General features: G+C 36.6%; 4 protein-coding genes across 7 annotated transcripts; 2 read left to right on the top strand and 2 right to left on the bottom strand.

The window, feature by feature from the left end:
* The first annotated feature begins 33,110 nt into the window (after positions 1 to 33,110).
* LOC124838858 (uncharacterized) lies at positions 33,111 to 35,932 on the top strand. 3 transcript variants are annotated; one of them, XM_047314562.2, is made up of 3 exons: positions 33,111 to 33,244; positions 34,051 to 34,606; positions 35,368 to 35,932. In XM_047314562.2, the coding sequence occupies exons 2-3, from the start codon at positions 34,147 to 34,149 to the stop codon at positions 35,415 to 35,417; spliced, it is 510 nt and encodes a 169-aa protein (XP_047170518.1). In that variant the 5' UTR covers positions 33,111 to 33,244; positions 34,051 to 34,146; the 3' UTR covers positions 35,418 to 35,932. The 3 variants fall into 3 exon arrangements, with proteins under 3 accessions (XP_047170518.1, XP_047170520.1, XP_047170519.1); XM_047314564.2 differs by having other exon boundaries at positions 33,124 to 33,244; positions 34,065 to 34,606; XM_047314563.2 differs by lacking the exon at positions 33,111 to 33,244 and adding an exon at positions 33,388 to 33,909.
* Positions 35,933 to 54,917: 18,985 nt separating this feature from the next.
* On the bottom strand, positions 54,918 to 55,631 carry LOC148195101 (uncharacterized). Its single transcript, XM_088095089.1, has 2 exons — positions 55,574 to 55,631; positions 54,918 to 55,360 (listed from the first exon to the last, which is right to left on the bottom strand). Exons 1-2 carry the CDS (start codon positions 55,629 to 55,631, stop codon positions 54,918 to 54,920), a joined length of 501 nt encoding a protein of 166 aa, XP_087951215.1.
* Positions 55,632 to 56,968: 1,337 nt separating this feature from the next.
* Positions 56,969 to 60,563, top strand: LOC124848313 (spindle pole body component 110). The gene is made up of 3 exons (XM_047325964.2): positions 56,969 to 57,062; positions 57,596 to 59,373; positions 59,490 to 60,563. Exons 1-3 carry the CDS (start codon positions 56,969 to 56,971, stop codon positions 60,561 to 60,563), a joined length of 2,946 nt encoding a protein of 981 aa, XP_047181920.2.
* A 360-nt stretch (positions 60,564 to 60,923) lies between these two features.
* LOC124848312 (uncharacterized) lies at positions 60,924 to 65,688 on the bottom strand. Of its 2 annotated transcripts, none has more exons than XM_047325962.2 (5): positions 65,475 to 65,688; positions 65,193 to 65,382; positions 63,250 to 63,336; positions 61,304 to 61,663; positions 60,924 to 61,189 (listed from the first exon to the last, which is right to left on the bottom strand). In XM_047325962.2, exons 1-5 carry the CDS (start codon positions 65,549 to 65,551, stop codon positions 61,148 to 61,150), a joined length of 756 nt encoding a protein of 251 aa, XP_047181918.1. In that variant the 5' UTR covers positions 65,552 to 65,688; the 3' UTR covers positions 60,924 to 61,147. The 2 variants fall into 2 exon arrangements, with proteins under 2 accessions (XP_047181918.1, XP_047181919.1); XM_047325963.2 differs by having other exon boundaries at positions 61,372 to 61,663.
* Positions 65,689 to 72,089: the final 6,401 nt, after the last annotated feature.

Raw genomic sequence — 72,089 nt, 5'->3', positions numbered from 1 at the left:
TGTGGTTTTGGATTTATGTTTGAAGGCAGGAATGGCATCCTCTTCAGGAAAGAGATTGAAAACCATGGCAACCAAGAGAAAGGAAAAGGAACCAGAGCAGCCCCATAATGGCAGGTTCCTCTCTAGGAAACATGAGAAGCACTTTAGGGTGGTTCAGGACAGGAGACTTCTAATGGAGAGAAAGGTTGGAATGATACCTAACTTTGCTCCTCAATTTGGAGAGCAAGTGTTAGGGAATGATTGGGGGAAGCTAGCCACTTATCCATCACCTGCCAACATAGCTGTGGTGAAAGAATTCTACACCAATGCAAAGAAGATTGGTGATTATCCAGCTGAGAATTATTTGGGCTATGTTAGAGGCCATGCTATCAGGTATGATCCTGACTCCATCAATAACTTTCTGGATACTGTGTGGGCTGGTGAGCAATGCCAGTTTGCTCTTAGCATGGAGGAAGGTGCTGACTTTGAGGATGTTGAGAGAGTATTGTGCATACCTGGAGGACACTTCCAAAGGAATAGATCTAGCTCAGTGGTTAATATTAGGAGGACAGATTTGACTCCTCTTGCAAAGTATTGGATGGCATTTTCTCATGCCAACATTCAGCCATGTTCACATGTGTCAGATATTACTCTCAGCAGGGCACTCTTCATCTACTGTGCTATCAGAAACTTGAATGTTAATATTGGGCAGGTGATAGCTGATGAGATTAGTGTGTGTGCTAACACCTCAAACAACAAAGCACCACTGGGACATCCTTCTTTGATCACTCACCTTTGCAAGCTAGCTGGGGTGGACACTTCTGTTCCACCATTTGAGAGGCCAAGAAAAGCTATAGATGAGGCCTATTACAGACAGTACTGTGGAGGTGAGGAGGCAGCCCAGCCAGTGCCACCACGCCAGGCTCGTAGAGAGAGAAGGCCAGCACAGAGCAGGACTTCTGCTGATACTCATGAGGCAGAACCATTCCAGATGAGGGACATGTATATGTCTCTTATAGGTGCTCAGTTGCAGTCCATCCACAGAGGGCAGGTGGCCACGGCTGAGATGATAGTGGGGATGTATGATACCCCTCCAGCACACAGGTGGACTATGGATGAATTCCATAATGTGGTAGCTTGGCCAGAAGAACCATGGCATGGAGGAGCTGAAGCAGCTGAAGCTTCAGCCCGAGACATGGATGAAGATGAAGCTGAGGAGGAGGATGCATTTGATGAAGATGATGATGAAGAGGAAGAGGAAGATACAGAGAGCTCGGACTGATGAGGAGCTGAGATAGCATTTACTAATGAATGCTATCATATGATTATGCTTTTGTGGTTTAAGTTTTCTGAACTTATTTGTTTTTGTTTTTAGATTAGGGTTTGATGTACTCTATTGAACACCTGGTTCCTTATGATGGTTTGCTATTAACTGTGATTGTGTGATAAGTAATGATTGAATGATGCTTATTGATTGATTAATGTTGAGATGATGTGCACATTAAAATGCTTATACAGGTGATTCACAAGCTTTGTGAACAAATGCATAATATCATGATTGTGATTGTGAAATTAAGCAGGATGTGCATGTCAAATGTGAATGAGCTTATATGTGAGGTTTTGAGCTCCAGAGTTGTTATTGTTGAATGCTATTACTTTGAAAGCATGAATGACTTTGCCCAGGTTTTCTATGATTGAATCAATTGCTTGTTTTGCATCATATGATCAAAGGCCGTGTTTTTGAAACCCTTTTTATTGGCCAAATTCATAAAGTTAGCCTTCTAAAAGAGAACACGTTGTGTTCTATCCTTTGAACCCTTAGCCTTAAATATACACTGAACACCCTTGATTGAAAATCTTTACCTTGAGTTAAGTAGAAGATCTTGTGTGGTATTGTTAAATGTTCAAGTTTGGGGTTATTGGGGAAACATGAAAAAGGAAAAAGCATTGAGCTAACAGCTAAAAAGTAAGAATATGCAAAGAAAAGAAAAGAAAAAGAAGCAAAGCTCAATGCAAATGCAAAAGCAAAGGCAAAAGAAAGTTGGGAATGAATAAGAAGATTGTGTTGATTCTCTTAACTCAAGGATTTTGTGATCCAGAAAAACCAATTTTCTTGTTAGCCCAGCCACATTATAAGCCATTGAAAAGTCCTTGTGATGATGCATGCTTGTGAATGTATTTGATTGTGGTTAAATGAAAGGCAAAGTTGATTCATGTGACATTGTGATAGTGGAGTGAATGAGTGAAACACTTTACCTCTTATACACTTGTGTGTTGAGTGAAACACTTTACCTAGTGAGGAAATATTCCATAAGCACATGAACATCCATGCTTAATTGATTGATCATTCATGAAAAATAGCATTTGTTGGAATTTAAATGACTTTGTGAACACTAAAGCATGTGCACATCTTGATTGAACTCTTGGTCTTAAGTTTGAGTGAAGTTATTACTTATCTTGAAAAGAGGATTTTGAATGAGTGAACCATTATATGAATTGGTTGGAGATGGAGTTACATTTTATTTGCTTGAGGACAAGCAAAGTTCTAAGTTTGGGGTTGTGATAACAGTTGAAAAACTGTTATTTTCATGCTTAAAGTTGATACTAAAAGCAACCTTTAGACTTAGAAACTAGCTTGAAATCATGCCTTTTGTTTATATTTTCAGAAATAAGAGAGCTGGACAGGTTTATGCTTGATTTAAGTGTTCTTGTGCAGGTTTTGAGGTGAATTTGGTGAAAGAAGTGAAGAATAAGAGAGAGGACATTAGAAACGACAAGAAAGAGTGCAAAAAGGAGAAGTCGAAGGCACCGCTCAGCGGCAAACTACCGCTGAGCGGCACTCAAGAGGTGACGTTGGAACCGCTGAGGGGCAAAATGGCCGCTGAGGGGAAGAAAGAAGACGCGCAATCACCGCTGAGCGGTAAATACCGCTGAGCGGCACTTTTTGGGCTTGGACTTTTGTAATCTTTTGTAACTCTAGATTAGTATATAAGGGCTTGCACGTCCTATAGTTAGGATCTTTGGCAGAAACGAGGCAAACACTCTCTCTTTCACCCCTTTGAAGGAGGATCTTGGATGCTCAGGCTACCTCTTCACCTTTATTGGGTTTATTCTTTCATACTTTCATTGTAATTCATCTAGGTTCACCATGAATATGGTGAACTAAACCTTGTATGTTTGTTGGGGAGTCAAAGTAATCTCTTGAAGCTCTCATATATGGATTTGTTGAGTACATCTTTGAATTAAGACATATGCTTTCTTTCATCATTAGTTAGGGTTTTTCCTCTTTGCTCAATGCTTGCATTGTTTAACTCATTCTAATGCATGATTATTGGTTTTGTTGATACGGACACGTACGGGGAAATCTAGATCCGGGGAATTTCTCCCAATATTATACTGACAATATTATATTGGTTGCCTTTAAGCTCCTGCACTCATGAACTAATCATTAGGAATGCTAGGAATTGTATGAACTATTTGATTAGGGAGAAGCCATCTAGAATGGTACATTAGAGAGTGGCATTAACAATGATGATTTGAATGTTGAATTCCTAAAATATATGAGAGTGGATGAGATGAAATTGACCCCCAACAACATATTCATTCATATATTTCCTTGAAAGTGTTTATCTTTTGTCTTTGTCATTGATCAATTCATGCATACATATTTAATTTTCGTCTTTGCATATTAAACTTCAATTATTGTGTTCTTAAGTCTTAGCTAATCAACAAATCACATAACTAAACTAGGCCGTGAGTCCTTTGGGAGAACGATACTTGGTCTTACCAAGTTTATTACTTGAAACGATTCGGTCATACTTGCCGATTGTGAAACAAGTTTGTGACATCATATTTTGGTGCTTACAAAATTGTCCATCACATCTCTACGTCTCTTCTTTGTAGAAATTTCTTCATCAGATTTTGTGTAAACTGCAATTTTCTGTAAAATCTGTTCCCAAGGTGCTTTATTATCCACCATTCTGAATAATTCTGTGAAATCCATTTGTTTCTCTTGATTTATTGGAAAAGGAAAATTGTTTTTGCTCTCTATTTCTCTTCTTTCTTCTGTTTCTTCTTCTTCTAACTCAATTATCTCTTCATTCACACTTTTTACCACTTTGCACTCTTCTCTAGGGTTAACCTCACTATTAGCCCCAAAATTTCTATTTGGCCTTTCTTCCAATTGCTTGGTAATCTGACCCATTTGAATCTCCAAATTCTTTATAGCAGCTTCAGTGCTCTTTTGAGAAGATTCGGTTTTCTGTATGAATTGCTGAAGAGTTTCTTCCAACCTTGTTGATTTTTCATTAAGCATAGATAACTGTTGCCAAAAGGTTGGTTGCTGCTGCTGCTTATTATATTGATTTGTTTGCCCAGTTTGTCCTTGACCAATGCTTGGATGTGGTTTCCATCCTTGATTGTAATTCCCTTGACGGTATGGAAATTGATTAGCCATGAAGTTAACATCCTCCAAGGCCTCCACTGGAAAAGCACATTGACCATTGATATGATCACCTCCACATAGTTCGCACAACTGGGTTTGTACCTGTGCAGCAGTTTTCAACTCTTTAGGTAATTGTGCAAGAGTTTTAGTCAGAGTCTCCAGCTGTTGAGTTAGAATTTTATTTTGAGCTAGCAAGGCATCATGGGTCTGTAATTGGAGAACCCCTTTTTGTTGCATAGGAACTCCTCTTTCACTGTTGAGCTCATTATCACTAGTAGCCATGTTGTCAATGATTTCTATAGCTTCCTCTGGAGTTTTCCATTTAATATTTCCTCCTGCTGAGGCGTCAAGCATCATCTTGGTTTGTGAACCAAGACCTCCAAGGAAAGTTAAGACTACTTCCTGTTCTTCAAAGCCATGCATGGGTGTTTTTCTTAGCAGACTTTTGTATCTATCCCATGCATGCCCTAGTGATTCTTCCATGCCCTGCTTAAATGAAGATATCTCTTGCTTACCTTTTGTCACCTTTGATTGTGGAAAGTACTTGTTCAAAAACTTTGTTACCACTGCTTCCCACTCTGTGAAACTTCCTTCTGGAAAAGAGTTCAACCAAAGCTTAGCATTGCCTCCCAATGAGAAAGGAAACAAACTAAGTTTGATTGCTTCGTCTGGCACCCCATTGATTTTCACTGTGTTGCAAATTTCATTAAATGTAGTAAGATGCTCATATGGGCTTTCATGAGATAACCCATTGAATTGATTACTCTTCACCAGTTGGATCAATGCTGGTTTGACCTCCATATTGGCTGCATTGACTCTAGGTCTAGCTATGCTGTTAAAATGTTGAGGTCCAGCTACATTGGTGTAATCAGCAAGAGTTCTTCTGATATTATTATTCTCCATATTTTCTGTGCTATTGTCAGAACCTTGTGGTGATGGTTGCAACAGAGTTTCCGGAGGAGGGAAAAGTTCTCTAGATGTTCTGATTCTTCTCCTCCGTCTACTGTCTTCTAATCCTTCAAGCAGCGGTTCTGTTGTTTTCTTGCTCCTAGTTCGAATTGCCTCCTGCATACACAAGAACACAAAACCCTAGAAGATTTGGTTAGCACAAAAAGATATAAAAGAAAATATAAGATTCAGAAAATAAAGACAGAAAACAGAAAAACAGAAAACAAAAAAAACAAAAATAAAATAAAATAAATTCGAAATTTAAAAATAAAATAAAAAAATAAGTCAAAGATAATCAATAATCACACAAATTAACCAGTTAAACCACGAGTCCCCGGCAACGGCGCCAAAAACTTGATGGACAAATTTATGAACACCAAATTATGATGTCACAAACTTGTTTTCAATCGGCAAGTATGACCGAATCGTTCAAGTAATAAAACTTGTTAAGACCAAGTGTCGTTCTTCCCAAAGGACTCACGGCCTAGTTTAGTTATGTGGTTTCTTAATTAACTAAGACTTACAAACGAAATATTCGGGGTTTAAAATGCAAGACAGAAAATAAACATGTATGCATGAATTTTGATCAATGGCAAAAATCAAAAGATAAACACTTTCAATGAAATATAGATATGAATATGTTGTTGGGGTTCAATTTCATCTTATCCACTCTCATATATTTTAAGGAATTCAACAGTCAAATCATCATTGTTAATGCCACTCTCTAATGTACCTTTCCAGAAGGCTTCTCCCTAATCACGAGTTCATACAATTCCTAGCATTCCTAATGATCAGTTCATAAGTACAGGAGCTTAACGACAACCAATATAAAATTGGGAGAAATTCCCCGGATCTAGACTTCCCCGTACGTGCCCGTATCGACAAAACCAATAATCATGCATCGAATGAGTTAAACAATGCAAGCATTAAGCAAAGAGGAAAAACCCTAACTAATGATGAAAGAAAGCATAAGTCTTAATTAAAAGATGTAAAAACAGATTCCATATATGAGAGTTTCACAAGACTACATTGATTCCCCAACAAACATACAGAGTTTAGTTCACCATATTCATGGTGAACCTAAGTGAATTACAATGAAAGAATGAAAGAATAAACCCTAAAAAGGTGAAGAGGAAGCCTCAGCATCCAAGATCCTCCTTCAAAGGGGTGGTAGAGAAAGTGTTTTCTTCGTCCCAGCCAGAGATACCTAACCCTAGGAAACCCTAAAGCTTATGTATCATTCGTAAATTACAAAAAGTCAAGTCCAAGCCCATTAAAGTGCCGCTCAGCGGTAAACTACCGCTCAGCGGTGATTGCGTGACTTGTTTTCTCCCCTCAGCGGCCATTTTGCCCCTCAGCGGACCTCCCGCAAGCTCCTGAGTGCCGCTCAGCGGTAAACTGCCGCTGAGCGGTGACTTCGGCTTCTCCTTTTGCACTTTTTATTGTCTTTTCTGATTTCATCTCTCTCCTTCTTCACTTCTTTCACCAAATTCACCTTAAAACCTGCACAAAAACACTGAAATCAAGCATAAACCTGTCCAGCTCTCTTATTTCCAAAAATATAAAGAAAAGCATGATTTCAAGCTAGTTTCTAAGCGTGAAGGTTGCTTTTAGTGTCAATTTTAATCATAAAAATAACAGTTTTTCAACTGTTATCATAGCCCAACTTATTGTATGCATAAGATTTTTATGGAAGAGGATTATAGACCGAGTGCTCAACCACAGAGAAGGTTAAACCCTGTAATGAAGGAGGTGGTCAGAAAAGAAGTGTTGAAACTTTTAGAAGCTGGTATTATTTATCCAATCTCTGACAGCGAATGGGTAAGTCCAGTTCAGGTGGTTCCAAAGAAAGGCGGAATTACAGTAATTCACAATGATAAGAATGAACTTATTCTGACTCGGACAGTTACTGGATGGCGAATGTGCATTGATTACAGAAAGCTAAATAAAGCCACTAGGAAGGATCATTTTCCCCTTCATTTCATGGACCAGATGTTAGAAAGATTAGCAGGTCAAGCTTTCTATTGCTTCTTAGATGGATATTCTGGATACAATCATATTGTGGTAGATCCAAAAGACCAAGAGAAGACAGCCTTTACTTGTTCTTTTGGTATCTTTGCCTATAGAAAGATGCCATTTGGATTGTGTAATGCTCCAGCTACCTTTCAAAGGTGTATGCAGGCGATTTTTGCAGATCTCTTAGAAAAGTGTATTGAAGTCTTTATGGATGATTTTTCAGTCTTTGGAAATTCTTTCCAAAGGTGTTTGGCGAATTTGGATACTGTTCTTAAAAGATGTGTTCAGACAAATCTTGTTCTCAATTGGGAGAAATGTCATTTTATGGTAAAGGAAGGAATTGTGCTGGGACATAAAATTTCTGCTAAAGGGATTGAGGTAGATAAAGCCAAAGTGGAAGTCATTGATAAATGATGAGTCGATATTTTATTAACTTCACTTGGTTTATTGTGCTAGAATTAATCAGGGAATTGTGCTTAAATGTCCGATATTTTCCCGTTTTCACCAATTGTGCTTAATTTGATTGGAAATTCAAATTTTAATTAATTTGAATTATTTGAGCTAATTATTTGCATTATTAATTATAGGGAAATTATTGGATAATAATTTGGGACACTTGGAGGTAAAATGAGATGAAGAATGGGAGTGCACATGGAGATGGGCTTGGTTGGAGAAGCTAAGAAATGGTGCTGGAAGAAAAAGAGGCTCACGGCCTGCACCCAACAGATGCACGAGCGTCCAACACTCCAGGACGAGCGTCCAGCAGCTTCAGCACACGCCCAGGACGAGCGTCCAACACTTCAGCGAGCGTCCAACACTTCAGCGCACGTCCAGCGCGTCCGCACACTTCCAGGACGAGCGTCCAACACTTCAGGACGAGCGTCCAGCAGCTTCCGCACACACTTCAGGACGAGCGTCCAGCAGATGGCACGCACGTCCTGATTTGGCTTCTCCCGGATAGCACGAGCGTCCAACACTTCAGCGAGCGTCCAACACTTCAGCGCACGTCCAGCACTCAGCGCACGTCCAGCAGCTTGGGAGACAGCGCACGTCCAGCACACTCCACAGCGCTCGTCCGCACACATCCAGCAACGAGCGTCCATCCAACAAACGTCCAGGAGCAAAGCGCTCGTCCAGCAGAGTGGAAAGCAACGCACGTCCAGCACATTCCAGCAGCAACGTCCAACAGCTTCACGGTCCAGCAAAGAGTTGAAGCAGCACACATTTTTGATTTGGCTGGAAGTGGTGCACGGTGATTCATTGGAGTACGTTCCAGCAGCTTCATGCAGTACGGTGGAGAGGAGAATGAAGGTGCAGTGGTCCAGAAGCAAACAGGAGAGAGGAAGCCCGCACACTCAAAGAAGAAAATTAATTGTTTATTTGGCAATGGGAATGATTTTTTTTGTCTTCTTCCTTTTTAAAATGAAGCACATAGAAAGTGGACTGCAACCTTCCCTTAATTGGATAAAAGTGGAGAACCCCCTCATTCATTATTGGCACGGTCCAGTATGGAAGAAATACTTTAAAAAAAAAAAAAGAAAAAAATTAAGTATGGGCTGCAACCAAGAGGAGATAAAAGGGGAGAGAGCCGTGGAGTTTGAGGAGGTTCCAGTAGTAGTGTAGACCAGAGAATGTAGTAGCAGTAGTGTAGAATAGGAGTAGGGAGTTACGGCCTAGGAGTCTCTCTTCCAGCAGCTCCAAAGGCCAGCAGTTTTAGTCTTTTTCCCAGTAGGAGCAGAGTAGTTATCTCTAGTTGTGTAGCTCCAGCATAGTAGTGTACTGTAGAGAGAGTATGAGTAGAGGCTGTGGACAGAGGACTGGAACGTGAAGTTCAGAGGATGGAAGGCTACGGTTGAGGCAAAGTGGTGTGCATGTTTCAATTTTATTTTCTTAATTGCTGTACTAAATTCATGAACAATTTAAATTCCAAGTTTGGTTTAATTTTCTGTTATTGAAATTCCAGAACTGCTTACTGTTTTTATTTTGTTGCTGTAATTTAATTTCTGCTGTAATTTAATTTCTGTTGTCGTTTGTGTGCAATATAATTTCTACTATTGTTTTCACTGTGTTGTTGATTATTTCACTTTAAATCATTCACTGTAATTTTGTTCTCTGTATTTTGCTGTTGTAATGTTGATTATGTTTTCATATTTGAAATTTACTGTTTTCTGTTTTTACTGTTTACTGTATTTTTGTTTTCTGTATTTTCTGTATTTCTGTATTTTCGTTTTTACTGTTCCAGATCTGTTTTTGCTGTTTCACGTTGCTGTATTTTCGTTTTAATTGTACCAATTTCGTTTTTACCGTTTTTAATTTTGTTTTACTGTTTTGAATTTTAATTCAGTCGTGTTTAAATTTTACCGCAACCAAAAATCACCAACCCCCCACTACGTGTTGACCTGAGACTGAACCCAAATTGGTCCTTGAGAGACGACCTAGGAGTCACCTCCTAGTACTATACTGCATTCTTTTATGCACAACTTTTGTGGGAGGTGCGACCCTCTCATCAATAAATTACCTCCACCAACAAATGTAAGGGGGATTAGGAGTTTTCTAGGTCATGCTGGGTTTTATAGAAGATTCATTAAAGATTTCTCCAAAATTGCTAAACCATTGAGTAATCTTCTTATGAAGGATGCTTCTTTTGTGATGAATGAAGAATGTTTGATAGCTTTCGACATATTGAAGAGCAAATTAGTGTCAGCTCCAGTAATTGTAGCTCCAGATTGGAATAAAAATTTTGAGCTAATGTGTGATGCAAGTGATTATGCAATAGGAGTTGTTCTTGGCCAGCGAACAGAGCGGATTTTTCATCCAATTTATTATGCCAGCAAAGTTCTGAATGATGCTCAGTTGAATTATGCTACCACAGAGAAAGAATTTCTAGCCATAGTGTATGCTCTAGAGAAATTTAGACCTTATCTTATTGGGTCTAAGGTGATTTTCTATACAGATCATTCAGCTATCAAATACTTCTTGACAAAGCCAGATTCTAAGCCACGTTTGATTAGATGGGTACTACTCTTGCAAGAATTTGATGTGGAGATCCGTGATAAGAAAGAGAGTGAGAACTTGATTGCTGATCATTTGTCACGGTTAGTCAACAAGGAGGTTACTAGCAAGGAATCAGAGATCTAGGAATCTTTTTCAGATGAAGCACTCATGTATATTCAGCAGAGGCCATGGTTTGCTGATATGGCTAATTTCAAAGCTGCAAGGGTCATGCCAGAAGATTTAACTTGGCAACAAAGAAAGAAATTTTTGCATGATGCCAAGCAGTTTGTCTGGGATGATCCTTATTTGTTCAATATTGGAGCAGATAATCTTCTGAGGAGATGTGTGACAAATGAAGAAGCAGAAGGAATTCTCTGGCATTGTCATGATTCACCTTATGGAGGACATTTTAATGGAGAAAGAATAGCAGAAAAAGTTCTTCAATCAGGTTTTTATTGGCCAACTTTATTTAAAGATGCTCATAATCATGCTAGAAATTGTGATAAGTGTCAAAGAGCAGGGACGATCACTAAACGTCATGAGATGCCATTACAAGGCATTTTAGAGGTTGAAGTTTTTGATTGTTGGGGTATTGACTTTGTGGGACCCTTTCCTCCATCTTTCAACAATGAATATATTTCGGTAGCAGTGGATTATGTGAGTAAATGGGTGGAAGCCTTAGCTTGTCCTAAAAATGATGCTAGCACGGTAATTAAATTTTTGAAGAAGCAGATATTTTCACGTTTTGGAACTCCAAGAGTGTTGATTAGTGATGGGGGATCTCATTTTTGCAATTATCAGCTAGAAAAAGTACTCAAACATTATGGAGTGAAACATAAGGTAGCTGCACCTTATCATCCACAAACCAATGGACAAGTTGAGGTATCTAACAGAGAAATAAAAAGGATCCTGGAAAAGACAGTGACTTCATCAAGAAAGGATTGGTCACTAAAGCTGGATGATGCTCTTTGGGCTTATAGGACGGCAATGAAGACGTCTATGGGACTATCACCGTTTCAATTAGTCTATGGGAAAGCATGTCATTTGCCAGTAGAGTTGGAGCATAAAGCGTTGTGGGCTTTGAAATTCTTGAATTTTGATCCTTATGAAACTCAAGGCACACGCAGAAGGCAGATTCTGGAGCTTGAAGAAATGCGATTACATGCATATGATTCATCCAAGGCTTATAAAGATAAGATCAAATTCTATCATGACAGGAAGTTGGTAAATAAAGTTTTTAATCCAGGAGAACAGGTACTATTATTCAATTCAAGATTGAAGATATTCCTTGGGAAATTGAAGACAAAATGGTCAGGACCATTTGTAGTAAAAGGAGTGCATCCACATGGAGCAATTGAAATATTTAATCCAGCTGCTGATGATCCACAGAAAAGCTGGGTGGTGAATGGTCAACGTCTCAAACCTTATTTAGGGGGAGAAGTGCAACATTTGTCCACAATGATGCAGTTGGTTGATCCTTGAAATTTTGGGTCAGGCTCGTGACGTTAAACAAGCGCTTACTGGGAGGCAACCCAGTGTTCTGAATTTATTTACTTTTGTTTTAGAATAGGATTTGATGTACTCAATTGGAAACTTTGTCTGTTATGATGATTTGCTTATGATTGTTGTTTGATAAGTAATGCTTGATGATGTTTTGATATTGATTGATGTTGAGATGTGCACATTAGATGCTTATACAGGTGATTCACAAGCTTTGTGAACAAATGCATGATGTAGTTGTGATTGTGATTATGATACTAAGCAGGATGTGTATATGTGGAATGTGAATGAGCTTATATGTGAGGTTTTAAGCTCCAGAGTTTTTGTAATTGAATGTTATTCCTTTGGAAGCATGAATGACTTTGCCGAGGTTTTCTATGATTGAATTACTTGCTTGTTTGCATCATATGATCAAGGCCATTTGTTGGTAACCTTTTTATTAGCCAAAATCATGAATTTAGCCCACTAAAAGAGAGCACTTTGTGTTCTATCATTTGAACCCTTAGCCTTGAACATGAATTGAAAACCCTTGTTGAAAAGCTTTACCTTGAGTTAAGATGAGAATATTTTGTGGTATGTATAAATGTTCAAGTTTGGGGTTGTTGGAAAATAGAAAGGGAAATTGAAAGCATTGAGCTAAGAGCTAAGAATTAAGTATGTGAAAAGAAAAAGAAAAAGAGAAAGAAAAGAAAAGAAAAAGCAAAGATCAATGCAAAAGAAAGTTGGGGAAAAGTAAGAATGAGTGTGTTTATATGATTCTCTTAACTCAAGGGTTTTGTGATCTAGAAAAACAAATTTTCTTGTTAGCCCAGCCACATTATAAGCCACAGAAAAGTCCTTGTGATGATGTTTGCTTGTAAGTGTTTTTGATTGTGGTTAAATGAAAGGCAAAGTTGATTCATGTGACATTATGATAGGAGAGTGAATGAGTGAATACCTCTTATACACTTGTGTGTTTCAGTGAAACACTTTATCTAGTGAGGAAAGATTACATGAACACATAAGAACATCCATGCTTAGTTGATTGATCATTCATGAAAAGTAGCATTTGTTGGATAATATGTGATTGTGTGAACACTAAAGCATGTGCAAGTCTTGATTGAAATCTTTGCAATAAGCTTAATTGAGTACTTACTTATCTTGAAAAGGAAGTTTTGAATGTGGTGAACCATTATATGGATTGGTAGAAGATTGAGTTACATCTTGTTTGCTTGAGGACAAGCAAAGTTCTAAGTTTGGGGTTGTGATAACAGTTGAAAAACTGTTATTTTCATGCTTAAAATTGATACTAAAAGCAACCTTTAACACTTAGAAACTAGCTTGAAATCATGCTTTTGGTTATATTTTTAAAAATAAGAGAGCTGGACAGGTTTATGTTTGATTTCAGTGTTTTATGCAGGTTTTAAGGTGAATTTGGTGAAAGAAGTGAAGAAGGATAGAGATGGAATCAGAAAAGACATCAAAAAGTGCAAAAGGAGAAGTCGCAAATATCACTCAGCGGCAGTTTACCGCTGAGCGGCACTCTGAAACCCACGTTGGCTCCGCTGAGGGGTGAAAAGGCCGCTAAGGGGAAGAAACGACTCACGCACTTACCGCTGAGCGGTAGTTTACTGCTGAGCGGCACTATTTTGGGCTTGGGCCTAATTTTCTGTATATTTTAGAATAGTATATAAGCTTTAGGACGTCTTAGGGTTTGTATCTTTGGCTGAGACGAAGCAAACACTCACTTTTCCACCCCTTGAAGGAAGATCTTGGATGCTCAGGCTACCTCCTCATCTTTCTAGGGTTCTATCTTTCATTCTTCCATTACTGTTCATCTAGTTTCACCATGAATATGGTGAACTAAACCTTGTATTGTTGTTGGGGAATCAATGTAATCTTTTGAAGCTCTCATATATGGAATTTGTGTTTTAACATCTTATTTTAAGATACATGCTTTCTTTCATCATTAGTTAGGGGTTTTCCTCTTTGCTTAAAGCTTGCTTTGTTTAACTCATTCAATGGCATGATAATTGATTTTTTCCATATGGGAACGTACGGGGACATCTACATCCGGGGAAATTCTCCCAATAGCATATTGCGTAGACATAGGAATATGAGGGTTGGTTATCGTTAAGCTTCTGCACTTCAGAATTAATTATTAGGAATGCTAGGAATTGTATGAACTCGTAATTAAGGATAGGCCTTCTTGCAAGGTGATTTAGAGAGTGGCATTAGCAATTGATGAAAAGAATGATGAATTCCTAAAGTATATGAGAGTGGATAAGATGAAATTGATAACCCCAACAACATACTCATCCATCTAATTCATTAACGTGTTTGTATTCCTCTTTTCCATTGATCAAATTCATGCATACATGTTTAATTATTGTCTTTTGCATTTGAAACCTCAAGAATTTATTCACAAGTCTTAAATAATCAACAAATCATATAGCTAACTAGGCCGTGAGTCCTTTGGGAGAACGATACTTGGTCTTACCGAGTTTTATTACTTGATACGATTCGGTCACACTTGCCGATTGTTAAACAAGTTTGTGGCGCCGTTTTTCGGTGTTCATAAATTTGTCATCATCTTCATGAATGTCCTTCCAAGAATGATAGGAATCTTTAGATCTTCCCCCATCTCCATCACTACAAAATCCATTGGGAATTTAAGTTTTTCAACTTGGACCACAACATCTTCCACTACACCATAGCCATTCTTGGTAGATCTATCCGCCATTTGCAACACCATCTTAGTAGATTTAACCTCAAGATCACCAATCTTCTTTATCACAGATAAGGGCATCAAATTGATGCTAGCCCCTAAATCTATTAGAGCTTTCCCTACATCACAATTCCCAATAGTGCAACGAATAGTAAAACTTCCCGGATCTTTGACTTTAAGAGGAAGTGTCTTCTGCAAAATCGCATTACAATTTCCCTGTACTTCAATTGTTCCCTCATCTAAATATTTCTTCTTTTTGAGGGACTTCTTCAAAAAATTTGTATAAAGTAGGGATTTGGTGCAATGCCTCAGTCAATGGAATAGTAATCCCTAATTTCTTGAACATCTCCTTAAAACACCTTAATTGTCTCTTTTTCCTTTCTAGAATAGTCTTTAGGGTAAGGAAGAGCTTTCTCAATTTTTCTCTCTTTTTTTCTCGCCCTCTTTTTCTTCTTTTCTTTCTCCCTTTTTCTTTCTTCTTTTCCTTCCTCTCAACCTCACTTTTTCTCTTTTCACTTTCTTCTTCTTTTTCACTAAACTCATCTTTTTCTTTTCTCTCAATTTTTCTCTATTCCAACCTCTCACTACTTATGTTCATGATAGCATTACACTCTTCTTTAGGTTTAATTTCAGTATTAGCCCTAAACTACTTTTCAGATTTCTCCTCCAACTTTTTAGCCAGTTGGCCAACCTGTATCTCCAAATTCCTTATAGCAGCTTCAGTGCTCTTATGATTGGAGATAGACACTTGAATGAATTGTTGGAGTGTCGCTTATAGCTTTGCAGTTCTTTCATATAAGGAGGGTTGTTGTTGCCATTGTTGTTGTTGTGGTCTATTGAATTGCCCATCTTGTCCTTGACTCATACTTGGGTGAGGTTTCCATCCTTGGTTGTAATTACTTGGACAAAACTGATTACCTTGACCCATAAACTTGACTTCCTCTTGGGTAACTTCTGGCATAACACAGTGACCATTAATATGATCTCCACCATACAACTCACAAAGTTGTTGTTGAACTTGAGAAACATTTTGCAACTCCTTTGGCAATTGAGAGATTTTCCTCATCAGAGCCTCCAATTGTTGAGTCATAATCTTATTATGTGCCAACAGAGCATCTTCAGATTGTAATTGTAGAACCCCTTTTTGTTGCAGTTGAGTTCTTTCACTATGCATCACATTATCATTAATAGCCATATTTTCAATCAACTCATAGGCTTCCTCTAGAGTCTTGCACTTGATATTACCTCCAATTGAGGAATCTAGCATCAATTTAGTCTGTGAGCTTAAATCTCCAAGGAATAGAATGAATATTGTAGGATCATCAAAGCCATGAGCGGCCGTATTTCTCAACAAGCCTTTAAATCGGTCCCACGCTTGACCTAATGTTTCATCCATGCCCTGCCTGAAAGAAGAAATTTCATGCTTCCCTTTGTTCACCTTTGATTGTGGGAAGTATTTGTTTAGAAACTTTGCAACCACGGCTTCCCACTCAGTAAAACTATTTTGTAGAAAAGAGTTCAACCACTTCTTAGCATTACCTCCCAAAGAGAAAGGAAACAAGCTTAGTCTAATAGCTACATCTGGCACCCCATTGATCTTCACAGATATCTCATTGAATGTGGTTAGATGCTCATATGGATTTTCATGTGATAATCCATTGAAATGGTTGTTCTTCACCAATTGAATCCAAGCAGACTTCATCTCCATATTTGCATCAATAACCCTCGGTCTTGCAATGCTATTAAAATGATGAGGGTCAATAATTGTTCCATAATCTGCCAGGGTACGTCTACCATTCTGCTCTTCAGCCATATTTTGTGTTTCCTGGTGAGATCTTTGAGGTGAAGGCTGTAAAAGAGTCTTAGGAGAAGGCAAAATTTCTCTGGACGTCATGTTTCTCCTTTTTCTTCTACTAGTGCCGAGACTTGGAAAAAGAGGTTCAGAACCTTTCGTGCTTCTAGTCTGAATTGTACCCTGCATACACTAGATAACAAAACACTAGAGCACCCAATTAGCACCAACAGATAAAAAAACAAAATTAAAACCCAAAGATAAAATTAAAGACAAAGTCTAATCGATTAAGAATCACACAAAAGTATAGTTTAAACCATGAGTCCCCAACAACGGCGCCAAAAACTTGTTAAGACATCGGCAAGTGTACCGAATCCTATCAAGTAATAATAATTGGTAAGACTAAGTATCGTTTCCCAAGAGACTCATGGCACTAAAGAGTCGTGTAATTACTTAACTAATTAAGACTTTTAAGAACAATTTAGGGTTTTGAATGCAAGAACAAGAAAATAAATATGAATGCACTTTTGATCAATTGAAGAAAAACACAAAGGCGAATGAATGATATTGAAATTATGAGTGGGGTATGTTGTTGGGGTTTAGATTTCACCTAGTTTACATTCATGCATATATGAATTCATCTTCTTCATTAATGTTAATATCACTTTCTAAATTACTTAAAACTCGATGTCTTGGCGAAGAAAGCTTATCCTTAATTATTAGATCACATTGTCTTGTATCCTTAATAATTAATTTTTCATTATGGTTAGAAGCTTAAGATAACCAAGTGTTTTATCCCTATGTCTAGGATATAGTTCCCTTGGGAGAAATTCCTCAAATCTAGGTTTCTCCGTATGTGTCCATATCATGAAAACCAATAATCATGTCATGAATGAGTTAAACATAACAAGCATAGAGCAAAGAAGAATAACCGTAACAATTAATGAAAGAAGCATATATCAATTAAAACCAATTCAAATTCATGAGAGTTCACAAGGTTCCATCCTCCCCCAACAACAAATTGAATTTAGTTCCCGGTTGTCATGGAGAAACTAGATGAACAATGGAATGAGAATCAAAGATAAACCCTAAAAACTGAAGATGAGAGCTTCTGCATCCACTTCTGCCTCTAGAGAGTTCGCAAAATATGAATTTTTGTCAATTCTATCAAAAGATACTCCCTCTATAACGTCCAAGTCCTTATATACAGCTGAATTGGATCATGGGCCAATGTTGACACTGCTCAGCGCCCCTACTTAGGGCGCCCAAGCGAGCTTGCGGGACGAGTGGCGCTCAGCGCCCCAGGAAGGGCGCCCACGCGTGAGGTACTTGAAGATTGGCGCTTAATGTCTCTTAAAGGGCGCTCATGCGTAGGTGCGAGACCTCCAGCGTTGAGGGCCCAGAAAAGGGCACCTAGACGTGGTTGCGACCTTCTACAGCCTTCTCTTCTAGTGCTCTTTCTGTCCTTGCTGAGTTCCAACTTCTTGACAATTTAACTCCTCTTCCAATTCATCACAGTTTCCTACAAAATCGAGGGAATTTAGTAATAAAATCCTCAATTATAACCTCAACTCTCTTACTCATCAAAATAAGCTAAAAACAAGAGAATAAGCAAGTTTCTAAGTTAATAAGGGTTCATTTATTATCAAAATTCAATCACAGATAACAGTATTTTCAACCGTTATCAATGGACTCTAGGAGTTCTCTTTGGAACTTTTGCCTAAGTTGAGCGGTACACACTAGGAGTTCTCTTTGGAACTTTTTCCTACGTTAAGCAGTAAACGCTAGGAGTTCTCTTTGGAACTTTTTCCTGTGCAAGATATTTTCATTTACAAGATATGTGTTAAAAAAATATTCAATATTTTATTTTTATAATGAGAAGCCATTAGAACCTGACAAGGTTGGTGTTGAGAGGGTCGCACCTCTCACAAAAGTTGTGCATAAAAGAATGCAGTATAGTACTAGGAAGTGACTCCTAGGTCGTCTCTCAAGGACCAAATTGTGTTCAAGTCTCAGGTCAAACACGCAGTGGGGGGGGTTTTGAAAATGTTTTTGTGGATGCAATTGAACTAAAAAAATGAAAATTAAACACAACCGAATATAAATAAAAGCATTAAAATGAAACTACCATAGATAAATATCCAAACACAATTCAAGCTGTAAAAATGCAACGGTTACACTAAAACATTAAATGCACAATATTGTCATCTATCCTACACATTCACCACCAAAAAGAAGAAAAGCATTTAATCATACAATATAAAATATTCCAAGGCAAAAGAAATAAAAGAAAAGATAAATTTTTTCTACCATTTCACGTGACTCATATGCTCTCCTTAATCAACAAAATGAATAAAAACAATCACTGCTTGAGCAATTTCCCAGGCCGTGAATCAAAGCCAATGGAGCACCTCACAAACGTGACACCACTGCCCTTTGAATCCCGTGCTTCAGCATTTCAACATCCGCACCTCTCCACCACTTGTGCACTCCATCTCAAGCAACGTGCACACACGCTTTCCGTGTCAAGGTGGCAACTCTCTTTTGCCCAGGCCGAGACACGCACTTTATCCAATAATGTGCTGTTGGAATGATGCATCCTCCACCGTACACATGTGCTTCAAAAGAAAAAAAAATTACTTTTTTCCACTAAATGAATAATCTTGCTTGGTCTGCCCTTGTGCTTTCTTGTCCGTGACTCACTCACCTATTCCTTTCAATCCGAGCCTCATTCAAAGAAAGAAAAACAATGAAAGCTCTAAACCTATGACGTGGCCGCTTCTCCAGCAAGGATAAATCAGCACCCACTTTCCGTGCTTCCAGCTCATTCTCCGCGCACCAATTCACTTATACTGCACATTACGGATACACCCTTTTTCCTCGCCGTTCTTCATTTAAAAAACGTTCAAAGTCCAAAAACCACAACCGAAATAAGTGTGACGGCTGAACCCCACTTCAATCAAAAAGTGCAGAAAACCAATAAATAGGCAATAAGAATTCAGCGAAAAAGATAAAAATCAGCTCTTCATTCCATTCGTTCAAGCGTTCAGCCCCCAAGAAAAAAAAGTTCAAAAATACCATATAGCATCAAAACTAAGAGCCGAGAGTGTGTACAAAAAAATGGCAAGTGGCGGCTTAACCTAAAGGTCGTGTGTCTCCCCTTTAATGAGGGTGGGGTCCACACAAAAACCCTAGAGTCTAAGTCACTAATCTCTACTTTTGGACCTAATCTACTTTACCAAAAATTGACCCAAAATGTAAGAGTTAATACAGAAATTCTAAACTACTGAATTACAATTTAATTAATTCTAAAATGTCTGTGTGGAGAGTCTTGAATTTATTCGGCATTCTTCCTGATGTCCCAAAATGTATTTCCGAAATTTTCCTGCACTTCAAAAATGCACTTAATCAGCTCAGAAAACCCAAATTAGCACAATTACAAATTTCCGACCAAATTGAGCAGAATTCGGAAAACGGGGAAATAACAAACAATTAAACACAATTCCCTGGTTTATTTAAGTGCAATAAAGTAAATATAATTCCAGAAATAACGACTCATCAAAATAGACCACACTTAGTCTTTTGCACTCCTGGGCAAAACCAAAACGAAAACCAGGGAACTCTCAAACATTTGGGAGCTAACACAGACTCGACAAACAGACAACAAAGACTCCAAAACAGAAACACAGTTGCACAATTCTCACAAAATCTGGACGGTAAAAGGTATAGGCAGAATCCCACACAGAGTTAATGAAAGCAAATACTCAAAGAATCATCCAAACAGTTCAGTACAAGGAAAACATTCAATCAGTTCAAGAGATGAATCAAAAGCAACAGAGCCTCACAGATGCACACAATCAGTGTTTCTCTCAAGTGTTTAAGGTAAATCAATGTCACTCAATGCACTCAAGAAAGCAATCACAAATAGACTTGGCAAGCCTCTAATATCAACACTCAAGCACATACGCATGTTCAAATCAAAAGGTCTTTTCATGGTTGTAATGGGGCCAAGGACAAGGGAGGATATATCTGGATAAGAAGCTACAAACCATAAGGAACAGAGGAGCAATGGGGAACAAGTGTAAACACATTCAAACACACCCACAACCTCTAATTCCATCCTCTTCTTGACTCCATTATTCACATTTTTTTTTCACTATTTTTCTGCTTTCTTTTTTTTTTTTTCATCCTGTCTCTTTTCTTTTCTCTCTTTTTAAAACAAAACTGTAAAAGACAAGATACACATATATTTACCAAAACAAAACAAGAAGAGGAACCAACTAGCCAACGCATCAGAAACCCCAAGGAGACCACACTTGTTCCCAAAACACTTCCAAAGCTCCAAAATTCCCTAGGGTTAAGGTAATCATTGTTTTTCACTGAGGGCTAGTGTATGAGCTTCAAAACAAGGAAATGAGGGAAAGCATAGGCTCAAAATGGGTTATCAAAGAATTAAAACAAGGTAAGCTTATTTGGCCAGAGAGGCTCAAGAACAAAATTGCCTTTATCACTTCCAAACATGCACATCAATCAAGAACTATCAACAAGAGTCAAGCCAAGGCATATGCGCAAGCAATCAAGAGACATATCACACACAAGAAAGAACATAAAGTGGCTCAAATCTCACACAGTGTAATTCTGTCACAATCAATTCAACTCTCAAACATCATGATCATCTTCCAAGCAAAGAAAAGCAAGGAATCCAACATCTCAGAGTATCAATGAAGTGAAGGAAAACTGACAACCTAACCACAATCCAGAATTTACGAAAAGCGTGCAAAACTGTACACAAGACACAACAAACTACATAAAAACCGAAACATGAACAAAGAAACAACCTCCCCTAATAGACCACACTTAAACGACACAATGTCCTCAGTGTGTCACAATCAGTAGATCAAACAATCAGAACAATCATCAGATATCGACAAAGTGCAATAAAAGTGAGGAGGGAAGGAGAAAAGAAACTCCCCGAGTCAGATGGGAGGATAGGTGGGGTGAACCAAAGACGTCTCCTCCACCACTACATCCACTAAAGAAGGGTTGCTGAGGAAAGGCTTCAGTCTAAGCCCGTTCACCTTGAAGCTTTTAGCTGTAGATGGACCTTGGATCTCTACTGCACCATAAGGATAAACATTAGTCACAACAAAAGGTCCAGTCCATTTTGATCTCAACTTACCACCCATGAGGCCGAGTCTAGAGTTATACAACAAAACCTGTTGGCCAACCTCGAAGTCCTTTCTAACAATAGAACTATCATGGAACTTCTTTGTCCTTTCCTTGTAGAACTTCGAGTTCTCATATGCCTCCAATCGGATCTCATCCAATTCATTCAGTTGCAACTTTCTTTCCTCTCCAGCTTGGTCCATGGAGAAGTTGCAAATCTTCACAGCCCAATATGCCCGATGCTCAATCTCGACCGGTAGGTGACATGCTTTTCCGAAGACAACCCGGTAGGGAGACATCCCTATCGGTGCTTTGTAAGCTGTCCTGTGAGCCCAAAGAGCATCGTCTAACCTATTGCTCCAATCTTTCCTGTTGGGCTGGACAATCTTCTCCAAAATCCTCTTAATCTCCCTGTTGGAGATCTCAGCCTGCCCATTTGTTTGGGGGTGGTAAGGTGTAGAAACTCTGTGCGTCACCCCATATTTCTTGAGCAAAGCTTGCATGGATCTGTTGCAAAAATGGGTTCCTTGATCACTAACAATTGCTCTAGGCACTCCAAACCTGCAAAAGAGGTGAGATCTAACAAAATCTACAACAACCCGAGCATCATTAGTCCTGGTGGCTCTAGCTTCCACCCATTTTGAAACATAATCCACAGCAAGGAGAATATAACAGAAACCAAAAGAAACAGGAAAAGGACCCATGAAATCTATACCCCATACATCAAACACCTCACAGAACAACATAGGTTGTTGAGGCATCTCTTGTCTTTGTGAAATGGATCCCCCTGTTCTCTGACAAGGCTCACAAGTGCTGCAAATCTTCTCCGCATCTTTGAAGATGGAAGGCTAATAGAAACCACAGTCCAGCACCCTGCGAGCTGTTCTCTGTATCCCTAGATGACCACCAGGTGAGGAAGCATGACAAAACTGCAGGACCGAGTCAATCTCATGGTCTGGAATGCATCTTCTAGTAACCTGGTCACTGCACAACTTCCACAGATATGGGTCATCCCAAACATAATACTTAGCATCACTCTTAATTTTAGCAATCTGAGCACGTGATGCTAAGGAAGGAAAAACTGAAGCAACCAAATAATTTACAATGTGTGCAAACCAAGGAGTGGGGTGAGAGTAGGAAATCATCAACAAACTCTCGTCAGGAAAGGCATCCTGTATGGGCAACACATCAGCTTCATTCCCAGCTTTTTCAATCCGGCTTAGGTGGTCTGCAACCAAATTTCGTGCTCCACTCCGGTCTTCAATTTGCAAGTCAAACTCTTGGAGCAGTAGCATCCACCTGATCAATCTAGGCTTTGACTCAGCCTTTTTCAACAGAAACTTTAGAGCTGCATGGTCAGTATACACAATAACAGGTGATCCAAGCAGATATGACCTAAACTTATCAAGGGCAAAAACAATTGCCAACAACTCTTTTTCAGTGGTGGTATAATTTGCCTGGGCAACATCCAAAGTGCGTGAAGCATAGTAGATCACTCTCGGCAGCTTGTCAATTTTCTATGTCAAGACAGCCCCTAATGCATAATTAGACGCATCACACATGAGCTCAAATGGGGCTGTCCAATCTGGTGCCTGAATGATAGGGGCGGTGGTCAAAGCTTCCTTCAGGCAATCAAACGCCTGCTTGCATCTGTCATCAAAAGAAAAGTCAATATCTTTCTGCAGCAGTCTGGACAAGGGAAGCGCCTCCTTGCTGAAATCTTTGATGAAGCGCCTGTAGAAACCTACATGTCTAAGAAAAGATCGCACCTCTCGCACGCAAGAGGGGTAAGGCAACTGCGAAATCACAGATATCTTAGCAGGGTCTACCTCTATTCCCTTTTCAGAAATGATATGCCCTAGAACCAAACCTTGTCCAACCATGAAGTGACATTTCTCAAAATTGAGAACAAGGTTTGTTTCTATGCATCTTTTCAAAACTTTTTCCAGACTGTCTAAACATGCATCAAAGGAGGATACATACACAGTAAAATCATCCATAAACACCTCTATGCAATTCTCAAGAAAGTCGCTAAAAATGCTAAGCATGCACCGCTGGAAGGTACCAGGGGCGTTGCATAGACCAAAGAGCATCCTCCTATAGGCAAAAGTGCCAAAGGGGCAGGTGAATGTGGTTTTTTCTTGATCCTCAGGCGCAATATTTATTTGAAAGTAACCAGAAAAACCATCAAGAAAACAATAATGAGATTTACCTGCCAGGCGCTCCAGCATCTGATCAATGAATGGCAGGGGGAAATTATCTTTCCTGGTTGCTTGGTTGAGCCTCCTATAGTCAATGCAGACTCTCCAACTGTTCTGCACTCTAGCTGGGATAAGCTCATCCCTCTCATTCTTCACCAAAGTGAGGCCAGTTTTCTTGGGCACAACATGGATGGGGCTAACCCACTGACTGTCTGAAATAGGGTAGATGATCCCAGCTTGCAAAAGCTTGGTCACCTCCTTCTTGATGACGTCCATGATCACGGGGTTTTGCCTTCTTTGTGGCTGTCTGACTGGCCTTGCCCCATCTTCCAAAAGAATTCTATGCATGCATGTGGATGGGCTAATACCAGGTATGTCAGCCAAACTCCAACCAATGGCCTTCTTGTGCTTCCTCAGCACACCAAGCAACTTCTCCTCTTGAACAGAATCAAGGGAGGTAGAAATGATCACCGGTTTCTTCTCATCATCCTCCAAGTACACGTACTTGAGGTTATCTGGGAGCTGTTTCAACTCAAGAGTAGGTGCCTGCAAGTCAGATTCATTTGTACTTCCTGCAAAGTGGTTAGTGCATTCTGACTCCAAAGAATTCACAGGTAAAGGCGGAACACCTATCTCATCAAGCTCCAAATCCATATCCATGACAATTACATTATCAACATCATCCATATCAAAAACATCATCAACATCATGGATATCAAAATTCTCTTCAAAATCAACATCATTCTCAAATTCAGATTCAATGCATGTATGTAGAGAAGATAGAAAAGAATGCTCTTTCTTATGCAAAGAATCAGAATCATCAACAACATATTTATCAATAATGTCATCCAATGCATCGATCTTAAACAGAGAATGGTCCTCAGCTGGAAATTTCATTGCATCAAGGATATTAAAATGAACAACAATATCAGCAAATTCCATAGACAAAGTTCCAGCATACACATCAATCTTAGTTCGGGCAGTTTTCAAGAATGGCCGGCCTAAGATAATGGGAGCGGATCCATGAAAGAATCCCTCCTCCATTTCCAAAACATAAAAGTCAGCAGGAAAAATCAATTCACCAACCCTAACCAAGACATCCTCTATGAAACCTGCTGGGTGGGTAACACTCCTATTAGCCAACTGAATGACCACATCCGTGGTTTGCAAAGGACCAAGAGACAAAGATGCATATATAGACAAAGGCATGACATTAACAGAAGCACCCAAATCAAGCATGGCATTTTCAAATTTATTGTTTCCAATCACACAAGGAATGCAAAATATACCTGGGTCCTTGCACTTTTCAGGGATGTGCGGGACCGACTTACCAATAAGCGCAGATACATTCCTTCCCATGCTAATTCTCTCATTTCCCTTCATCTTCCTCTTGTGTGTGCACAGCTCCTTCAAGAATTTGGCATACTTCGGTATCTGCTTGATGGCATCGAGTAGAGGTATGTTCACCTCTACCTTCCTGAAGGTCTCCAGAATGTCCCTATCCACCTCTTCCATCATTTTGCTAGGAAGTGCCCGTGAAGAAAATGGTAGAGGGATAGGTCGGTCAACCAATGGAGAAGGTGCGGCAGCAGTGGTGGTGGAAGAGGGAGAAGATCCACTTGAAGAAGAACCACCGGCTGGAGAAGAAGATTCACCCACCTCAAATGCCTTGCTCTGACCGTCATGGTCGTTCTTTCTAGGACAAGTAGCAGGCACGGGTGTAGGTGTAGAAGCGGACTCTGAAGGCACAACAATCTGCTTCCCTGATCTGAGGGTTATGGCACTCACATTCCTTGGATTCTGCACAGTCTGGGATGGCAACTTATCAGAATTCTGAGACTGCGCCTGATTTATCTGAGTAGCCATCTGACCCATCTGGTTAGTGAGACTCTGTATGGAAGCTCTAGTCTCCTGCTGAAATTGCATGTTATCTTTCTGAAACTACAGGTTTTGCATAGTCATCTGTCTCACTAACTCTTCTAATGAAGGTTCAGACGAAGTGGAAGGGTGGGTAGCTGGTTGGGCAGGTGCCTCTTGCTGCTGCTGTTGTTGTTGCCTCTGGTGTTGTTGCATAGGTGGAGGCACATATCTGTTAGGTGCTCCAGCATTCTGGAAAGATGGTGCCTGCTGTTGATGCTGTGGCGCATTGTTCCATCTCAGATTGGGGTGATTCCTCCACCCTGGGTTGTACCTGTTGCTGGATAAGTCATGATTTTGCTGTTGTTGCTGCCTGTTGTTGTAGATGTTCGTAGCATAAGCCTGAGGCGCATCAGAGGCAGCAGAGTGCTGCAAAGAAGGACAAGCATCTGTATAGTGGTCACTGGAAGGACAAATAGCACATAGTCGTGCAACAGATGCAGATGGAGCTGCAGATCTCTGGTTGGTAGTCAACTGTGTCACCAACTTCGTAAGAGAGTTAATCTTTCCTTCCAACTTGCTTTCAACAGCTGATAAAGGCTGGGCAACAAAATCATGTACGCCCCTCACCACAATGGCATCATTCCTGGTGCTAAACTGCTGGGAGTTGGAGGCCATCTTCTCAATCAATTGCCTGACCTCAGCAGGTGTGGTGTCTCCAAGAGCTCCACCACTGGCAGCATCAATCATACCACGGTCCATGTTGTTCAAACCCTCATAGAAATACTGGACAAGGAGATGCTCAGGTATCTGATGGTGGGGACAACTAGCACAAAGTGTCTTGAATCTCTCCCAATACTCATATAAGTTCTCTCCACCAAGCTGCCTAATCCCAGTTATGTCTTTTCTGATAGCTGTGGTCCGGGCTGCTGGGAAAAATTTATCTAAGAACAGCCTCTTCAGATCATCCCAGCTAGTGACGGATCTAGGCGCCAAACCATACAACCAATCCTTAGCAACATTTTCCAATGAATGAGGGAATGCCTTCAAGAAGATGTGCTCTTCAGGAACATCATGTGGTTTCATACTAGAACAGACAATGTGGAATTCCTTCAATCCGAGCCTCATTCAAAGAAAGAAAAACAATGAAAGCTCTAAACCTATGACGTGGCCTCTTCTCCAGCAAGGATAAATCAGCACCCACTTTCCGTGCTTCCAGCTCATTCTCCGCGCACCAATTCACTTCTACTGCACATTACGGACACACCCTTTTTCCTCGCCGTTCTTCATTTAAAAAACGTTCAAAGTCCAAAAACCACAACCGAAATAAGTGTGACGGCTGAACCCCACTTCAATCAAAAAGTGCAGAAAACCAATAAATAGGCAATAAGAATTCAGCGAAAAAGATAAAAATCAGCTCTTCATTCCATTCGTTCAAGCGTTCAGCCCCCAAGAAAAAAAAGTTCAAAAATACCATATAGCATCAAAACTAAGAGCCGAGAGTGTGTACAAAAAAATGGCAAGTGGCGGCTTAACCTAAAGGCCGTGTGTCTCCCCTTTAATGAGGGTGGGGTCCACACAAAAACTCTAGAGTCTAAGTCACTAATCTCTACTTTTGGACCTAATCTACTTTACCAAAAATTGACCCAAAATGTAAGAGTTGATACAGAAATTCTAAACTACTGAATTACAATTTAATTAATTCTAAAATGTCTGTGTGGAGAGTCTTGAATTTATTCGGCATTCTTCCTGATGTCCCAAAATGTATTTCCGAAATTTTCCTGCACTTCAAAAATGCACTTAATCAGCTCAGAAAACCCAAATTAGCACAATTACAAATTTCCGACCAAATTGAGCAGAATTCGGAAAACGGGGAAATAACAAACAATTAAACACAATTCCCTGGTTTATTTAAGTGCAATAAACTAAATATAATTCCAGAAATAACGACTCATCAGTTGGACTTTGGTGCTGATGGGAGTTCTTTTTAGAACTTTTTCCTATGTTGATAGGAGTTCTTTTTAGAACTTTTTTCCATGTTGAGCGGCGACTAATGAGAGTTCTTTTTAGAACTTTTTCCTATGTTAATAGGAGTTTTTTTTAGAACTTTTTCCCATGTTGAGCGGCGACTAATGGGAGTTCTTTTCAGAACTTTTTCCTGTGTTGAAAGGAGTTCTTTTTAGAACTTTATCATGTTGAGCGGCAACTGATGGAAGTTCTTTTTAAAACTTTTTCCTGTGTTGATAGGAGTTCTTTTTAGAACTTTTTCCCATGTTGAGCGGCGACTGATGGGAGTTCTTTTTAGAACATTTTCCTATGTTGGTAGGAGTTCTTTTTAGAAATTTTTCCCATGTTGAGCGGCGACTGATGAGAGTTCTTTTTAGAATTGTTTCCTATGTTAATCAGAGACACTAGAAGTTCTTTTTGGAACTTTTTCTCTAGGACGAGCAGTAGACACTAAGAGTTCGCTTTGGAACTTTTTCCTATGCATGATATTTTCATTCACAAAAATATGCGTTAAATAAAATATTCAACATTTTATTTTTCTAATGAGAAGCCATTAAAACCTGATATGGTTGAGCGTTGGTGGTTTAATCGATCAAGCAGTAAGGGATTGAATCTTCTTGTGCAGGATATTTTTACTCACAAAAATATGCATTAAATAAAATATACATTTTATTTTTATAATGAGAAGTCGTTAGAACCTGATAAGGTTGAACTTTGGTGGTCCATCGACCAAGCGGTATGAGATTGAACCTTCCTGTGCAGGATACTTTTACTCACAAAAATATGTGTTAAATAAAATATTCAACATTTAATTTTATAATGAGAAGCATTAAAACCAGATAAGGTTGAACGTTGGTGGTCCAATCGACCAAGAGGTAAGGGATTGAACCTTCTTGACAAGGTTGAATTTTGGTGGTCCAATCGACCAAGCGGTAAGGTATTAAACCTTCCTGTGCAGGATATTTTTACTCACAAAATATGCGTTAAATAAAATATTCAACATTTTATTTTTATAATGAGAAGCCATTAAAACCAGATAAGGTTGAACGTTTGTAGTCCAATCGACCAAGCGGTAAGGGATTGAACCTTCCTGACAAGGTTGAACTTTGGTGGTCCAATCGACCAAGCGGTAAGGTATTGAACCATCCTGTGCAAGATATTTTTACTCACAAAATATGTGTTAAATAAAATATTCAATATTTTAGTTTTATAACGAGAAGCCATTAGAACCTGACAAGGTTGAACGTTGGTGGTTCAACTGACCAAGCGGTGAGGGATTGAACCTTCTTGTGCAACATATTTTTACTCACAAAAATATGCGTTAAATAAAATATTCAATATTTTATTTTATAATTAGATGTCATTAAAACTTGATAAGGTTGAACGTTGGTGGTCCAATCGACAAAGTGGTACGGGATTGAACCTTCCTGACAAGGTTGAACTTTGGTGGTCCAATCGATCAAGCGGTAAGGGATTGAACCTTCCTGTGCAAGATATTTTTACTCACAAAAATAGGCATTAAATAAAATATTCAACATTTTATTTTTATACTGAGATGGCATTAGAAGCTAATAAAGTTGAATGTTGGTGGTCCAATCGACCAAGCGGTAAGGGATTGAACCTTCTTGTGTAAGATATTTTTACTCACAAAATATGCGTTAAATCAAATATTCCATATTTTATAATTTATTTTTATGTGGAGGCATTTAATTTTTTACCTCTAAGGATTACCTGAAAGTTCTCAAAACAAAAGACATGTCATTAGAATTTATTATTGAATTTTTAGCTCTTAATGCAAAACCTTGTAATGATTCGAAGTAGCGATGTTAAAAAGAGCGCGCGTCTGGTTCCTCGTGGTTTCCTGAGGATGCCACTCGATCCCACGGTGGGCGCCAAATGTTTTGGTTGAAAGTGTCCGAGGGTCGGTCGTCCTTCCTTGCTCTACTATCTTTCGATCGTCCAATCCTCTCCGAGAACGCAATCCACTCTGAAATGTTTCGGTTGAAAATGTTTGAGGGTCAATCGTCCTTCCTTGCTCTGCTATCTTTCGATTGTCCAATCCTTTCCGAGAACGCAATCCACTTTGATGGGTTGTTGACCTACATAAGACACTATGACACTCAAGTCAGAAATCTTTTTCAAAGAGGTCTTTATTTTATTAGGATATATCAATGGTATTTTACCTGCACATCAATTGTAAATTTATAGGGCTTATGGCAGTGAGAAACATTGATTAATCATTAATGTAGTATACTTATAGGCAATCAAACTCATTAATAACTATTAATATACCTACTAACTGCCCATAAATGACTATTAACTCCAATCGATATATTTCATATAGTACAGTAAATTCTAATTAATTTGTTACGTGGTACTAAAATAAATTTTATCTCAAAAATATTTTAATAATTAACTTATACATAATATAATTTTTCAGATCTGACGTATTAAAAAAAATCACTTCTAATATTATGTACGACAATTGTTCAAGTGCTAATTGCATTATCTTAAACTTACTTTTATTTAAAATTTATTATAAAGTAAATACATGTTGTAAAGATTATAAATAATTAAGTATAGTTGAACAAAAAATATGAGTGTGGACCGACACAATTATTACCACTTAATTAGAAATTGGGTAATGATACTTTGACACCCAGAATTTGACAAATTTTTTACACTGCCACGTGTCATGTTCTGGGTGGTCCACCTGTAAAATGAATAAAAAATAATAAATGACGTGCATATTGAATGCATAAGGGTCTGAAGAGCGCGTTTCACTTTTGCATTTGAAAATTGTATTCAGAATTTTGAATTGAAAACCCTAGAGGAAGAAGCACCCACGCCAACGAGAAGAGCTCGACAGAGTTTCCACTGTCATTTGCCAAAGCTGCGCCGTTCAACGGTTACCGGAAGACATTTCGCCGCTGCATCGCCGATTGAAAAACTAATCCCGTGAAGTAATTCCTTTCGCTCGCGTGTCTTCCCCACCCTTTATCGGAAGCGCGCCGCCATTTATCGATGAACGGAGCAGATACCGACGTTGTTCCACCGTTTATTGGATATAAAAGTGATGTTCAAACATTGATGATCATAAGTATATGGATGTACATGGCCAAGGAAGAATTCTTGTTAAAACGCAATGTGCAGAAACAGACCTGGGAGCAATGGCCAAATAAGTGGGGAGTTTAGACAAACTTTCTACACACAGGGGTCAACTATTAAAATGGTTTGTTTTTTAATTGAACATACTTTTTTTAACACTTATTGGATATAGAAGTAATGCTCAGCCATTGATGATCACAAGTATATGGATGTACATGACCAATGAAAAATTCTTGTTAAAACTCAATGTGCAGAAACAGACCTCGAAGCAAAGGCTAAATAAGTGGGGAGTTCAGGCAAACTTTCTGCACACGGGGGTCAACTGTGAAAATGGCCTTGTTTTTTAATTAAACAAAAATTTGTTAACACTTATTGGACTTATTGGATATAGAAGTGATGTTCAGCCATTGATGATCACAAGTATATGGATGTACATGGTCAAGGAAGAATTCTTGTTAAAACTCAATGTGCAGAAACAAACCTGGGAGCAAATGCCAATTAAGTGGGGAGTTTAGACAAACTTTCTGCACACGGGATCAATTGTTAAAATGACCTTGTTTTTCATGGAACCAACTCTTTTTAAGACTTATTGGACTTATTAAAGGAATTTAATTTTTTCATAAGTTTACTTCATAAATTCAGGCGTACACTTTCATAGTTTAATTAAATTATAATATTTTGAAGCTTGGCACAGTGGATTTTAAAAAATAATAAATTTATATTTAAAATTTATATTCATTCTTAATGTTGTTGACATTATAAAGATAATATTTAATATATTTGTATGTAAAAAGGATTCCTATCTTTAATTTAAAAATAATATTTTTATTTTATCATAATTTTTATTAATTAAAAATTTTCTTAAGTCCAATAAGTCTTAAAAAAAATTGGTTCCATTAAAAAACAAGGTCATTTTCATAGTTGATCCCTGTGTACAGAAAGTTTGCCTAAACTCCCTACTTATTTGGCCTTTGCTCCCAGGTCTGTTTCTGCACATTGAGTTTTAACAAGAATTCTTCCTTGACCATGTACATCCATATACTTGTGATCATTAATGGCTGAACATCACTTCTATATCCAATAAGTCCAATAAGTGTTAAAAAAAGTTTGTTCAATTAAAAAAAGGTCATTTTCATAGTTGACCCCCGCGTGCAGAAAGTTTGCCTAAACTTCTCCCTTATTTTTCCTTTACTCCCAAGTCTGTTTCTGCACATTGAGTTTTAACAAGAATTCTTCCTTGGCCATGTACATCCATATACATGTGATCATCAATGGTTGAACATCACTTCTATATCCAATAAACGGTAGAACAACGTCAGAATCTACTCAATTCATCGATAAATAGTGATGCGCTTCCGATAAAGGGTGGGAAGACACGCAAGCGAAAGGGATTACTTCACGGCACTAATTTTTCGGGGGCTGAGCATGTTCCCATCAGCGGCACAGCGGCGTAATGTCCTCCGGTAACCGTTGAACGACGCAGCTTAGGCAAGTGATGGTGGAAACTCCGTTGAGCTCTTCTCACTGGCATGGATGCTTTACTCTCTAGGGTTTTCAATCCAAAATTCTGAATACGATTTTCAAATGCAAAAGTGAAACGCGCTCTTCAAATCTCCTCTGCACTCAATATTCACATCATTTATTATTTTTTGTTCATTTTACACGTGGACTACTCAAAATGTGACACGTGACGGTGTCAAAAATTTGTCAAATTCTAAGTGTCAAAGAATCATTACCCTTAGAAATTATGAATTCAAGTTCTACGTGTAGAAATATCTTAACACGATAAGACTTTATCATAAAAATAGAATAAAAAAAGTGGAAATTAAAAATGATTAAAATAAAAATAAAAATGTTTAATGAACCAGGTTTAACCATTATTTTTCTTTTATTACAATAATTATAAAATAACATAGATAGAATACCATAAGATTTAAAGTCTAATGATGGAGCATAAAAAAAAGTGTAACAATGGGTAAATATTTTATTTTTTTAATTTATTCTGAGTAATATTCCTTGAACCACACATCCACGCAAATTCAAAACCAAATCTTGTTGGCTACACCAATTTTACTTTCTCATCTCAGCGCCAACCACAACCACATCTTTGACCGCCACCTTTTCCTCCAAGCCAAACACCTACCCACACTCCGCACGTGTACTTAGCATCATCTTTACCGTGGAACCGGATCAGCGGATAATACTTTCTTTGTCATCTTCTTCTCTTCATCACCCACGTGGCGCTCTTTTACTTGATAGTATTGCGAATTGTGCCAAGTGAATTATTACTGGAACAGATCGGACAGATCCAACGGTTGTCAAGGTAACACGTATGATTTGGAATCATCCAACGGTATCTGGAAACTGTATAGCAATTGCGACTTGTTTTTCTTCTCATTCTTCTCTGTCAATCTATCTGTGTACCCTTTTTCCCTTAAAAGCCTAATGTTATTCGTGAAAGCTTCGTTTCCCATAACATTTTTTGAATAACAGATTTTACTTTCTGAGGATTTAACCTTTTTGAGGTATACACTGATTGATTAATAGCGTTTCTCTCTTCCTTGTTTTCACTTTTTTTTCTTTCCTAAAATAGCGGTTTGTGGATTCTCCGAATGATTGAATCTTTAGCAAAAGTTCGTGCTTTTGTCGTTTCAGCTTGTGGGTTGTTTGTTTTTCAACCTCGTTTATCTGATTTTGGAGGAAAGACACGTTTTTTGCGTTTATTGAAATGTTTACATGCGTAATTGTTTTGGGGGTAAAAAATGGGTTCGGTTACCTTGATGGTGGCCACGTTGGGAGTTTGTTTGTGTGGCTACTTTGAGGTTTGCTATTTTTTGTTCTTGCTGTGAATAGTTTGGTTGTTGTTTTGAATCTGTCATTTTTTGGATTATGTGTCAAGATGAGTTTATTCCTCTCGATTCTTGTTGAGAAAAAATGGGTGTCTTTATTCAATGTACTTTGGAGTACTATTAATGTTTTGGTTTTGGTTTTTGGTGTATATACAATGTTTGCGGCTATTGCCTTTTGTTATAACTAGTAACAAATGGTTGTTTAATGATTTGAATTGCCCTTTGTTATGACTTGTTAGTCATTCTTTCCGAGGTGGAAAGCCTGTGAATAACGCAGCTAGAAAATTCGGCTCTTCTGGCTTCTGGCGTTTGAAATTCAAGTGTCACCAATCATTTTCTGAGTATGCTTGTTTAAACAACTCGGTTTTTTATTAGCTTTTGTTTTTGCTCAGGAGCTTCTGTAGTCATTCGATTTCCTAATTTTCTGTTGTGAAAATTGTTTTCACTTCAATTTAGATGGTTGCTAACTGAGTTCTTAATAGGATTCCCTAACCAGAGCTGCTGTTTGTTCAAGAAGAGGCTGTGTTCATTGCTCAGAAAGAGTTTTTGCTGCAAGAAATAGAGACACAGTCGTGTAAATGTCTGTGGCTTTTACTAACCTCTCATGGTGGTTGTGGAGTGGGAAGCATCAAGAGCCAAGAATCTCAAATGGATCTTCTATAAATTCTTCTGCTGATTCGAATCTGTGGGAATCAGATGTTTTGAGGTTTCCTTTGGTTCAGACGAATATGGGATCCTCATCGAGAAAGGTGAAGCGCAAATGGCACAGTAGGGAAGAGAGGAAGGTGGATAGGGAATATGATGTTGTTCTGGTTCCATCTGATGGTGGATGTGTTTCTGGTTCTGAATCTGATGATTCTGACTGGTCAATTGGCTGGTTAGAGCCTCATGGACCTGGTTTCCCAAGTGATGATGAAACAGATAACAGTTTTGCTGTGTTGGTTCCCTGTTATGGACGAGATTATGGGAGAATAGTGGAGGATCCAAAAAGCAATTTGCTGAGGGGTGTTGGGAATTTTCCAGATAGTTATTCAGATGGTGAGTTTTTTTTATTAACACATCTTTTGGAGTTACATTTGTGCTGTTTTTGAATTGGTTTTCTCTGTCTGTTTTGGTTAATAAATCATTGGCAATTTAGTATTTGAATACATGAATTTTGATTGAACAAATAAATATTAGTAAAAAAAGTAAAAGCTCTACAAAATGTTGGTTTGTCTTTAATTTTTGTTGGCTTTGTGATTGTCATACTGATTTCTGTCAAATTGGTTCCAGCAGCTGCTGAATTCCACCATGAATTTGTATTAGTTAAGAACAAGATTAGCCAAATATATTTTTTGGTTAAACTTTACCAGATTGCATTTAGTGTTATTTCTATTACATTTTTTTTTAGAGGAAGTTACTTCACATTTTTATAAACGAAGATTAAGATACAAAGAGAATTCATCAATGTTGCTGCATTTACATTTAAGGTCCATAGGAGATAAACATGAGTTGGGTGTGAAACGATTTTAGCCTGAACCTTTTTATTCAATAATCATACTAAGTTTTCTTGTTTTGAAACGAAAATAAGATTTGCCATTGGATTTATGAATCTGCCTTTACCCTGATGGTCCATTAGCTGGAATCAACAATAACGACATGAATTGGACTTATATCTAGTATGATATGTGATGGGACTTGTGAAGTTAATTTTAATTTGGATTTTGTGCATAAATTTGTGGTTGATTACATAGCATGTAGATTTCTCTTCTGGTGGGGTTAGAGTTGAAACATTTATGCTTTTTCTCCCTTGTGTGCAGAGAGCAAAAAATATGTGGAAGACTGGCTCTCTTCTCTTAGAAATACCTGATGCACAACCATTCATCATTGTGATCCCTACACTTCCTCAGAAAATTCCTCTTTGGTGGTCCATAGCCAATAAATCATTGTATAATGTAAATATTGTAAAAAGAAAAAAAAGGGCTTTGACGTTATGTCAGAATATGATTGGTTAACATTGAGTCTTTGTTAATTGAAATATAAGAAGAGGAGGAGATGTGAATGTGATGCTTTGGCACTGAGAATGATGTGCAACTGCTGCTGTTCTGCTTTCTTCCTTGGAGAGTGCAAAAATTATGACTGAATGAGGTTTATTCACGTGTGACTTTGGAACTTGCAATTCGTTCATGTAAATATGATGTAATTGGTTGAATGCTTCATCGTGTACTCAAATTTGTACATATCTGTATATAAATTTTGTATAACATGATGTGTGTGTGTTTGGAGTTTGGATGTATAAACCACAATTTTGTGTAAATATGTTGATAATATAGTATCTATCCTACAATAGTAAATTGCATTGACATCCTTTTTTATCTTGTTAAATTTCTCTCTATATTCTTTATTTTTCTTCTGTTGAATTTGATGTTTCAATTGTTTTGAAAATATCACATCAACTATTTTTGGTTGATTTGGAAAACCTTATTACATGTGCTTAAAGATAGATTTCTATGATTGTTATATGCAATTTCAAGAACTTACATATGGTTTTACTGCAATTTTATATAATTTAAGGAAAGAGTCAATTTTATAGATTCTGGCTACAATATTAAAGAAAGTAGATGTCGATTGTGTGCTAATCGTGTTTAGAGCTGTCAAAATGGGTTGAAACCCGTGAGCCAATCTGGCTCACGACGGGTTTGAGCCGGGTTGGGTTGGAAAAAAATGTCAAATTTTTTATGCCAATTTTGACCCGGCTCACTAAGAACCCAGCTCACATGGGTTGAATTCGTGGTGGGTTGGGTTGGCTCACCAACCCACCTATTTTTTTTTAATTAAATCAAATTAATTAAATTAATTATTTAAATTCTATTTTTTTATTAAAATTAAATTAATTAAATTAATTATTCAAAATGTATAACTTTTATTTAGTAATATATAGTTTTTTCACAAGTTCTTCTCTGTAAATAAAACCCTAAGTTCCCCTACCCTTACACTCCCTTCACTCGACGCAGCCTTTACCCTTAGTGCAGCAAAAAATTTGTCTTACCAGAGCTGTGCAGCAGACTCTCTCCTTCCCCTTCGTGAAACCCTTGTTGTCCTCTCAAATATCTCAGGTAAGAAACTATTTATATTTTTATAGCTTTCAAATTTCGTTTGCTCATGTTTTTGCCATAATAAAGTGTAATGTGAGGGGTGCTTTATTTTGAGAGTGAACCGTGCATTGATTCCAGGAGCTTAGTGCTTGAGAGATTTTGGAGCAATGATAACCCTACGGTCATAGCAGTCCAGTCCTAAGTCTAGAAGGTCACAATTTCATTTTTTATTTGGTTTCATTCTTTGAATGAAATATCCTCCCTGCCATTTGTTACGTAAGACCCCTCCATCATGCATAAAAAAAATGAAACAATAAAACCCTTTTGCCCCCACATATCCAATCAACTACCAAGGAATCATTACTGGCCCACGTGAATATTTCTTTTCCTTTTCTCATTCCAAACCCGCAGACCCCTAAACTAAGGGTTTTTAAACCCTTTTTTGTTTCTTTACCTATTTGATAATTGAATTTAATGTGGAATAAATTGTTGTTTAAAAATATTGTGTGTATCTTTTGTTGTGATCATTATATTAATAATATTGTATAATTATTATAGAACAAAATGAAATCTGAAACAGTAAATGATGAAAGTGTTCATGATCATTTGAAAGATGGTTCGCCACCTAACATAGAAGACATTGAGAATGAGGATAAAGATTTTGATAGAAAAACTAAGAGACCTAGGTTAAGTACTTCAAAAGTTTGGGATCATTTTACGAAAATTGGTATTAAAGATGGTAAAGAAAAGGAAAAATGCAATGCATGTGGAACAGAGTATGTTGCTGGTGGTATGAAAATAGGGACCTCAACAATGTTGCGTCATTTGTCAAAGTGTTCGGTCCTAAAGAAATTAAAAGACAATGACATAGGAAAAATGATAATTGATCATGCTGGGAAATTAAGATCTAGAGAAATTGACCAAAAAGTTGTAGATGACCTTATTTCAATGGCTATTATTCAACATGGACTTCCATATAATTTTGTTGAATATAAATGGATTAAAGAATTACTTCTATATCTAAATCCAGAAGCAAGAGTTCCAAGTAGGAATACAGCTGTGTCTAATATTTCAAAGAAATTTCATGAACACAAAGAGAGGGTTAAACTTGCGATGTGTAAATCTCATAGTAGAATTTGTTTGACATCTGATTGTTGGACTTCTATAAATCAAGAAGGGTTTATTTGTTTGACTGCTCATTTTGTTGATGCTAGTTGGAGGTTGAATAGTAAGATTATTGCCTTTTGTAAAATGGAACCTCCACATACAGGTCATGATTTGGCACAAAAAATATTTGCTCTCTTGCTTGATTGGGAAATAGATAGGAAGATTTTTTCTATTACACTCGACAATGCTAGTGCCAATGAGGTGTTGCAAAAAATTTTGAGTGAGCAATTGAAATTGCAAAATAGTTTGATACGTAATGGTGATTACTTTCATATAAGGTGTAGTGCACATGTCTTGAATATTATTGTGCAAGAGGGATTAAAGGTGGCTTCTGATGCTTTGCAAAAGATTAGAGAGAGCATAAAATATGTGAGAGGATCAGAGGCAAGAAAAATTGCATTTAAAGAATGTGTTATGCAAGTGAGGGGTATTGACACCAAAGTAGGTTTGAAAATGGATGTTCCTACTAGATGGAATTCTACCTATCTTATGCTTGAGAGTGCAATTCGATATCGACGCGCCTTTGGAAGTTTGGCTATCCGTGATAGAAATTATTTTCATTGTCCGTCAAATGATGAGTGGAAAAAGGCTGAAAAAATGTGTGAGTTCTTGAAGCCGTTTTATGTAATGACTAATTTGATTTCAGGTTCTTCTTATCCAACTTCTAATCGTTACTTCATGCAAGTTTGGAAAATTGAATGTTTGTTACGAGAAAATGTAAAAAGTGATGATATGACGATTAAAGATATGTCATTGAGTATGATGAACAAGTTTAGTAAGTATTGGGATCAATATTGTGACATTCTTGCTATTGGGGCTATTCTTGATCCACGGATGAAGTTTGAAGCCATTCGATTTTGTTATAGAAAGATTAATCCTTCTACTTGTGAAGAAAAAATTAATGTTTTAAAGGATAACATGTATAAGTTGTTTGAAGAATATGTCAAATTAAATTCAAATGAGTCAAATACTTCAAGTTCTCAAGTTGCTCCTCCAACACAACAACCTTCTTTTACTAATGATGAGCCAGTGATGGATGCATTTGATGTAAGTCTTTAATTCTTATATTTGCTTTATTTTATTATGTATATTTTATTTATTACTTGTGACTAATGACATATTAACTTTGTTTGATGTCTTAGGAATATGTTGATTATTTGAGCCAACATGTTAATGACACTGGAAGGTCTGAATTAGATCTTTATTTAGATGAAGGGAATCTTGATCCAAAGTTTTTTGATAAGTTGGATGTATTAAGTTATTGGAGGGATCGTCAAGATCGTTATCCAAACTTGTCTAAGATGGCTTGTGATGTTCTTAGCATTCCAATCACTACAGTTGCTAGTGAGTCTGCCTTTAGTCTTGGTTCTCGTGTGCTAACTAAATATCGTTCATCCATTCTTCCAGAGAATGTTGAGGCACTTATTTTAACTCAAAACTAGTTGCATGGTTTTGAACTAACAGGTAACATTATTGTTATTCTCATATGTCTTTAATTATTTATTACTTTGTGTTTCAATACTATTAGTTAACACTATTTTTTATTGTATTGTAGATGGAGATAAAGAAGAAGATGCTTCAAGAGGGCATAATCCTATGGATTTATTCATTCAGGACTCAAATTTAATAGATGGATAATATTATAGATTGGATAATTCAGGAATATATCATTTGTTTTATCTTGTTTTTAGATCTACCTACAAGCATGACAATTTTATCTTGTGTTATATATTTTTGTTAATGGCTATATGTAATTACGTATGTCTCATTAAACTAAATTAACAAAATTTTATGCTTGATAGCTTAAAATATATATAACAATATATTTCTTTTGTTTCATTTTCTTTTATATTAATTGATCATATTATTACTGTTTCAATTTGATCGATCAAAGTAACATGTTTTAAGAATCTCGGAAGAAGAGAGTGAAAAAGAAGTTAATTAAGTGAGCCAATGAGCCAACCCGTTTAACCCACCAACCCGTGGTGGGTCGGGTCGGGTTCGAATTTTTTCGGCTTGCTAATAAATGAGCCGGGTTGGGTTGGCTCACTAAGTGACCAACCCGTGGTGGGTCGGGTTGGGTCGGGCCGGGTTACCCGTTTTGCCAGCTCTAATCGTGTTATTATATTATTATCACACGAATATTATATTATTATTAATATTATATTATTATATGGACGCACACACAAGAGGATCTAGTTACATAGTAACTCAATAAAAAAAAATTACTTCACATTTTATATAAAAGTCTCTTCTCACCAGTTTCTTTTCTATTTTCTTCTTTTATTTCAGTATATTTTAATGTTTTTACATTGATACTTTTATTTGTAAATTTTGTAAATATAGCTTTAAAGTTGTAACATCATATAAGAAAATAGAATATTTAAACCATCTTATATTACAAGTGAAGTATCGACCAAATATAATTTTATAGATAGAAGAAATATATAAAAACATAAATAAATAAAGTTTAGTTACACTCGTGTCACAAAATTAAAGTATTTCAAAATATACAAAATATTAAAATCTTTCAAGACAAAGGACAAAACTATTTTACAAATGACAGAGCGAAATGATTCCTTATTAACCAAGGTAACATATATCTAATGTACATTTCTATTGTCTTTTTTTTTTCTTTTCAAGCTTTTGTCTCATAACTCATGTTTCAAGAGTTCGTATGAAAACTCATCTTCTTATGCAATTTTAGAAACTCAAGTTGTGCTAGAATGTAGCACTAGGGTAGTACCTACTTCTGATATTGATCCTCTTGCATGGTTATCTTACTTAGAGACGTTGTACTTGTCTTTTTTGTTTTGTCCCAAGCAAATTGAACATTGTTTGTCTTCATACTATTTGGTGGCAATTTTTCTTATGTTCCCATCAAACTATTACAAGTTGAAGGTGAAAATGCATATTAGTTTTTGCTTCAGCCACCAAATGCGCCAGCATTCATTGGAAACACGGTAAGCATGCACTACAATGGTTTTATATATTCTTACCATGTCATTTACATGACATGTCATTTACATGACATGTCATTTACATGACATGTCATGATGTTGTGCTAAATTTCCCTAAAAGTACACCTATAAATGAGTTTCACACAACTCTAGCGAAATTTAGGTTAATAGCTTAATTATGCTTACTTTGTATATCATTAAGTAGATAACAATTTCAAGAACTGTTTATTGAGTTGAATCAATGACACGTTTTTCTCCTCTGTTTCCATTTTAATTTTTATGAACTTGATGAATAGGCAGAGCAACTATTTCACAGAAATGGCTCCACATTACTAGCGAGGCTTTGGCTTGAACCCGTGCTAGAGGAGCATCACAAGCATTAGATCGTCAAATTGAACTTGACTTACTTACCATGTATACCTTGTTACTTAGATCTTTGATCAATATTGTAGCTTTAGAATAATTTCCCTGGTGCATGTGATCTCTATTATTTACATTTATGTCTAGCTCCTCAATTTTTGTTGTTCAAGTTTGTGTCATTTCTTTACAGTCCAAAGGATGACATTGAGTTTACCATAGTGAGAGACACCATAAGAAGAAAAGTAGAGGTAAGTTTATTCGTGTAATTTTAATTATTAGCATGGAATAGCATAACTCATACTTAAAATATAAAACTTTAGGCATGGTCTTACTTCTCTTCATGTCATATTTTAAACCTTTATGAACATAATATATTAGCAGACTTGGTTCATGTCATTGTTTTATCAATTCCAATAAGAACAAGTATTTAAGTTGGATTTAATGAGGGTTAGTGAATTTATAGTAAAATAATACCCAATACGCTTTCTTATGAATGCATAAACACAGTAATAACAAGAGTGTAGAGAATTCTTAAATTATAAACTTATGATTGATGTTTTAACTATTATTATATGTCATAATTTCCTTGAGTTTGAACTTTGTGATGCCACACTCAAACATGATTCATTTTCCATATTATTTCTGTTTCCAATTTTGACACTCTTGCGATCCTTTACATATTACTTTTGTTCAACATTATATAGCTTAAAACTTGAGAAGGGCTGAACCAGGAAGGCTACATCTACTATAGGTTGTCAAGAACTCCAATTCTTTGATTTAAAGAGTTGCATCAACCTCTAATAGCAGGTGAAGAGGAAGACAACTGGACTTTGGAACCTACTACATGGTAAACAAAGAGAAGAATTACTCTGGAAAGAAAATCTTATGTTGGAATTTTCTTGCTATAGGAAGTTGTTTTCACCTAGGATAGTTAGCCAACTAGTTTTACAGGTAGCACCTATGTATAAAATAGAAATCTTGTAATAGAGTTAGGGAGTTTTTGAGTGTATCAGTTTTTGACAAATTAATTGTATTTCTAACGTTTATAGTTTATTTTATATAATAATATTTAATTTGATTATTCATTTCATTTTGATTTATTATTAAAACATTTGTTATGATGATTAAATTATTTAAATCACTAAAAAAATTAAATTATTACATTACCGGCGGTTTTGTAGGAAACTCCTGCAAATAGGGGTGGTTTTGTGCAAGCACGACTATTTCCGGCAGTTTTGGAGGCAACCCTGCAAATAGGGGCGATTTTTGTGAAACCTCGGCTATTTCCGGCGGTTTTTACAAAACCCCGGGTAATTGCGGCGGTTTTTGAAAAAACCGTCGGTAATGTTTAACGACATTACTTTTACCCGCGTTTTTTGCAACCGTAGGAAAACCATTTTTCAAGGGTTAAAATTGCTAGTAATGCTAAAAATAACCCCTGGAAAAATTGTGTATTTTTGTAGTGTATATTAGGGTATTTTTGTCTACTAAAACCCGGTACACATTGCTAAAATATATCAAGTGAAAAAGAGACATACGCAAGTTAACAGACCCCATATATATATATATATATATATATATATATATATATATATATATATATATATATATATATATATATTAGAATTAGAATATTAGTTGTAAGACACTTAGTTGAAAATAAGACTTATTTATTATTATCAATCATGAAAAATACATTCTTATATCCTCTATTTGTAATAATCTAATTCTCCTAAAAAGTGAAATAGGGAAACAAAATAAAATAAAAGATTATATATCTATATCTTATAATTAGGAAGATTCTAAAGATATTTTTTCTAATTACAACACTCTCCCTCAAGTTGGTAAATGAATATCAATCATTCCCAACTTGCCTACAAGATCTTGAAATCTACCCGAAGGAAGCCCTTTTGTAAAAATATCTGCTATTTAAAGTTCTGTAGGAACTTGAGTTGTAATCACAAATCCTCTGTCAAGATTGTCTTTAATGAAATGCTTGTCAATTTAAATGTGTTTGGTTCTGTCATGTTGTTCTGGATTATGGGCTATGCTCATAGCAGACTTATTGTCACAATGTAGTTGCACCGGGTTCTCCACTTTGACTTTAAGATCATCCAAAATAATTTTCATCTAGAGTCCTTCACACATTCCTTGAGCAAGGGCTTGAAATTCAGCTTCTGCATTAGAATGGGATACTCTATCTTGCTTTTTGCTTCTCCATGTTACCAGACTATCTTCAAGAAATACACAATACCTAGAAGTAGATTTTCTATCGGTAATAGAACCTGCATAGTCCGCATCAGTATATATCTTCATAGTTAATGTGTCTTCCCTTTTGAATAATAACCCCTTTCCTGGACTTGACTTCAAGTATTGGAGAATTTTTTCAACTGCTTGCATGTGTCTCTCTCTTGGATCATGCATAAATTTGCTCACCACTCATAGCATAAGCAATGTCTGGTCTTGTGTGTGATAGATAAATCAATTTTCCTACCAATCTCTGATATTGTGATACAAGAAGGCCTAGCACCATTGGGCCTATCACAAGAGGGATGATCAAGAAGCTACAAGATGAGTACTCTCCCAAAGGCCAAACCCTCTTTGCTATCTTTGGATGGAAGATTGGAGACCTAGAAGATGCTTTTAAGATGCCAAAACATGGAGAAGGGTAAAAGTGGACTTTGACACATGGGGGGGTGTGCATAGTAGCCTAAGGGGTAGTATTAGCTTATTTTAATTCCACTTATGCGCCTATGTAATAAGCCACGTGAATAATATGGCTTCTAGAAAGCCATCACACTTGGCACATGTGGGTGAGGTGGCACTTGATCCGTATTTTGTGGATCTACTTACCTCACATGCATGGCATTGCATGGACTTGAGCTTTAGCTATATAATCTCCTGGGATAAGCATGTATTTCACTTTTGGAAATATATAGAAGATGAATTCTGCACTTTGCAATTTTCTCTCATCCGAAAGTCCTCTCTACTTGCTTGCTCTTCCATTGCTATCTTCTTCCATTGTGGAAGCCGCCTGAGATAGCCTACCATTCCTTCAAGCCAACTTCCACTTCACTTCACCCTAATCACTTCAATCCGCTGCAAACATTTCATTCAGTCCAACCAAAACAGAGAGCCTTCTCTGCTACAACTTCTCCAGCACTGAACAATGCTTTCCTTACTGTTCCATTGATTCTTCAGTTGTAGCATAGCTGGTTGCTTCCTCCAATCTCACGGATCTGCTCCTATGCATCCTCCTTGATGCATCAAGTGGCATCATGAGCCTTGGTTCAAGTTAGAACCGTGAGATAAGTCCAGATTTCTTCCATTTCTTTGCTGTCAAAATTTCCTAGTTGTTCTTGATGTTTTCTGAAAATTCTGCACTGTTTTCATCAATCATTGTTGTGTTTAGGATCTAATCTTAACTTCATTGGCTACTAGCTGTCTTTGCTTGAGTTTTCCTTCATTTTATTCGGCTGTTATTGATTGTTTGAGTCTATTTTATCCTTTAAACATCATTTCCGATTTTGTCTTAAGTCTTGTTAGTTACTTTGCTGTTTTTGTTATCAAATCTGGTTTTCAACCAAGTTTTACCAAAAATCTGAGTTGTTTGAATGTGGCTACACCAATTAAGAGCAATGAATACTTCAGAAATGAGCTCAGGTGTTTAGATCTACCATTCAAACTCAAATTTGTGCTGGTTGTTCAAACCTGACAGAATTTCAGTTTCTGTTTTTTTTTGTTGCTGCATTGCCACTGTTTTTATGGTCATTTACTGTTCTATTGAACAGCAGTTGATTGATCCATTGTATGAACCATTTGGAAGATGAAATAAGTTGACTCTAAATAGTTTTTCATGTGGCAAGAGTGTCCAAGCATTTGGCCGAGATGCATGTATTTTCTTTGAGTAAATTCTGCCTAATTGTGTGTGGTTAGTATTAGATCATTGCTAACCATCCTCAACACTGAATTTCTGAATTTGTGCAATTTTCAAATACCATTTCTAACTCCTCTTTGCTGTTTTCAAATCAGAATTGCTTTTGAATCAAAATTTGACCATGCTAGTTGTTAAATTTAGCTGAAATCTGGTACTGCAGTAGTGATTTTCTGTTTTATATAGTTTTGATGCATCCAATTAGTTCCAACAAGTCATCATTCATCATCAAAACATGTTTGAATCATTGGAAAATAACTAGGCGCAGTACTGTTCATTTGGTATATTTTACTGCATTGAAAATTGACTCTGCTGAGAAACTGTGCTGGTTTTTGTCAATTTCTGCACTGCATTACTTTGCTTGATTCATTACGTTTAGATGCAGTAAAAGCCATGGTCCATTTAAAATATCAAGATAACAATTCAAAAGAGATATTACATATGTTAAAAGGCACTTAGGACCATTGTATCATCAGTTTCGAAAGTTTGAAGTGTATAGTATTGTTGCTGTTAAAATCTGGTGCAGAAATCTGGTGCAACTCATTCAGGCATTTCATCAAACAGTTTTGTCAATTTTCAATGCATAGCCAATTCGTGTGTGATTCTGATCTAAAGTCTTTTCTTTTGTTTTAAATCTGATCTAGAACCATTCTTAGGATCTATTTGAGGTGCCACCGTGTTTGAAACCCCTTTCATTGCTTGATTTTCGATTTTTTTCTACATTCCGCACACCAACTGTTTGAAAATTTTCCTGGTGTTGCTGTCTTTTGGTTGTGAAAAATTACAGCACTTGAGGTGATATTTTCAGTGATTAATTGGCTTGTTGGGTAGGTGGTTTATACCTCAGAAGGTGTATCACAATTGGAAGCATCAAAGAAGGTTCAATGAAGAGGAGCAAAGACAAGAAGATGGTACTTTGGATGGGAAACCTGTGACAATTCTGCACTTCCAAAGTGTGCTGCAGCAAGTGCCAAAGCTGCACTCTTGAGTGATCACTTGCAGCTGAGAGGATTGGTGTGAATTAAGCATAGTTCACTCTTTGTTTTTGAGAAGCCAAAGCTGCACACATCTTTCCCTTAGCCAATTCGCATTTTTTTCTTACAATTTACCAAATTTCTTTTGTGATTTCCTTTGGTTTCTTTGGTTGTAAGTTCCAAATCCAAGCAAATGAGGTGCTAGAGTTCACAAGTGCTCTTCCCTCATTTGTAACTAGACTCAAAGAAGTTTCACAACCTAAAATTGAGTAGTCGGTGAGTGTGTCTTAGATCCAAAGTCTAAGCCTCACCTAGGAGACCTCACTTTAATTGCTTTTCCAACTCTCGACTAGATAGCATATATCTTGTGCGAATAGGAAGCTCTCTTAGGGGTCCGAATTTAGAGTTTAGGTTGTGTCCTTTCTTTGCTTTGTGTTTTCTTTGTTGTCTTTAAGACTTAAGTGGATTTAAGAGTGATTTTGATCTAAGGACTCTAGTAAGTAGCAAGAAGCATATTTGGCAAGGATAAGGCTTGGTACTTAAGCATTCCTAGTGAATCACCTCCCTTACCTGGAATATTGCTTTCAAGTGAAAATCTTTAGTCTTTACTTCAAGAATAACATTTAAGTCCATCATAATGTCTAGAAGGCATTCTCCTAGGATTAGTGATAGTGAAAAAGAACATTTTTCTCTTCAAACTTTAGTTAATGAATTCAAGGAAATAAGAAGATAAATGAATGAAGAGAAAGCCAATAGAGAGCTTCAAAATGCTGTTATTCAAGATGAGTTGAGATTGATAAGGAAAAGTAACTCTAGGGGAAGTCAGAGTGAAAACTCTCAAGAGGGAGGGATGTCTATGAGTCTGGGTGATTATTACCCTCATCAGCCTTCTACTTCTAGAAGGCATAGGAGAAATTCTCATGCACCCCCACCCCCTAAAGAAGTCAATGTGGTGTTGCCTCACTTCCATGGGAAGGACAATGTAGAGGCTTATCTTGATTGGGAGATGAAGGTAGAACAATTGTTTGAATGCCATCAAGTGAGTGAAGAGAGGAAGGTCTCTCTAGCTACCCTAAGCTTTCAAGGGTATGCAATGTATTGGTGGACTGCCTTGGTCCAAGAGAGGCTTAGACATCAAGCCCCTCCCATCCACTATTGGAATGATCTCAAGTCTGCCCTTAGGAGGAGACACATTCCCTCCTACTACAATAGAGAACTCATGGATAAACTCCAAAGGTTACAACAAAGGTCTATGACAGTTGAGGAATATAGACAAAAGATGGAGTTGTATATGATGAGGGCAGGCATAGTGGAGGGTCCAGAAATTACTTTAGCTAGATTTTTAAGTGGGCTCAATTTTGACATAAGAGATAGGGTTGAACTTCTACCTTATAGAGATTTGAATGATCTTGTTCAAATGTGTATAAAGGTAGAACAACAAAACTTGAGAAAATCTTCTTCTAAAAGAATTCAAGTTCAACCTACTTTTGAAAAGAAAATTTTTAAAGAAAAAGAGCCATTTAAACCTCTAGCCAAAATAGAAGAGAGACCCAAGAAAGAAACACCCTCACACACCAGAACAAGTGAAATCAAATGCTTCAAATGTCTAGGAAGGGGTCATGTAGCTACTCAATGTCCTACAAAAAGAAACATTATTTTGAAAGGCAAGGACATTTATAGTAGTGAAAGTGACACCCCAACCAGTACAAGTGATAGTGAGGAAGAAGAGAGGGAAGAGGAAATATATGCTGATGATGGGCAACTTCTCATGGTGAGAAGGATACTTAGCAACCAACCAAGTCTTGAACACATATCACAAAGAGAGAACATCTTTCACACAAGATGTAAAATTCAAGAAAATCATTGTTCTCTCATTGTTGATAGTGGATCTTGTTGCAATTGTTGTAGCACAAGGTTGGTTGAGAAGTTGAAGCTTGATATTATACCCCATCCAAAACCTTATAAACTTCATTGGCTAAATGAAGATGGGGATATAATAGTCAAGAATCAAGTGAAGTTGGCATTTTCCATTGGGAACTTCAAAGATGAAGTTTTATGTGATATAGTTCCCATGGAAGCATGTCATGTGTTATTGGGGAGACCATGGCAATTTGATCATCAAACTATCCATCATGGTCTAACCAATACCATCACTATCCATCAAAAGGACAAAAAGTTTGTGCTTCATCCTTTGACTCCTACCCAAGTGGCTAAGGATCAAGCACAAATGAAGTCTTTAAGAAAGCAAGAACATGATCAAAAGAAAAAGTCAAAAAGAAAGGAGGGTATAGCAACAAGTGTGCCACCTAAGGTCACTCAACATGAAGTCCTTTTAAACAAAGAGACTTTAATCAATACACTTCAAGTTGAGCAACCATCATATCTTCTTCTTTGTCAAGGGACACTTACATGCACATCTAGTGATTCAAAGACTTCAACTCTTTCTCCATCCATTCAAAAACTTTTGAAAGAATTTGATGATCTATTCCCACAAGAAATTCCAAAAGGGCTTCCACCCATAAGAGGAATTGAACATCAAATTGATTTCATTCCAGGGGCAGTTCTTCCTAATAGGCCAGCCTATAGGACAAACCCCCAAGAAACTAAGGAGATTGAGACACAAGTCCAAGAGTTGCTAGATAAAGGCTTAGTTCAAAAGAGTCTAAGTCCCTGTGCTGTACCAGTGTTGCTTGTACCAAAAAAAGATGGGAAGTGGCGCATGTGTTGTGATTGTAGGGCTATCAACAACATCACAATCAAGTATAGACATCCCATTCCTAGGCTTGATGATATGTTGGATGAATTGCATGGAGCACAAATATTTTCAAAGGTAGATTTAAAAAGTGGCTATCACCAAATAAGAATTAAAGAAGGTGATGAATGGAAAACTGCCTTTAAGACCAAGTTTGGATTATATGAATGGCTAGTTATGCCTTTTGGTCTTACAAATGCTCCAAGCACATTCATGAGACTTATGAATCATGTCCTTAGGGATTGCATTGGGAAGTTTGTAGTTGTCTACTTTGATGACATCTTGGTATATAGTCAAAATTTGCAAACTCATGAAAATCATTTGAGAGTTGTTTTAACAATTCTTAGAAAACACAAATTGTTTGCAAACTTTGACAAGTGTACCTTTTGTGTTGATAGTATCATATTTCTTGGATTTGTGGTCACCAAAAATGGGGTTCATGTGGACCCAGAAAAAATAAAGGCCATCCAAGATTGGCCTCCTCCAAAGAATGTAGGAGAAGTAAGGAGCTTCCATGGGTTGGCAAGCTTTTATAGAAGATTTGTTCCTAACTTCTCTAGTCTTGCTTCACCTCTCAATGAGTTGGTGAAAAAAGATGTTACATTCCATTGGGGGGATAAACAACAAAAAGCTTTTGAGCTACTCAAAGAGAAGCTCACACAAGCACCCATTCTAGCTTTGCCAAATTTTTCCAAAACTTTTGAGCTAGAATGTGATGCTTCAGGATTTGGTATAGGTGCAGTATTATTACAAGAAGGACACCCAATTGCATACTTTAGTGAAAAACTTCATGGTGCCTCTTGTAATTACCCCACCTATGACAAAGAACTCTATGCACTTGTGAGGGCTCTTCAAACTTGGGAACATTACCTTGTTGCCAAGGAGTTTATCATTCATAGTGATCATGAATCACTTAAGTATTTGAAGAGTCAACACAAGTTACAGAAGAGGCATGCTAAGTGGTTGGAATTCATTGAACAATTCACTTATGTTATTAAATACAAGAAAGGAAAATCCAATGTGGTGGCTGATGCTTTGTCAAGAAAAATTAATCTATTAGCCACATTGGGAGCTCAAATTCTTGGATTTAATAACATTCTTGAATTGTATTCACAAGATCCTGATTTTGCTCATATCTATGAGGAATGTCTCAATAGGCCTCAAGGAGGATTCTATGTGAAAGAAGGGTATCTTTTTAAAGAAGGAAAAATTTGTATTCCTCAAGGTTCACATAGAAAACTCCTTGTTAAAGAGACACATGAGGGAGGATTAATGGGGCATTTTGGGGTAGAAAAAACCCTTGGCATGTTGAAAGAAAAATTCTTTTGGCCTCACATGAGAAGGGATGTTCAAAGGCATTGTTTTAAGTGTATAACTTGTTTAGAAGCTAAATCTAAATCAATGCCTCATGGACTTTATACTCCTTTGGATGTTGCTTCCACCCCTTGGGAAGAGATAAGTATGGATTTTGTGTTAGGTCTTCCCAAAACTTCTAGGGGTTTTGATTCTATCTTTGTGGTGGTAGATAGATTTAGCAAAATGGCTCATTTTATACCTTGCCACAAAGTAGATGATGCAAGCAACATTGCAAAGTTATTCTTTAGAGATGTGGTTAAACTTCATGGTCTACCTAAGGTAATAGTTTCGGATAGAGATACAAAATTTCTTAGTCACTTTTGGAGGACCTTATGGTCTAGATTAGGGACTAAGTTATCTTTTTCTACTACTTGCCATCCTCAAACAGATGGTCAAACTGAGGTAGTAAATAGATCTCTTTCCACTTTACTAAGGGTAGTTCTAAAAGGCAATCACAAATCTTGGGATGAGTATCTTCCTCATGTTGAGTTTGCCTACAATAGAGTAGTTCATGGAACTACTAAATTGTCTCCTTTTGAAGTTGTTTATGGTTTTAATCCTTTGACACCCATGGATTTAATACCCCTTCCAAATTCTATTGATTTTGTTCATCAAGAGGGGGTATCTAAATCTAAGTTTATCAAAGAATTACATCACAAGGTTAAAAATCAAATTCAACAACAAAATGAGAAATATGCCAAGCAACACAACAAGGGCAAGAAAGAGTTAATCTTCAATGAAGGTGATCTAGTTTGGGTTCATCTTAGAAAGGAAAGATTTCCTCAACTAAGAAAATCCAAACTCAATCCTAGAGGAGATGGACCTTTTAGAGTGATAAGGAGGATAAATAACAATGCATATCAAATTGATCTTCCCCCTGAATATGGTGTTCATGCTACTTTCAATATATCTGACCTTAAACCTTTTGCAGGTTGTGCAAGTGAAGATGAAGACCCTATGGATTTGAGGGCAAATCCCTCTCAAGAGGGAGGGGATGATACAAGAAGGCCTAGCACCATTGGGCCTATCACAAGAGGGATGATCAAGAAGCTACAAGATGAGTACTCTCCCAAAGGTCAAACCCTCTTTGCTATCTTTGGATGGAAGATTGGAGACCTAGAAGATGCTTTTAAGATGCCAAAACATGGAGAAGGGTAAAAGTGGACTTTGACACATGGGGAGGTGTGCATAGTAGCCTAAGGGGTAGTATTAGCTTATTTTAATTCCACTTATGCGCCTATGTAATAAGCCACGTGAATAATATGGCTTCTAGAAAGCCATCACACTTGGCACATGTGGGTGAGGTGGCACTTGATCCGTATTTTGTGGATCTACTTACCTCACATGCATGGCATTGCATGGACTTGAGATTTAGCTATATAATCTCCTGGGATAAGCATGTATTTCACTTTTGGAAATATATAGAAGATGAATTCTGCACTTTGCAATTTTCTCTCATCCGAAAGTCCTCTCTACTTGCTTGCTCTTCCATTGCTATCTTCTTCCATTGTGGAAGCCGCCTGAGATAGCCTACCATTCCTTCAAGCTAACTTCCACTTCACTTCACCCTAATCACTTCAATCCGCTGCAAACATTTCATTCAGTCCAACCAAAACAGAGAGCCTTCTCTGCTACAACTTCTCCAGCACTGAACAATGCTTTCCTTACTGTTCCATTGATTCTTCAGTTGCAGCAGAGCTGGTTGCTTCCTCCAATCTCACGGATCTGCTCCTATGCATCCTCCTTGATGCATCATATTGGGTCTTCTCTATAGGAGCACTTTCTTCACTTCCAATTATGTGATTCTGTTCTATAGGAACTGTTGAGGTTCTACATCCCAGCTTTCCCGTTTCTTTGAGGAGATCAAGTACATATTTCCTTTGGGAGATGAAAATTCTGTTCTTTGAGTAGGCAACCTCTATTCCAAGAAAATATTTGAGTTTTCCTAGGTCTTTCATTTCAAACTGAGCTGTCAATTTATCTTTTAGTGCCAACTTTTCTGTTTCATCATCTCCTGCAATAATCATATCATCCACATAGACAAGTAATAGAGTGATTTTACCTGTAGAAGAGTGCTTTATGAATAGAGTATGATCTCCTTGGCTTTGTCTATATTCCAAGGAAACCATTGCTTTTGTAAATCTTCCAAACCATGCTCTAGGGGATTGCTTAAGACCATATAATGCTTTCTTCAGGAGGCATACCTTGTTTCTTTCATTTTTCACTTCAAAACCTGGGGGAATCTCCATGTACACTTCCTCATCTAGATTTCCATGAAGAAAGGCATTCTTCACATCTAGCTGGTGTAAGTCCCATCCAAAATGGGCAACCAAAGAGAGAATAACTCAAACTATATTCATCTTTGCTACTAGGGAAAATGTCTCCTCATAGTCAATCCATATGTTTGGGTATATCCTTTTGCCACCAATCTAGCTTTATATCTTTCTATTGTCCCATCTACCTTATGTTTCACTATGAATATCCATCTACACCCTACTGCCTTCTTGTCTATTGGCTTATCAACAATCTCCCAAGTTGAATTTCTTTCTAATGCATTCATCTCTTCTTTCATGGCTTGATTCCAATGTTCAATTTTCATGGCCTCCTGGATTGAGGTAGGAATTTCTGTGGCATCAATGGCAGCAATAAAAATTTTGTGCTTATTAGAGAGATTGTTAGTGCAAACATACTGAGAAATAGGATATTTAGCACATGATCTTCTTCCCTTTCTCAATGCAATGGGTAAATCCTCAGTAATACTTACCTCCTCTCATTGATATCTTCAGGGATCCTCGCCTCCGGATTAGACAATTTTTCTTGCTCGAGAGTTGAAGTGGGTTGTTTTCTTCTTTCATATTTGTTGCAAAAAAATCTGTCTTCTTCCTCTTCTTCCTCACTGTGGACTATGGTAGCTTCATTGCTCAGGTCTTGGGCATCCTACAAAGACAAACGTGGTAATGACAAGAAGGAGAGTTCATCCACTTCAAGTGCTTTCTCCCCCTGAAGTGGTGGACTGACATAAAGGATTGTGTTCCATGAAAGGTGACATCCATGGTGATAAAGACGCGAAGACTCGGAGGATGATAACATTTGTACCCTTTTTTATTAGAAGGATACCCAATAAAGACACATTTAAGAGCTCTGGGATCTAATTTACCACGGTTAGGATGATGAGAGTGAACAAAAATAACATATCCAAAGACTCGACTAGGTAGACTCGTTATTATGGAAGAAGAAGGAACAAAAGACAATAGAGACTCTATAGGACTAATGTCATTTAAGATAGAGTGGGTAACCTGTTGATGAGATATGTGGAAGTTAACACAGCTTCTCCCCAGTAATTTTTTGGAACAAACATTTGAAAAAGAATAGCTCTAGTTACTTCAAGAAGATGACAATTCTTTCTTTCAGCAACCCCATTTTGTTGAGGGGTGTTAACACAGGTTAGTTCATGAACAATACCATTATGAGACAAAAAATTGAGAAATTCATGATTCACATATTCAGTACCATTTATCAGACCTAATTCTTTTGATATTTTTTCCAAAATGATTTAGGACAAGATGGAAAAAATTAACAAAAATTTGAAAAACTTCAGATTTATTTTTCATAAGGTATGTCCATGTGACACGGGTACAATCGTCAATAAAGGTAACAAACCATTTGGCTCCAGAAATAGAATCTATGACAAGACCCCAAACATCAGAGTGAATTAAATCAAATGGAGAAATACTCTTTTTATTTCTAATAGGATAAGATGCACGATGGTGTTTTGACAATTGACAAATATCACAATTAAAAGACTCAATAGACTCTTTGGTAAACAAATGGGGAAATAAGGACTTGATAAGACTAAATGAAGGATGCCCAAGCCTTTGATGATGTAGCCATATTTGGGAATTTGCCCACGTCTCAAATGTAGCTTGTTGACTCATAATTTGTGTGTTGCTTTGGTCATCAAACTCTAAAAAATACAATCCACTTTGCTCCTTAGCAGTTAAAATCGTCTTCCCTGTGGCAAGGTCCTAAAAAACACAATAAGTTGGAAAAAATGTTACTGAAAAATTTAAATCCTTTGTGAGTTTTTGCACAGAGATAAGAATATTAGCTAATTGAGGAACATGTAAAACATCCTTCAATATAATAGATGAGTCCAAAATTATATTCCCAGAGCCGCATATAGGTATACCCTGACCATTCGCAACTGTAATAAGTTGTGCTTTATTGCTTTTACCATATGAGTCGAAAGACCCACTAAATGGTATCATATGATCAGTTGCACCTGAATCAAGGATCCAAATACCTTGAGACACTTGACCAACACTATTGAGACAAATCTTACCTTTTATGGACAGAGTACATGATCCAGAGGGCTTACTCATTGATTCAACCATTGCTTCCAAGCGCTCTAGTTTCTCCTTATAAGCTTTCATATCAAGATCTGGTGGTTGTGGATTATATTGTAAAGAACTAGATTGATTGGTGGCTTCCTGTTCTGAGGTAGTATGATTTACCCATCTTTCTTCCATGGAGTTTGAAGCATATTTCCTTGGTATGTCCAGATCTTTTACAGTATGAACAATAATCCCCATGAGTACCTTTTTCAAACGTCTTTCCCCTAACATTTGTTCCCTTGTGGACTCCCTTTCCAGTTGTCATGGCAGAGCCTGTGTTGGAGATCCCTCTGTTTAGCATGACAGTTCTCTGAGTTTCTTCTCCTCTTACCATAAAAAAACTTTTGACAGGGATGGTAATTTTTCTCTTCCAAAAATCTAAACCCGGATTGGGTCATACTCATGATTCAAGCCCTGGAGAAATTTAAAGATTCTTCCCCTTTCAATGAATTCAGCAAGAGCGGCAACATCTGTTTTACACATCTTTATTGTTTGGTTCTGATTGAATTCCATCCAAAGACCACTCAGGATTCTGTGATATTCTGATACGAAAAGGGAGCCCTGTTTTGTATTAAATATCCTGTTCTCAATGTCATAGTAAGCAGCAAGATCCTTTTTTAAAGAAAAAGTGCTCTGTAAATCATCCCATATTTCTTTTGCAAAAGAATGGAACATATAATTTCTCCTTATCTCAGGAATCATGGATTGCCACATCCAAGTCATAATTAATGAATCTTCATTGTCCCAAATTGAGAAATAAGTGTCATCTGGTTCTGGTGCTCCTCCATCTATGTGATCAAGTTTTGAACGACCCTTGAGAACTGTTAGATGTTAAGTTGTGTGTTTATGTTAATTGGGCTCAGCCCATTCTGTATTTAGGGTTTAACCCTTATCTTACATTATAAATAAACTACCCTATGTGTATGTTAAACACATAAGGGAGATTTCTCCTAATCTTCTCTACTATTTCATAAGAACCCTTCGAATAAATTGGCTCCATTGTAAGTAATTTTGACCATCCAACCGATCGGTACCTCCTATATTTGGTAGGTCATTAGGTACTCCCAAAGGAACCCTTTTTACTTCAGACATCCTGTAGAACGGAACTAGGAGTCTTTAGTGACCTTTTCCGAGATGACGATGGCATGTAGGTCACACCGAGAAGTGGAGCAAAACCTTCAAACTCATATCTGCTCAAATATAGGCCAAATGAGTCGTCACCGACCCCATGAACAGACTCTGGAGGCTCCGGCGACCCTGTATGTGGCAGCGGCGACGAGTGGGGCGCGTGGGTTACACACGCCGGCAATTGTGGCGGCGCGTGGCAGCTCCTCTCACAGAGCGACTTTCGGCGTTGTGATCGCCGATGTTAGGCGCACCTTTCTGCCCTATCAACGACCCCAACCAGTGACGGCGGCAGCGACGGTGGTCGGACAGCGACGACGGTGCGACTGTTGCAGCGGAATGGAGCCCCAAGATTTGGAGCTCTGACACCAAGTTGAAAATAAGACTTATTTATTATTATCAATCATGAAAAATACATTCTCATATTCTCTATTTGTAATAATCTAATTCTCCAAAAAAGTGAAATAGAGAAACAAAATAAAATAAAAGATTATGTATCTATATCTTCTAATTAGGAAGATTCTAAAGATATTTTCTCTAATTACAACACACTTTATACATATAATACTTTTATCTTTCTAATTAATAATGCAACATAATAGTTTATATAACATAGTTAATGGTAAGCATTCATAAAAATAATGCTTCCATCCATTTATAATTATTATTATAAATTAGGTTAGTAGAAAAAGAATAATATCTGGCTTCTTACCTAATGCATGAAAAACAGTTTGTAACTTATAGAGGTGCCGCGACAGATAATTTTTTCCAATTTTGTTTGAAAGTTAGAACTAATTAGCTGGTTGTTACTGAATAGATGAAAACTGCTTTCCCAAAATTAACATACCTATAACAAAATAAATAAAAAAGAGACCAAAAGTGTTCATGTTCATGTTCTTTGTTATATAAAAAAAAAAAAAAAAACTGACTTAGATTAATTTTTTTGGCATTGCAACTTGTATTTAACCTCCAAAGTTTGTTAAATTCCTTTTCATAGGTTGGGAACCAACCAAAAGTGAGGAAATTGATCTTAAATAAGCTCTCCAACATTTGTGCTCTTCAAAGGAGCCAACACCTTACACGTATATATGGGGGCGAAGTATACTCCTCTCCATATATGAGGACATTTTCGCCAACCTATGCTTTTCTTTTCCCCTCTCATTTCATTAATCACCATCCTAAACAAATTCAAACCTTTTCTCAGATCATAAATTCTGTTGTGGGACATTATTTTGTGTCACATCTTCGTCATCAACATTTTACTTCAATGGGTTGAAAGTGCATGATTGCTACCTAAGACAAACATGTTGCAAAGGGCAGCAAGCAATGCATATTCATGGTGGTGGGCCAGCCACATCCGGACAAAGCAGTCAAAATGGCTGGATCAAAGCCTCCATGGTATGTTTCTCAGTATGAAACCTCAATAATCAATTTGATTATTATTTTATCTTAAAATTCTCTAGTAACACCAAATCAAATATTGGATATTAAGAACCAGAATGTACCAAATTATCAATCTCAGGCGATTTAGAATCACCAACATTCTCATTTTCTCTTGATTTCCCAAACTACTTTGTGGAGAATTGTTGATTAAGATGGCTTGCAATTCACATGCATAAAAAAGAAGCTTTTCGTTTCAAAGATAGTAGCTGCATTTTCTTCAATGCACCATTTTCTCAGGCTACACATGCATACACTAAACAAGACATATGGTGTAGAATTAAGAGATGGTTTTAGAGAAAGGAATGCAAAATAATAGGAGCATAGGGAAATGAATTAATGACATTAAGAATGAAATAGGATAATGGCATAGTTGTATCAGTTTAATGGGTGCATAATGGATAGGAACAGAAGTTATCATGTTCATCATTATTATGCTTTAAGTTTTGGAATAAAATTGAGTGAATAATGAGGGAAACAAATAATGACAGATATGGAGGAGAAGGTGAATGAAGCCCTGGTTGTGCTGCGAGATGAAGGGGACTCATTTGCTAAGAGGGCAGAAATGTATTACAAGAAGAGGCCAGAGTTGGCAAATTTTGTGGAAGAAACCTTTCGAGCATATAAAGCCTTAGCAGACAGATATGATCATTTATCAAAGGAACTTCAAAGTGCAAACCGCACTATAGCCAGTGTTTTCCCAGACCAAGTCCCATGTCATATGGAAGAAGATGAGGAAGAAGAAAGTGACACAGGAACTAATTCAATATCATCAGACCCCAACAATCAAACACATGATAAACCATCCATTCCTAAAGTTCCAAAAACCCCAAAGAAGGATTTTAGAAGCCAGTCCATGTTGATCTCCAGAAAGGCCACACTTAAGAAGACTCCTAGCTCTGTAAAATACATTCCAACAATTTCATCTTCTGGTCTGACCAAGGATGAAGCTTTGGCAGAAATTGACAAGCTTCAGAAAGAAATATTGTCGCAGCAAACTGAGAAAGAGTTCGTAAGGAGTTTGTACGAACGCGCCTATGAAAAGTACTGGTCAATTGAAGACCAGATCACAGCAACACAGAAAAGAGTTTGCAGCTTGCAAGATGAGTTTGGTGTTGGGACAGTGATAGAAGACAATGATGCAAGAACTTTGATGGCAGCCACCGCTCTAAAATCATGCCAAGAGACTCTGGACAAGTTGAAAGAGATACAAGTTCAAGCATCTAAAGAAGCTAAAGAGGAGTATCAAAGAGTTAAGAAAGCTCATGAGATGTTTGAGATCCTAAGAGACCAATTCATTTCTAAATATATGACGGGTCAGCCAGAGCATGATGATGGGGACAAGTGTAAGAGTGTAGAAACAGATCAAAAAAGCATAGATGAAGAGATGGATCGGTTGGAGCAAGAGGCGCATAATGTGGGGCTATTGAGAGAGAAGATCAAACGAAAGTTGGAGGAAGATTCAAGCAATTCCTTAACTGTGACTGAAATGGCTGAGTGCATTGATGAGCTTGTAAATAAGATTTGTACCTTGGAAACAGCGGTTTCATCTCAGACTGGTTTGGTTAAGAGACTAAGATCAGACACAGATGGACTTCAGACAAGCATAAGAAAGTTGGAAGAAGACAAGGAAATGCTCATAGAAGACTCAGAAGTTACCAAGAAGAAGCTAAAGGAATTAGAGCGAGAGTTGTGGAGACTTAAAATGCTCAACCGAAGTGTCAGAAGTCAAGACAACACTCTCCAAACGCACTTTACTGAAGCTACCTGTAACCTTGAGCACCTTTCTGGAAAATTGACTTATATGAAGCCAGATGAGGAGGAGGAGAACTTGGTACTTTACAGGAAGAAGAGAACTGCTTCTGATGGTATACCAGGGAAAAAGTCTGATAAACATGGTGCTAACTTGTTTGTTAATAACTTAGATGTCAAGACAATAAAGGAAAAAGATGGTGCAAATATTCATAAGAACGAGTCTAATTCGATTGGGAGTAGTTTTCTTAATGAAAGCATTCAGAAGCTGCCATTCCATGAAAATGATAATTCATCTGATACAGTGAGCAATATTGACAATGAATCACAAGATTTGAACACTGGTGAGGGAGATCAACCTAACTGGAGGCAGATGTTTATGAGTGGATTAGATGACAGAGAAAAAATTTTGCTGGAGGAGTACACATCAGTCTTAATGAACTATAAGGAGGTCAGGGCTAAGCTCAATGATGTGGAAAAGAGAAGCCGAGACAGCATTTTTGAGTTGACACTTCAGGTAAGAGATTATATGGTTACTTCCAAATAAAGTCATGATAGGTATACTATGAACTTTCACATCTATGTTTTTAGCTCTTAGCTCTTAGCTCTTACTATGTAAAATTTTGCCTACAGCTTAGGGAGATGAAGAATGCTCTTGTGGCAAAGGATAAAGAGATACAGTTTTTACGTCAGAAGCTAAACTGTCCAGATGCAAATCCTGATGAAAGTCCCTACACCAACACCACGGAATACAAATATACACCCAATGAAGCAGTTCTTCGAAGAGCAAGTCAAAGAGCATATGGGTCAGACTCAGAAGTTTTACATTTAAATTCAAATGCAGATGCAAATGCAAATGCAAATGCAGTTACCCCTTTCTCAGAACATCACGGTGAAACTGAAAGCACGAGAAGTATGACCTTATCATCTCTGAAAATGACACTTGGAAGGCTCATGGAAAATCAGGATAAGCGCCATGACCTTTCGAACATGGAACTGAAATTCCGTTCAGCCATCGATGACTTAATGGAAGAGAACTTGGAGTTCTGGTTGAGGTTTAGCACTTCAGTTCATCAGATTCAAAAGTTTCAAAACTCTATTCAGGACTTGAAAGCTGAGCTGAAAATGATAAGGGAAAGAAACGCGAAATCTGAAGGGCATTCAAATAATAAACATCATATGCAATCTGAACTCAGGCCAATTTTCAGACACCTTAGAGAAATAAGAACCGAGTTATCACTGTGGGTGGAACACAATGCAGTACTTCAGGATGAACTGCAAGGAAGGTACTCATCTTTGAGCAACATCCAAGATGAGATAGCAAGAGCGGGGTACGCGGAATCCGGAGCCGACCACGCTGAGCTAATTAGCAAGTACCAAGCTGCAAAGTTTCAAGGTGAGATTCTCAACATGAAGCAAGAGAACAGCAAGGTTGCAAGTGAACTTCAAGCAGGTCTTAGCCTTGTGAAGGGAATGAAAGTTGATGTTGAGAAGACACTTGATGAGCTAGATGAAGCTATTGGTGATAGTAGTAAGAGTGTCAGCCAGATAAAAAAATCCAGTAGTCGTGCTCGAATACCCTTGAGGTCTTTCTTGTTTGGAGTCAAGTTAAAGAAGCAAAAGAATCATCCTTCACTGTTTGCATGTGTCAACCCAGCATTGCAAAGGCAACACAGTTTCAATGAACAAGCACCAGCTCCAATTTAGAACAACTTCCACCAGTACTTGGATTCTACTCTAAATTATGTAACAGTACTGTGATTGTGATAATATATAAAAGCTGAGTCCTCGTGCTGTTTTAATTTTAATTGCAACATTGACTTACAATCCTTTCTTGAAGTGCGTGAGTTCATCTGTATAAAAGCAAATGGAATTTTATCTTTAATTTTGGTAGCCTTTTGCATGTGTAGTTTCATAATATGATATGACATGCATTTTAAATGTAAAATTATTTATCTTTGAAGAAGATTTTTTGTTTATGGCAGAAGTTTCCCCTTGGCAAATGATTATGAATAATGTGTTTTTTATTTAACCATATGGCAGTCTTAAAAACAGTCTTTATCCAACTAATGTTGAAATATTTAGACAAATAACTTATTGATCACTCTGTAAAGTATTGTATTCATGAAAACGACTATAGACAAATATTGAATTTAGAAATGGTATGTAATTTTCCAGAACTAAAAACAATCTAAATCACATCGATAATTCGTAATGAATTGTTCGTCAAGTGAACAAAAAAAATAAAATTGAGTGATCGATTGTCAGCTGTTGAGGGATAGGTTGCGATATCAATTGAAGTCGCCTTCTCTCTTTCGCAATGTGCTCCACCTCTGCAAGTATTTAAATTATCATTGACAATATCTAACATGAAAGTTATAATTATTATTAATAATGAGATGACATTCCAACAAAGCATGAACGACTAGATTTATCCCTTAAAACACCTTAGATAATTGTGAGGTGCTTCTCTTGATAGGAAAGTCGTCTTTTTTAATCATAGTTGCCCAGTTACCTTCACCCCACCTCTGAACGGCATCTCGTAATTGCAGATCCTCTTGCTCTGACCATGGTTCTCTTTTCTTTTTAATAGATGTGCTACTTCTGACTGAACCATTGCCTTCTACCACTCTTGTTGATGATGTATTTGGCAGTGTCTGTCTCTTCACTGTTACTGGAAAAATAATATCGGTGTTGCTCGAACTTTCATTCTTATCAATGGTAGAGGGAGTATTTATAGTCAACGGAGCTTGAATCACTGAACTAGTAGCACTGGATTCACCCAGTTTAAAAGATGCCATAATTACCTAAAGAATAAATTATTTAATACAATTGTTAACTAGAATTAACCGTCATATCATATCATGCACCTCTAATAAAAACACATTTTCACCAATCTGACCACGTACCATTTTTAATTTAAATATGTGAGAAAAAATTATAATAAATAAATTTTGTTTTTTATTTTATTTCCGGTTAAGTCATGTTGTGTAAACTTTTTTAAAGTAAACTTAAAATTCAAATTTGTGTGTTCTTTTAGCTTTGCTCTTTTACTTTTAATTTTATATTTTTTCACTATTTCTTCTTTGAAGATATTTTTTCTTAAACTACATAATGAATGACTTTGTGAATTTTGTCTTATACTGTATATATGTTTATCTCCACTCAATATAAATGCCTCAACTCTCTCATTTGAATGCCACACAATTAAAACAGCCCAGGCTCATCCAACAATGCAAAATTGCTTCCAACAAAACCAAAATCTCATCATGACCTATTACAAACCTGCATAACAGCTTTACATCCACCAAAACCAAAATCCCATGATCCATTATACCTTAAATCCAACAAAATACAAAATCCCATGCATGACCCATCACAGCTTTACATTGATGCTGACAAAACCTATCTATCTATATAGATCACACTCTGATTATTACCGTTCAAAAATGCTATCTCAAGTTTTTGGCCTTAATCATGTTTGTATGTTGAGCATTTGTGGACCAACCTTCAAAAACGTTTATTAACAATTTTCTGAAATTCTCGAACCACTTCTTCTGAAACTGATATGCTTAAATATGATTGCAAAAAATATTTAGGTAATAGAATTGCGACAATAACAACTCGAAAGTAACGTTTTTTTTATTAATGACACGATTAGATTATCTTATCGAGGATAAGGAATTTTGACTACAATAATATAGAGAAAAATAATGTCCCATGGTCCAAGAATATTTCATAAAATTTATGGCTTTCTATTGTTCATTATAAATACTATTAACTTTAAATATTTTTTTTGTTATTTTTGGTCATTTTGCTCCACATGGAATTTAAAATATTTATAAATTATTAATTTAAATATAAATCTTCTGTAGCTCAAAATGGATGAGACCAGCCTAGTTCAATGGATAATGTTACTCTTCCTTAAGTCCGATTGGGAAGTAACATTGAATAACCTAAAAAATCCGAATCCAGGCTAAGTACGCTAGCCTTCTTTTTAAGTTAAAATAATAAGAAAGAAATAATAATAATAATAATAATAATAATAATAATAATAATAATAATAATAATACTATTATTATTATTATTATTATTATTATTATTATTATTGTTATGTTTGTGAATCAAATTCTAAAGTTGACTTCAAAATCCATTTGGTTCATCTTCAAATGGAGAAAGAAATTTATTGAAAGACAAAAGTGGAAAGATGGGAGGAAGCATACACTAGATTCCTCTTTCAAGTTAAATAATAATCTTTTAGAAAATATTGTGCACATTCTTCCAAATTTGAAATATTTAGTTAAAAGTTGGAAAGTATTGGGTGAAACAAATATGCAATTGGCTGCACAACATACCTGGATAAAATTTAGTAATTTGGTAAATTATAACACACCTTAACAAATGCTGCAGCTTCGGTTGCAGTTTCCCTGTTTAAGCGAGGTAATGGTTCTCGTTCACTCTCCAAGTCACTGTCATCATCCTACAGAAAAGCACCAAATATGTATGAATCTATAAATGTGCAATACAAATTCAATAGCTTAAACCAAACAAAAAACAGTAACCGCAGGCGGACAGTATTAAACTGATCTAAGATACAGTTTTCATGAATCTGCATGCGGTGAACATTCATGATAACTATAACTACTCGAGTACAATAAACACTGTTATCTTTATTGTAATAACATTTAAACTTTATTAGGATGGAGATACTTGAAAAAGAAATCATAGTATAGTGGAGTAACTTTAATTGCAATTTCAGCCGGAACTAATGTCTGAAATTTATGGATTTTCACTAGTAGTATATCTATATTTGATTTAAGATATCAGAAGCACGGAAAATTGAATAAGAGACTACCACGTATCTCATAAATTTTTTAGGCAATTGACATTAATTTGCTTGGTGGGGATGACATTCACTATTATAAGCCCTAGTGGAAGGACTATTCGGGGCTTGATTTGTGAAAGACAAAAAAGTAAAAAAAAAAAAAGGAAAAGCAAGAAAAACACACAAAATGAGAAATAAAAAATTAATAAATATTGAAAGTAAGCTTATTTTCGCTTTAAGGAAAAGGGAAAAAGATTTGTGTAAAAGTTCATAAATATTAATGATTATGTATATATATTATATAATAATTATGTATGGAATTATGTCATCGAATAATTATAACATAACCAAACCATTTTATTAATATTTATATTTATTATTATAAAATAATAATATTAAAATAAAAGATGTTAATAATAAATAAAATATATTTAACATTTTTTATACCGAAACAATTTCACTTTTTTTCCTTTTGTTTTTACATTTCCCCCTCTCACGGTTCCATATGCATTTTCTAATTATATATTAGAATAGAAAGTGTAGAAAATTATATATACATTTTAAATAATTAAAAAATTAAGTTATTAAGTGAGTTGTGTTAGAACATTATGTCATCACGATAAGTAAGTTTAAGTTAGTCTATTCTGTGTAATCATTAAAAATAAAATTGAACACAATTAAGATATTTGTGAAAATAAAACTCTTTTACATGTGTTTAATTACTGGCTAAAATAGGGAAGATAAACACTCACTTTCTGTTAAAAAAAAAAGGACTCTTTTCTTTTCATTGCAAAACACGATGCATACAAGCATATGGACATGATGAATATGTAGGCAAAGCAATGTAGATAGAAAGGTACGAAAGAAAAGAGACATAAAAAATATATAAGAGCATAAAATAAAAAGTAAAAGAGAGAATAAGGACCGATTCCCTTGATAGATAAAAAAAGGTAGATGAAGGTGAAAAGATAGAATATAGATTAATAATTAATAATAAATCATAAACTGAATCCCTATAAATTATTGAACATTTCAACGTGTCGTTAACCTGCATTTTTCACTTATCAAAGGATCAAAAACCTAAATCATAGTCAACCTAAATAACTCTATCTTCTCCTTGATCGAACAGTAGTATAAAGAATAAATGCTTAAAATATTATTAAGCTAAACTCTATCTTCTCGCTGATCAAACAGTGGCATAACAAATACCAAAAATACAATCAACCTAAATTCTGTCTTTTTAAGAGCAGGAATAATAGTAACAATAGTTTCCTTCTCGATGAAACTCACATCTCACACAATTAATTAATGACACAGAATTATGAATATGACTTTGGAAAATTCGGTCAAACTTTGTAAAACTCAAAAAAAAAAAAAACACGTTGCAGCTTAAATCTGAGAAATGTAACTTGAAAATATGAAAAAAGAGAGAGCAGGATATAGAAATTATAATGCAAATAATCATAGTTTAAACAAAAACATATTCACAAAAAATTAAAAAGCGTACAAACCAAAGGTTGAGCATCGTCATCCAAATTTGCCATGGAGTGACCATACGCCAAATGTCGCCACAGCATTTGATACTCTCTAGCATTAGAAATTCCGGTTGAAGTTTTGGCCGCCAAATCATTCCAGTTAAACTTGGAATACGGATAATTGGCCAATTCCTGAAGCAACGTCAAAACCGTTGGTGCATCGTATCTGCATGATGTTTCACGCAGATCAACAATAAACAGAAAAACGAGATGAAAATAATTGAAAACAAAAATAAAAACAGAACGAAGAAATGAGACCTTTGCAACAGAGAAGCAGTGTCTTCTGCGCTGAAAGGAACCTTAACCCTTCTTTGCTTGTTAACCTCTTTAGCCATGGGATCAAATGGAAGTTGCAGAATAAGAAATTTTCTCTCTCTGTGCTCTCAGTGACGAATCAGTCCTTCTTCTGTTTTCTTCTGTTTCTCTTTCCAGTGCCTCGCAATTTGTGCGCGTTGGATAAACTTGGGAGCCTTTATACATTGCAACGAGTATACGGATAGTACAAATCCGTTGAGTGGGGAAGGGGAAATGCCCAGATTACAAAATTACCCTTATATAATGAAATGTTTATATATATATATCAGTTCTTTTAGGAGAAAAAAAATAGACAAAAAAATTATACCCCGTTGATTTTGTAATATTTTATTTATTTATTATTATTTTATTTCAGTATTTCTATTTCTTTCTTCACAAGATGTAATTAGTAAAACCATTATTCATTAAAAAAAATCTCGGATTAGAAAAAATGAAGTTGTGTTTTTTTAAATGTTTAATAGATATCTGAATTTATGATTATTTATTGAAACTCTTTTCGTTAAATATTGTTTTAAATATATAAATACATGTCACAAAGGTTATATATGATATCAGAATTATAAAAATTATGTCATATTTATAGCGTAACAGTATTTAGTTAATTAGGTATAAATATTTCTTTACGTTTTGATTGCATATGGGTGACAGAATTGTTAATAGTTCGATTCTTCGATTAAAAAATTATTAAAATAAATACTATCATCCATTTTCATTATAAATCTATTTTTATTAAAAATTTGATTATGTTTTTATATAAAAAAAGTACAATGTTGTTAACTATCTTTCATTATAAAATAACATTAAATATATTTTTAACTTTCACTAAAACTATCTTTCATTATAAGATAACATTAAACATATTTTTAACTTTCATTTAAAATTGAATCTTTTTTATCACTTTCATTTTATAAAATTATTAATGAATATATTAAGTCTTTCTAATTAAATAGATATGAGGTAACAAATTATATTGTCAAGGTGTGTGTTTAAGTGTTAGTGCGTGTCCCCGTTAACAACACATTTGTTTGTAAAATCAATCAATTTTTAGTGTCATTTAGTTACAATAAACTAAATTCATTTATTAATAAAGATTAAAATATTCAAAGTTTAAAATATGAACTAATCTAATTCCGCAAAAGTTAAAACACTTAAAAATATATTTAACTTTTAAATTTAATAAAAAATATGTGTTTTAATTAATATTAAATGATTTTGATTTGATTAATAAAAGTATTTTACACATTATTCTATTTATGAAATATAAAAGTATAAATTGGAAAAAGTATGAAGTATTCCCAATTTTTACACTCCAAATTTTTCTAAATTATTACTTTACCCTTTATTAAAAATATATTAAAAACCCTAACATGAGAGGTGTGAATCTCTTCTTGGCAGCGCAGCCGTCCACATTATCCCTCCATTTATGTTCCTTTGCTTTCTTAACATATCCTCCATCCATTTTTACCTCCATTTTCCTAGCACTTGGCTTCTATGGAACTAATGAACCTTGCTTTTCCCTTTCTTTGTTGCGTGCTGGAGGAAGAAGAAGCATGGTGGTAGTAGAAGAAGCTAGTGCGGATACAGTGATATAGCTTTTATAATGAATCTTATTAAAATTCTTGCTTTAAACAATTAATCTTCTTCTATCGAGCCAATTCACAACAACCAAAGTTTTTCGTTGGAATGTTTCTCATCCTCATTTTTGTTGAAGTTCTTGCCTGTATGATCTCATTGTTGCTATTATTCTCTCATTGTTGGTATCATCATCTCTTCTCGTGTTGGCCAATCTAGAGCTGATTAAGAAAGATGTGTTTCAAAATATTTGTTTAATATATCTCTTTTGTTTCTATTTTTATTACTTTGTTAGTCGTGATACTCAATTTTTTTTAGTATTTTTCTAATTTTTGTAAATTTTATTAATTTTTTTTACGATGATATTTAAATAGTTAGTGTCCACGTGAGTTATTTTATTTTTTGTGATGTAAATCACCACGTCATCTCATCTTTTGTCCAGCACCCCCATAAACTCTAGGCTGTCACTATGTCCTTCTCCACAATGTCGTGCCATCACCAAATCCAAACCACCCAACAAACTTTTCTCCTATGGTTTTCTTTCATACCTCTCTCCTGTTCTCGAGTCCTCTTCCCTTAGGCCATCCGAGCATGATCACTACATCTAAGGTTTGTTTGATTTCTCTCAACAAAAGATTTCTACTTTGAAAAGCCAAACGAAATATTTGTGTAAAATGTGATGAGAATTGCTTGAAGTCGAAATTACAACATGAATCAAGTCACTACACCATCCTACTTCTCAAGTTTGAATAAAAGCTTTATGAATCCATTTTCCTCACTTACAAACCACAAATCTAGAATCACTCCCAAAATTAAGGTTTTAGTGATGATGATATTGCGATTTGTGCTTGCTTTTGGGTCTAGTTTTTCTGCGGGTTTCGCTTGAACGAAAATGGTGACGATGGTGGTACCATTTGGGTTTGGTTTTTCTACAGGTTTTGCATGAATGGTGATGATGGTGGCACAATTTGGGTTTAGTTTTTCTACAGGTTTTGCACAAACGAAGATGATTATGGAGGTGGGACAACCAGTGGGTGGTGTTGTGACTATGTCTTGAAGAGATGGTTGAAGAGACACTCTAATTTATAGTGGTTGGTGGTGGTGCAACGACGTGGAGGAGGACATGGTGGCTACTTAGGATTTTTTGTTCTGTCGGGAAGAAAATGAGATGACGTGGGGTACCATATCACAAAAAATGGAACAACTTATTCACTAATTACTCATGTGGACAATACGATTTAAACATTGTTATAAAATAAGATTAAATTAAACAAAAATTAAAATTACATTGAACACTCAAAAAAGTAGAATCCCAACCAAGTTTATGAAAATTATTAGAAAATGGATTTTAAGCCTAATTCAATCTCACAAAATCAGCTTGTAAGATGAGGTTTGCACTCCACTTATTTATTATAATTTGGACCTTATCTCTAGTCATGGGACTTCAGACACACCCCCTTCACGCCGAGGTATAGACATCTCGAGCATGAGAATATAATTAATGGGTGGTCCGATAGTGACCCGACAAATGAGGATCATTTAATTTGAAAACACCTGAAGAAACTTTAGAGACTCTTGAGCTAATGGAAAATAACATAGTGAATATGCAGTTTGATCGCCAAAATAGAAAAGTTGGAGTTTTAGAGGTCAATACTTTGGATGCCATCCTAGCCCAAAATAAGTTGTTAACACAACAGATCACTTATTTGACTCTGAAGTTGGGAAATATGCAAGCAAATAGTTTGCATACAACATCTCCAATGTGTGATTTTTGTGGAGGAATACATCAAAATGGTGCATGTCAGGCCACTCAACAAGAGGCACATGTGAATGTAGTGGGACAACAACAAAATCAATTTTCTACCAACCTTAATGCAAATTGAAGGCACCAACCAACTAGACCTTGGAGCAATCCAATCCAATCTAATCAACTAAGGCCTTCATATCAATATCAAGAACAACCTATCAATCAAAGGAACAAGATGTCTACATTGGAAAATGCGTTAGAGAAGCTAACTAAGCATACTTCTAATTTCATGAATGAGACAAAGACTAACTTCAAGAACCAGGAAGCTTCAATTAGAAATTTGAAGAACCAAATTGGTCAACTTTCAGGACAACTCTTAGAGAGATCTTCTGGAACATTTCCTAGTGACACCATACCAAACCCAAGGGAACAATGTACGGCAATGCAATTGAGGAGTGGAAGAGTGTTAGAGAATGAAAAAAGGAGTGAGATCAAGAGAGAGAAAAGGAAAAGATTTGATGAAACAATGGAAGAGAGTGAAGAAAATGAAGTTAAGAGAAAATGTGAGGAGAAGAATGAGGAAGAACAAAAATCAAAAGAGTGAGAGTAAATGGGAGTATGTCCCTACTATTCCATTTCCTCAAAGGTTGAAGAAACAAGAACAAGCGAAGCAATTTGCAAGATTTCTTGATGTATTTAAGAAGCTCTACATTAATATTCCATTTACTGAAGCATTGGAACAAATGTCAAGTTATGCTAAATTCATGAAAGACTTGGTGTTAAAGAAAAGGAAGCTTCAAGAAGATGAAACAATTATGCTCACAGAGGAGTGTAGTGCAATAATTCAACAAAAATTGTCTCCCAAGTTAAAGGATCCAAGAAGCTTTGAAAATATAATGGTGCATAAGGCATTGTGTAACCTTGGAGCAAGCATCAATTTGATGTCGTTGTCCATTTTTAAAAGGCTGGGTATTGGAGAAGTGAAGCCTACTACGATAACTCTACAATTGGCAGACCGTTCAATGACTTATCCTTATGGATTGTTGAAGATGTCTTAGTAAAGGTGGATAAATCTATCTTTCCAATTGATTTTGTGGTTCTTGATATGGAGGAAGATGTTAAAGTCCCAATTGTATTGGGAAGACCATTTTTAGCCACGGAAAAAGCATTGATAGATGTAGAACAAAGTGAATTGATGTTAAGAATAGTAAATGAAAAAGTCACATTCTCTATAGGCTTAAATGCTTACTTAGTCCCCATGTTAGGAGGTAATTTTATGTTTAGTGTCCGGTTTTAAAAATGTAGGAGTTTGGTACCTATGTTTTCAAATTTGTATCAATTCAATCCTATCCAGTTAACGGCGTTAATATTAATAACGTTTTTGTGACTGTGGATGTGATTTGTGCAATAAATTGCGTCGTGGCAATGAGTTGGCTTAAGTTACTTGACGTGGCAGCCAGAATTGCGAATTTGAAATGGGGTTACATTTTTTAAATTGGGGAAATAAAGTAATTAGGGTTTTTTTATTGTACAATAAAAACATTAGGAATAGTAGGTTATAAATTAGGGATTTTTCGTTCCTTCTTGTGGTTGATAGTGTGGAAGGATTTACGAGCAAAGGTTGATACTGAGTGAAGGATTGTCGTTGTGGAAGGAGATTTGTTGAGCGAAAAGGCGTTGTGAAGTATATTGCGGTGTGTCAGCTATTGCGGTGGGTGAGCGATAGCGGTGGTATCCCTTTGGAGGCGGAAAGGTGAAAGGTGCGCTTTTTATGAGTTCTTTTATGTAGTTTCGGTCCCCCATGGAAATATGTTGGCTTCTTGTCCCCTTAGTGTGTCCTGTTGTGGTCCTGTCGTGGTCCCCTTTCTTGTGTTTGTAGTGGTCTCTTTCTTTACGGTCTGTCGTTTTCTTATGCCTACTGCTTGTATGTTTTTGGTCCCCCATGAGTGCGTACTGTTTTGTGTACCTTTAGTGCGTACTGTTTTCGGTTTCGTATTGTTGAATGTGTGGTTGTTGTTTATTGTGTGGTTCTTGCGTATTTATTTAAGCATTAAATCAAAATGGAATGTTGTAGGTGAAACAATGATTGCGTGTGATTAAGTTTGTATGCCTACACGTTTAATAGTTGTTAAAAATGTGGCATCTTTACAATGTAGATGCATGTGAAGGTCATTAAATAATGATAGTAGATGCATGTGAAGGTCATTAAGTTGTTCCATATGTAGTCTGACACGTACTTTTATATAGGCATATAATAGTTGACAATTAAAGAAAATGTCAGACCCTGATGTTGAGGTGGTGTTTCACCATGGGGGTAAGTTTGTGAATGATGGGTCATTTAGATACCATGGAGGTTCTACCAGTACCTTGATGGTTGACACAGATAAATGGAGTTATTTTGAAATCTTGTCCATACTGAAGGAGATGAGATATAAAAATGTTAAGGAGGTGTGGTATTCCCTGGGTGGTTCTTTATTAGAAGCTAGGTTGGAATTGTTGAGTGATGACATATGTGCAATGCATGTGGTCAGTATTGAGATTTTGAATGGTCAAGCTCATTTGTTTGTGGTTCACATGATGTCCGAACCAGATTATATTCAAATGTTGGAATATCATCGTGAAGGTGAAGATCATGATGATGAGGTTGGTGAGGTTGGTGAAAATGGTGGTGAAGAAGGAATTGGTGAGGATGGTGAACAAGAAGTTGGTGAGGATGGAGATAAAGTTGTTGAAGTTGGCGAACATGATGAACATCAAGTCCATGACGTTGGTGAGGATGTTGAAGGTAAACTGGCTGAACATGGTGAAGATAAAGTTGATGAAGATGGGAGTGAAGAAGAAGTTGCTGAGGATGGAGATAAAGTTCCTGAAGTCAATGACGTTGGTAAGGATGGTGAAGATGATGATGGTGTTTGTTATGAAGGGGATGGTGAGGATGATATCATTGGTGGTGGTGTAGATGGTGGTGTAGGGGATGTACAAGATGAGTTTGATGTTAGTAGTTGGGTAGGTTATGATGAAGACGCTTCTGTCAATAAAGATGATTTGGTGGATGTTATAGTGCTAGGAGATGAAGAACCCCAAGAAGAGCAATACGAAGGTAGTTTGTTTGTTGAAGTGGGTACAGGAAGTGGATGTCCTACTCCAAATAAGCATGTACAGGCCCGAGGATTATCTGATAATGAGTGGGAATCTGATAGTTGTGGCAGTATTTATTTAAGTGATGACTCAGATAATGA

This window comes from Vigna umbellata, chromosome 7 (assembly GCF_029865625.1).
Source record: "Vigna umbellata cultivar VRB3 chromosome 7, Vumbellata_1.0, whole genome shotgun sequence".
In the NCBI taxonomy this organism is placed as follows: domain Eukaryota; kingdom Viridiplantae; phylum Streptophyta; class Magnoliopsida; order Fabales; family Fabaceae; genus Vigna; species Vigna umbellata.
This window is presented reverse-complemented; position numbering and strand designations above follow the sequence as displayed.

What these genes read in the sequence shown, in the direction of transcription:
- LOC124848313 (XM_047325964.2), top strand. Translation starts at nt 56,969, where the DNA reads ATGTTGCAAAGGGCAGCAAGCAATGCATATTCATGGTGGTGGGCCAGC. An exon ending in GCTGGATCAAAGCCTCCATG is followed by an intron (nt 57,063 to 57,595) that starts GTATGTTTCTCA and finishes AAATAATGACAG; the next exon opens with ATATGGAGGAGAAGGTGAAT. An exon ending in TTTTTGAGTTGACACTTCAG is followed by an intron (nt 59,374 to 59,489) that starts GTAAGAGATTAT and finishes TTTTGCCTACAG; the next exon opens with CTTAGGGAGATGAAGAATGC.
- LOC148195101 (XM_088095089.1), bottom strand. Translation starts at nt 55,631, where the DNA reads ATGTCTGAAGTAAAAAGGGTTCCTTTGGGAGTACCTAATGACCTACCA. An exon ending in TGACCTACCAAATATAGGAG is followed by an intron (nt 55,361 to 55,573) that starts GTACCGATCGGT and finishes AACATCTAACAG; the next exon opens with TTCTCAAGGGTCGTTCAAAA.
- LOC124848312 (XM_047325962.2), bottom strand. Translation starts at nt 65,551, where the DNA reads ATGGCTAAAGAGGTTAACAAGCAAAGAAGGGTTAAGGTTCCTTTCAGC. An exon ending in ACTGCTTCTCTGTTGCAAAG is followed by an intron (nt 65,383 to 65,474) that starts GTCTCATTTCTT and finishes AACATCATGCAG; the next exon opens with ATACGATGCACCAACGGTTT. An exon ending in GCACCTCACAATTATCTAAG is followed by an intron (nt 61,190 to 61,303) that starts GTGTTTTAAGGG and finishes AAATACTTGCAG; the next exon opens with AGGTGGAGCACATTGCGAAA.
- LOC124838858 (XM_047314562.2), top strand. Translation starts at nt 34,147, where the DNA reads ATGTCTGTGGCTTTTACTAACCTCTCATGGTGGTTGTGGAGTGGGAAG. An exon ending in TCCAGATAGTTATTCAGATG is followed by an intron (nt 34,607 to 35,367) that starts GTGAGTTTTTTT and finishes CCTTGTGTGCAG; the next exon opens with AGAGCAAAAAATATGTGGAA.